The sequence below is a fragment of the Rhinolophus sinicus genome, linkage group LG16, assembly GCF_036562045.2.
Source record: "Rhinolophus sinicus isolate RSC01 linkage group LG16, ASM3656204v1, whole genome shotgun sequence".
Classification (NCBI taxonomy): domain Eukaryota; kingdom Metazoa; phylum Chordata; class Mammalia; order Chiroptera; family Rhinolophidae; genus Rhinolophus; species Rhinolophus sinicus.
Window position 1 is genome coordinate 91,659 of NC_133765.1, and position 72,089 is coordinate 163,747.

A 72,089-nucleotide genomic window follows, 5' to 3' on the forward strand; every position below is an offset into this window, starting at 1 on the left:
AAATACAAAGGTTCATCCAAGAATACTATGAAGGACTATATGCCAGCAAATTCAATACCCTGGAAGAAATGGACAAGTTCTTAGAAACATATAGCATTCCTAGGCTGAACCATGAATAACTGGAAAATCTAAACAGACCGATCACCAGTAACAAAATTGAATCAGTCATCCAAAACCTTCCCAAAAGCAAAAGTCCGGTACCAGATGGCTTCACTAGTGAATTCTACCAAACCTTCAGAGGATCTAATACCAATCCTGCTCAAACTCTTCCAAAAAATTGAAGAAGACACAGTACTCCCTAACTCATTTTATGAGGCCAACATTACCCTGATACCAAACCCTGGTAGGACAACGCAAAGAAAGAAAACTAAAGACCAATAACTCTGATGAATAGAGATGCAAAAATCCTCAACAAAATTCTAGCAAATCGAATACAACAATGCATTAAAAAGATTATTCATCACGACCAAGTGGGGTTCATCCCCGGGGCACAAGGATGTTTCAACATACGCAAATCCACCAATGTGATACATCACATAAACAGAATAAAGGACAAAAATCATATGCTTATATCAATTGATGCAGAAAAAGCATTTGACAAGATACAACATCCATTTATGATTAAAACACTTAATAAAATAGGTTTAGAAGGAAAATACCTGAACATTATAAAGGCCATATATGACAAGCCCTTAGCTAATCTCATAATTAATGGAGAAAAACTGAAGCCCTTTGCTCTACGTTCAGGAACACGACAGGGCTGTCCCCTACAACCTCTGCTTTTCAACATAGTGTTGGAAGTCCTTGCCAGAGCAATCAGGCAAGAGAAAGAAATAAAAGGCATCCAAATTGGGAATGAAGAAGTTAAATGATCACTCTTTGCAGATGACATGATGCTATATATAGAAAACCCTAAATACTCCACCAAAAAGCTATTAGAAACAATCAACGGATACAGTAAAGTTGCTGGCTACAAAATCAAAGAACAAAAGTCCACTGCATTCCTATATACTAACAATGAAATCTCAGAAAAAGAAATACAAAAACAATTCCTTTTGCAATTGCAGCTAAAGAATAAAATACCTAGGAATAAATTTAACCAAGGATGTGAAGGACCTATATGCTGAAAACTATAAGACATGTTTGAAAGAAATGAAGAAGACACAAAGAAATGGAAAGACATTCCGTGCTCATGGATTGGAAGAATCAACATAGTTAAAATGGCCATATTACCCAAAGCAATGTACAGATTTAATGCAATCCCCATCAAAATCCCAATGGCATTTTTTAAAGAAATAGAACAAAATATCAGCAGAGTTGTTTGGAACCACAAAAGACCCCGAATAGCCAAAGCAATCTTAAGAAAAAAGAACAATATTGGAGGTATCACACTCCCTGACTTTAGCTTGTACTACAGGGCTACAATAGTCAAAACAGCATGGTATTGGCAGAAAAACAGACACATAGACCAATTGAATAGAATTGAGAACCCAGAAATAAAACCACACAAATATGGACAGATAATTTTTGACAAAGATGCTAAAAACATACAATGGGGGAAAGACAGCCTCTTCAGTAAATGGTGCTGGGAGAATTGGATAGCCACGTGCAAAAGAATGAAACTGGACTGCTATTTGTCACCATGTACCAAAATTAATTCAAAATGGATCAAAGACTTAAGCATAAGACCTGACACAATAAACTGCATAGAAGAAAACAATGGTACTAAATTTATGGACCTTGGGTTCAAAGAGCATTTTATTAATTTGACTCCAAAGGCAATGGAAGTGAAAGCTGAAATAAACGAATGGGACTATATGAAACTTAAAAGCTTCTGCACAGCAAAAGAAACCACCGACACAATAAAGAGGCAATCAACTGAATGGGAGAAGATTTTTGCAAACAATGTCTCCGATAAGGTTCTAATATCCAAAATATACAAGGAACTCATGAAACTCAACAACAAAAAAACAAACAACCCAATTGAAAAATGGGCAGACGACCTGAAGAGACATTTCTCCAAAGAGGACATACAAATGGCAAATAGACATATGAAAAAATGCTCAACATCACTAATCATCAGAGAAATGCAAATAAAAACCATAATGAGATATCACCTCACCCCAGTCAGAATGGCTATCATCAACAAGACAAATAGTAACAAGTGTTGGAGAGGCTGTGGAGAAAAAGGAACCCTCATACACTGTTGGTGGGAATGCAGACTGGTGCAGCCGTTATGGAAGGCATTGTGGAGGTTCCTCAAAAAATTACGAATTGAATTACCATATGACCCAGCAGTCCCTCTCCTGGGTATCTACCCAAAAAATCTGAAAACATTTATACATAAAGACATGTGTGCTCCAATGTTCATTACAGCTTTGTTTACGGTGGCGAAGACATGGAAACAACCAAAATGTCCTTCGATATATGAATGGATAAAGAAGTTGTGATATATATACACAATGGAATATATTCAGCAGTAAGAAAAGATGACATAGGAACATTTGTGACAACATGGAAGGATCTTGAGAGTATAATGCTAAGTGAAATAAGTCAGACAGAAAAAGCAGAGAATCATATGATTTCACTGATATTTGGTGTATAAACTTAAAACAACAAAAGAACAAGACAAACAAGTGAGAAACAAAAACTCATAGACACAGACAATAGTTTAGTTGTTACCAGAGGGTAAGGTGGGTGGGTAGTGGGAGATGAGGGTAAAGGGGTCAAATGTATGGTGATGGAAGGAGAACTGACTCTGGGTGAACACAGAATGTGATTTATAGATGATGTAATACAGAATTGTACAAGTGAAAACTATGTAAGTTTACGAACAATTGTCACCCCTATAAATTTAAAAAAATAGAAATTCAAAATTTATTTACTGGGTGACTAATAAATTGTCATTTACTGACATGGTTTGGAGATGGATGTTATGGTCCAGTTAGCATATATGATGGGTAACTGTGGCAGCAATATATAAAAAAATTTCAAAGGCAAGAAACTAGGAACCAGTTTTAGAAATCTAGTAGTCACCTGCAGAAGACATTATGTTCAACTAAAGAATAATCCTGGTCCAAAACACTTTAAATGGGAATTTATTTATCAAACATGTAATGAGAACCTACTATCGTAGCTTCTAGATATTAGGCAGCCACCCCAATATACTGATATGCTCCTGGGATGGTGAGGTGTTGTTTTTCAAGGACACCGTGTTGCTGGAGAAAGGGTTTGGAAATACTGAAAGTCCAAAACAACACAAAACTCACTGCTCATACCTAGATCAGCCATTTTTCTTGAATAAATGCTTTTCTGGAATGCTGAAGGCCTGTAGTTAATTTTCAGAGTTCTGAAACTATAAAAAATTATTATGAAAACATTTGCTATAAAATTATGAAAAACAATTTTTTTTCCAGTTTACCCATTACTTTTATGGAGGAGTAAATTTTTCAGAACTCCTTACTCTGTCATTTCTACTGACATTCTTTATCTGTTTATTACAGTTGTTTTTTAGTGGTCTTCATTGAAGCTTTCTCAGTCATTTGGTTAATTTTATTCTTATGTCTTTGCTCTTTGTTTGGATCTATAGGCATGTCTTTGGGGCAGAAAGCCTGTTGGGGACAGGTTTCCATCAATACAGTGGACTGACTCCTTGAGTTCAATTTGGGGCCTACAGTATAATGTGAAGAAAATAGAAAAATGAATATGGGAGATAGTTTGCAGGATCTGAAAGAAGAAAACTATGCTTGGGTTAACCTAAGAAACCATATACTGAAAAAAATAAATGAGTCAAAGATCGTGAACATGTCACCGACATCAGTTGTCATGCTCCAGGTTCCATATTGCGAAAAGATACTAATCTAATTACGGACTGTTGCTATCAAGCCCAATTTCTGAGCTGAAACCAGTGAGGTTTTCTTTTTCTGCCAAGATGAAGGATATAATTCTCAGCCTTGACATTTGTCATAATTTTAGGGTTTGGGAAAATCAAATTTCATAATGTAAAGTACAGGCCTAAAACAATGAAAGAGTCAATTTTCTTTTAAGAACACAGGAAGAAGATAAACAAAGTGCTTATGTGGAAATATATGAAAAGTAATTATCATATGTCTGAAACATGTGAAAATAAACCAGAACTACAGTCTTAGATCATATCTCACTATTTGTTTTGTTATCTATAATTTTCATTCTTGAATTTTTCTTTTATTTGTTACAATTCAGAAAACTATGTTTTTATATTATTAGTTGTGATGATAATTCTAAATAGAACACATGATAGAATAGGGCTACATATCAATTGAAATTGAATATGGCTAGAAACCTATGTTTTTAACCATAGTTATTGAATAATCCTCCACATATTCCCTTCCTACTTTTTGATGAGAATGTGGGTGGGTCTATGGAATTTGAAGTAAGTGAAGGATTATCAGAAATCTCCAGTCAGATGCCTTGCTACCTCATGTCTTTTGGAAGACAGAAAAGACTAGCCCACACTCTCCTCCAATTCTGTCTTTCCTCAGAGACCCACAAAGCAGGCATAAATAAGGTTGGTCAATAGAATTTTCAGATAGATAAATATTTTATGCATTAGCTACAATTCTCCTCCTTTGAGTATAAAGTATGTGGGTCAGTACAGAAGGAGGAAGAGAAATGGGCGGTGTCGGCGGGATTGAACAAAAATAAAGTCAATTCTTCCTTTTGAATTTCTGTAGAAAAACTCTCAACTATATAGAGAAAAGATAGTCAAAGATCAGAAATTTTGGAAAAATTACATAAATTCTTGATCCTAAATAATAACTAAATAATCAACCTTTCTTGACTTTACAGACAACAGAATCTTCTACAAAATTGCTTGCAAAAAAAAGTATGTATCATAAAAACCAGCACAAAGCAGCATATTAAAGATGCTTTCTAATGTGTAATAATAGAAAAAAAAATCTCTGAAACAAATAATGAGTAATCATCTATTTATATTAGTCAGTCCCTCTCTCTTTGCTCCCCGCCTTTTTTTTTTTTTTCTTTTTTAATGTTTAACTTCATTCTTAGATTTCTCAGTGGTCTAAAGTTCTAATCAAAAGATAATGTTGGCCTGTCAGGAAGGGGTCTTATGGGGACAGAAGGAGGAGGAGGTATTCGGGGCCTCGCCATCATAAGAACAGCATGAGATTACCACAAACCCTTTGTGTCACGGGAAGCCATTAAGTGATACAGCTTTGCAGACTTGGTTGGTGAGCTGAAATGCCTAGGGCTGTCCCTAGCCATTTTCATAGGAAGGGACCTGGTCACCCAAAAAGGTCACATAAAAAGGTACCTGGTCACCTATGAGCTGAGACTTGGAACAGATAGATAAGAGGGCATAGTTGTAAGTCCCAAATTTGGATGTAGTCAGACCAGCCAGGAAAGAGAAAGGGATTGGAGGACAACACATATTCTGACGTACTTTTTCACGTGGACATCTGCTCAATTCATAGAATATGTAGCAAATACAAAAGCTTTGATTCAAGAGAGTATTTCCCAGTTTAATTTTATAATGGAAAGCAAGTGAAAACTAGGTTCTATATACCATATTTCACTATGTAGAAAACTTTAGGAATATCTTTTTCACATATCAAGATTGGAAACAGTTTCTTGCACCTAGCCAGAGAATAACAATGTAGGTCTGTCACTTATTATCTGAGTATAAGAAAAGTAATATATATTGAATGTCTTAGTTTATATGTGTTATAGTAGATTAGAACAAGTGTCGTCTCTGTTAAAACTTAGGTTTTATTTTTAAAATATTTGATTAAGCATGTGATTATATAAGACAAGTATTATACATACGTAATATGTTGTGCAATTGTGCAATAAGTGAGACAGTATCTTTAGGAGATTTGGCGATTAGAGCACAATAAAACAACTTTTCCTGGGGTGCCCCCAAACACTCTCAAATGTGTCAGGAGACAGTATGCTACATAAGTGTTAATTTTTTTTGTATGTTGGCCCAAAACATGAATAATGTCATGCAAACATAAGACAACGTTTGGGATGTGAACAGCCCATTACAAGAATCCTATTGTGTACCCTGCTACCTACATACCAGCCTTGCAGGCTTTGCTGCCAGTTATTGTCTACAGCCTTTATGTCTCAAGAGTACCAATTGAAAAACAGACTACTAGTTTATTACAGGCATAAGGATTTTTGCGAGCCCCAAAAAGATTTTCAGTAAGTAAGGAGCGGTATATAGAATTTTACAGATGCATTCAGTGTCAACTCTTGTTCCAGTTTAATCTGTGACAATATCATTAACCACTAAGGAAATGGTCATCCAAATTTATTTCCAGCTCAAAATGAGGAATTTTCCAACTTCCCCACTCTTGCTCAGCTCCTGACTCTTTAAGACCCGGTTCTAGCTTAGCCCTTATTTTCTATCTAAACTAAATGGTTCCTTCACTGCATCATCTTTTCTCAGCCTCCGTAAGACAGTTTGTACAGATACTCTTTTGTTGGATACAAAGCCATTCAATCTCTGCAGTGCATTAATTATTTTATTGCCTATCAAATAATTCTTAAAAATTAGCTGTAGTCATTTCCGTATATACAGATCATAGGCTCATCCCTGTGCCAGGGAATGGCTTACAGAGTGTAGAATTTTCTGATCAAAAAGCAAAAGCCATGAGTGAAATAAAGAATTTAAAGAATATTTTTGTTAATTTTAAATGTCACTTAAAAGCACAAACTGAATTAATTTTAGAAAGAATTTTTGAAGAAATAACGTCTGACTTAACACGGGCCATTCCATGTATCTCTTCTGTTACTGCTGAAGTGTTTGTTGATCAAAGCGAGCCTGAAAAAACAGGCGTGCTCTCTAATGCTGATATCTCCTCAGTTGCTTCAGAGATTGTGGAAAATATGCTTGAGAAGCTGCAGTCTGCAGTTGAGAAAAAATGTTTTGAGATGTTTTTACCAGAAGATTTGTCAGTTGACATAAAACCAAGCTTAACACCCAGTGGAGAATATCTCACTCCACCAAATGGAAAACGTTTAGAGGCTCCACGGCCTTACCCTATGAAACCCATGTGTGATATTACAGAGGATATGGTCCATGCCATCTTACAACAGTTTATGACTCTTGCACGTTGTAAGCAAGATGAACTTCCTCATCTCGGAGATCCAACTAAACTTTCCTATCAGCAACATATGACAAACCAAACATGTACGTTCCTTAAAAAAGCTGACAAAAAGAAATGTAGTCTTGAAACTGATGAAGCCAATTTAACTTTTAAAGAACTACAAAACTTAGTATCAAATATTTGTTCACAGTCCTCTCTGGTTGGCTATATAGAGGAAGCAATCAGTGCTACACTAGGGTACATACAAACTGAACTTAACAGTGAGAGGCTGACTGCCTCTGAGGAAACAGTAGTGCTCCTTCAGCTACTCGATATCTTCACTCAGCTGCACCAGGACTCATTGAAGGCAGATGGTAAAAAATGTAGACGCTCTAGACTGAGTAATTCTTCTGACCCTGAAGGAAAGTACAGAATAACTGGCAATAGGTTACCCAGTGGTTCTAGGTCTAGAAAACCATTTCCACCTATTAATGTTCCTGGCATGGTTCTTTATTCTGAAGATGATAATGAACAAATAGACAAAATTGTGGAAAATGTGCTTGATTCATCTTTTAAAGAAGAAAAAGCAAAATCACAAAAACAGAATCCTGAGGATTGGTTTACAAAAGAAAAGACTTGTTTTGAATACAAAAGAATTAGCAAACCACCCACAAAGCCTGCATATCCAAGAAGCAAAGTTGCGTTTTATGATGGGGGATTAAAGTCTGAGTTTTATGATGGGGGGTTAAAGTCTGAGTTACACACACAAATTCCAGTAGCTACTGATAATGCAGAAGATGAAGAAGAAATACCTGGACCAGACTTTGAAATAAACAATGAGGAGAAGATTGACAAAACAAGAGAAAATTCATTTAAAAAAGAAGACAATCCCATTCAATTATCCTTTTTGACATCCAAAGTGAGAAATACAGGGACCACAACAGAGAAAACTGAGAAAAGAGTAACTCAAAAGCCAAACATTGAGGAGAGAAAAGAACCTCCACCTCTAGTAGATATAAATGAACAATACCCAGATTATGAACATGTTCAAAATATCACTGAAAATATTTATGACAATATCTTAGGTTATTCTCAAGAATCATCAGCTTATTCAAATCTCCAAAGTCCCTCAAGTGATACAGCATATCATGTAATTCAAGAGGTTGGTAAGGATTTTGCAAAGTCTGTTACAACAAAGTATCCATCCCTCTCAATTAACAAAAATCTCCCTGCCAAAGAGAAGAAAGAAGAAAAAGAGACAGAAAAAGAAAGAGAGAGAGAGCGAGAGAATAAAAGAGAGAAACAGAGAGAAAGAGAGGAAAAACGAGAGACAGAGAAAGTTAAAGCTAAGGGGATTAAAACTGAACCTAGTAAACCGTACCATCCTCATTACCCACCAAAAAGTAAACCTGGAATTTTTCCTGCTAAATTTTTAGAAGATGTTATCACTGAAATGGTTAACAAATTAATCTTCTCTACCTCACCAAAAACACAAACATATGATATATACCAAAATGTAAGTGATGACAAAAATCAAGCTGAACTCTATGACACAGCTATGAAACTTACTGATTCACTGTTAAAGGAGTTTTCAAAGGCTCAAATTAAGGTATTTAGGCCAGATAAGGAAAATCAGTTTTTTCCATCTGTAGATAAAGAGTCATCAATTCCTAACATACCTCCCAAGCATAAAGAATCAACTACAGATGAAGCATCCCCTAGCATTAAGAAAATAACTGTGGATAAAATGCCACATATGCATAAAGTGACTAAAAAACCTTCTCTAAATAATATACCTTTCTTAGATAAAATACCAGCAATCGATAAAACATTGGTTAACAAAGTTGTTCACTCCTCTCTATGCAATATTTTGAAGGAATATAGATCTCAAGACTCCATTTTTAAGAACATCAAGAGTAATGGGGAAAATTTAGCAAGAAGACTAACTAGTGCAGTGATAAATGAAATTTTTCAACATCAGCTTAATTTGCTATTTTCTGATGAGGTTCCAGCTTCAGCATGTTTGCCTCTGGAATCTAAGGATGTTGTTATAAAGGTCCAAAAGGTGGCTCAAGCAGCCAGCAAAGAATGTCAAACATCATCACCATATACTATTATGCTGCCTCATGAGTTTTTAGAGAATGTGATTTCTGCTCTTTTATCCAAAATTTTCTCAACATTATCCAAAAACAAAGCAGAAACAGCTGAAGGTAAGTGGCTCACAGAGCTGGATTTCCTTCAAATGAAGTTATTAAGTACAGTCACAACAGAGCTCTCCAAAAATAAAGATTTGATTATTCAGTATGTGGAATGCTTACATCCCAATGATGGTGAAATTATTCAATTAGTGGCTCATTCTATTTATAATAATCTCTTTTCACAGTTTGGAACACAAGAGGTTATACAAAATTGTGTAGCCAGCGGATGTGTAATCGTTTCAAAAACCATAGTGGACTTAGTTCTCCGAGAGGTGGCTGGCAATCAGTTACAGAACTATTTTTCTGGAGAGCTAACTCCACATCAGTGTGCAGAAGTTGACAGTGTTGTTGAAAATATTCTTAAAGATGTTATCCAAACTATCAGTGCTCCCCAGCCTCAACCATCACGTGCCCATCTACTGCCTTATAACATAATAGAAGAAACTGCTGTGAAATTTTTATCAAAGCTTTTATCTATGTTTGCAAAAGTGGATAAAGAAAGAACCAATTCTCTAGAAACTGAAATGCAAAAAATAACCTCAAAAATATTAAATTCAATACAAGAATTTATCTCCAGAAGTAAAATTAAACTGATACCGCCAGCCAAGAAATTGACTGCTATAACTTTAGCGGATAATGAAAGCATTGATAAAGTAGTTAATTCTGTTTACACCAGTGTTTTAAAGCACTCTGGCTCACATACTTGTATATTCAAAGATTTAATGGGTAAGAGCAATGTCCTCTCTGATATAATAGGTTTTTTAATGGTGAAGGAACTTTCCAATTCTGAATTTAAACCTCAAGTAGAGGAAGAAGTATCAAGTTCAGAATTAGTTCTGGAAGCTGTCAAAATTATAGAAAAAGTGGTCAAAATTGTTGATGAATTTAAGCCCCCGAAAAAGTTTTCATCCAAAAAACATTCTATGTTAGATGCCATATTTTTGGAGGAAGCATTGGCCTTGTTCTTGGCTAAACTAGTACAGTTACCAAATGCCTCAAGCAAAGATGGAAAAAGCTTACCAAAACCTGAGTTAAATAAAATTGCATCTCAACTGACAAAATCTGTGACAGCTGAAATATGCAAAAGTAATATTAGTCTTGTTGCTACTGATCCCGAAGAACAGTTTTTAAATCCAGAAAGTATAGAAATGATTTCTCAGGTTATTGATTCTGTTTATAGTAATGTACTGCAACAATCAGGAACCCATGAAGACCTTTATTATGATATAAAAGGTACAAATAGAGTCTTCCCTAAAAAAGTGGCTAGTTTAATTATTAATGGAGTTTCAAGTTTTCCGTTAGATACAGATGACTCAAAGTATTCAAATGTTGATCTCTTTAGAGATCTAGACCTTGATAGAATTGTTCAAAAGGCACAAGAGCATGCTGTTCAAATGATCCCTGACAGAGAGAAAGAAGAGTCAGATCAAGATTTAGTTGGAGAAATGCCAATTAAAATAGTTCCACATGTTGGGAATGAGCCAATCAAAGTAGACCCAGACATTATTTCAGAACATTTAGCAGTGATTTCTATAAAAACTCAACCTCTTGAGGAACTTAAGATGGAGTGTTTAAGAAAAACTGGACACAGCATCGCAGAAGTGAGAAGAGCGTCAATAAGTGGGAAAAGTTACTCCTCATCAGACACATCTAATGTAGGAAAGATGAAGAAAGAAAGACGGACATCGTTGAATACGATGGGACGACTAGATGTAAAACCCTTAGAGGTAAGTGCAAAACCAGCGGCAGAAACACAGGTGAATCATGAGACATACTTGTTCTGTGATTCTCTTCTTCAAATAAGTATTTTGGAATTAATTTTTTGTTGCTATTGCTCATCCCAATAGGAGAATTACCTGGTTCATCATATAGTCATACGATTTACTAGGACTTGCCATATTAGCGCTGTGGCTCATTCTAGAGGTCTCAGGCTAGTGTTCCTAAGACAATCAGTTTAAACTGTTTGTTTGTTTGTTTGTTTTAGTAGAATGGGAATACAGGGACACAGACTTAACAGTTAAACAAGGCTGACTGAAACTATAATCTTCATTTGAAAATTCAGAAGAAACACAATTTCCTCCAGTTCCTACAGTTCTTTGTTGTGAATATCTGAAGGTCCAATTAGAATATCAGGATACATAAAATTTAAAAAATTACTTAAAGCAGTTTTAATTTCATAAACTTAAGGCTACACACCAGTAGTCCTCTTTCTACTTTTAGCAACATTTATCAAGAGACATTAGACTACAAACCCTTAGATTATACTTCTTATTATTTCACTTAATATTAGCCTTTCTCTATACTCTATTCTATACTCACAAGAAGTTTATTCTATACTCGCAAGAAGTACCCTGTTCCTTTCCTGTTCTATCTTTGGTCTAGATCCAGCAGCCCTAATACTGCCATTTTTATGAACCCATTTCCTCTTTCTATAGAACTAGCTCTGCCCTGCAGCTTTCAGGCCCTAAATATATTAAACTAATGGGGAATTTAAAATGCCAAAATGATGTCCTTGTTATAAGGAAACTACACAACTGAGGACAAAAGAACTGTCTGGACAATGAAATTATGCTGATCCACTACACATTTTGACTTTTACCAAAGCCCTTTGTACCGATGGTGTTCACTCCTAAGAGGACTAAGTGTGTGTATAGGGTTATATAATCTGTGGCCTGGACAATGAGAAAACTAGGGCCATTCTCCCTAGAGCATAGATTGGAAGTGAATTTTCTCATGCACTGTCCTACAGCCCACTGAACTAAGCCTCAGGGCTGGTGGATATGTTCATCAGTGCTTATGCTTTCATACCCAAATACTGCGATTATAATGGCATGAGGCATAATTTCATATCCTTTGTCCAAAATGTTGACGGTCCAGTCCTTTTCCAGCTCAAAAATTTCCTCTTCCATATGCATTCTCATCATTGCATTAACATATTGCTTGGTAGTCTTCATTCATATATAAGTAATCCCCTGGGAATAAAGTTTCTGTGAACAGACTATAGAAAAAATTACTCAAAATCAGTTTTTAATTACCTGTAGAATTATCTGTCACAAATCTTACTGTTAGTTACTAGCTCTCTTTCTTTAAGTCGTTTATAGACCACAAAAAGCAGGAAGGTAACATTTAAACCAAACAATTACCCCTGTTCTCTTAAGAGGAAGAAAAGCCATACAAAAACAAACAAACAAACAAAAACAAAGAAGCAGACACAGAGGAAGAACTCTGTTAAGACATGTGCTTTTTACCAAATTGGGTACCAATGTTGTCTTTCTCCAGCATAGGGACAGAGAAGAGACAAAACAGTAGTAGGTTAGATCAGAGAACCCAGATACTTGTTCACTCCACCTCAGGGGTTTATTTTTCATTTTGAGGTACAGAAAATTCCCAATACACTAAGCATATACACTATTAAAACCACACTTAATAAAACATTCCAAAGCCATAAAGAATGGCTTTGGATTTTCTAAACCATGCATCAAAAAATCAAAGAAAATCAAAACCGATTGTATTTTAATGTTTTAAAGAGGCAGTTTCTATATTTTGTTTCCACAAAAAATATTCTATTAGGGTACCATTATCTGGAAACTGGCTTTCAATATTTAAAAGGCATGTTGAGGTCTATGCTTATTAAATCAAATTAATTTGGAGGTACTGTGGCATCATCAACAACTACAAAAGTGGGGAAATTGTTATTTAGTTATAGTTTTCTTTGATCTGTCTTTAGAAATTGAAAATGGAAAGTGAAATTTGATTAGGTATGTGAGGGAAAAAAGTGAAGATTTATGTTTTGAAGAGTTTTTTTGAAAAATATGTCCAATGGATCAGGAATGGAAGGATAGTGATTAAAGAGTCAAAGAACTTCACAATTTTGGTTATTCATCCTTTAAAAATCAAGATTAGATGATAGCTTGATTTTTTAATGAAAAAAATAGGTTTCTCTATGATTCATTATCTAGAATTTCAGAAAAAAATAAATTATTTTGTTTACTTCTGTCACAAAACTTTAGAAGTAAATGGGAAAAAGAAGTAAATTCTGATGCAACAAACTATAAAGTTTAGGAAAGAAAAGGCCCATGTTAGATCTTCTATACTTTGAAGTAAGTTATGGTGAATTACTATGTAAAATAGTGTAAAAGAAATGATAGACACCAAATATTTCTTTGTTTTTAAATTACAGTTTATTGGGTGGATATTACCTTCCTATGCGATTTACTTGTATGTTAGCAATATTTTAAGAAGGAAAAGAAACAAATGAAAATTATGAGACACCAAATATTTCTTATAATTTTCATTTGTTTCTTTTTCTTCTTAAAATATTGCTAATATACAAGTAAATTGCATAGGGAGGTAATACTTAAATTAAAACTACAAATCACATTAACATAGATATATATTAAAATAACCATAGGAAAAGTAATTGAGGCATTTGTTTTTAACATTCATCGTACCTTCAATTCCAGGTTGTTTGCAGAAATTCATTTCAGAATGTAAGAAAACCTGACATCATGAAGGTGGAGCTTTTAAAAGATGTTCAGAGCAAAAAAGATCTTATCATCCGATTAGTAGCTCACGATATTGAAGAAGAATCACAAAGTAACATAGACGAAGGACTAATGTTTGAGGAAGATGAAGTTGTTCTAGGAGAGGTTGTACCAGAATGCTTGACAGATCAAGTGAAAGCAACCACAAAGCCAATAGAAAACACAGATGTTTCTCCCAAGCCAACAACAAGCACAAAGAGTCTGAAAAAGTTTTTGTCACTAAGCAAATGCTGTCAGACCACATCCAGTACAATTATTGAAAGTATAGAAGCAACTTCAAATCATATAAAAGAACCTAAGGAGAAAGAAGTTAAAAAAGCGGTTGCTGAGCTTGACATGGCCACCTGTTCAACAATCACACCTGTAACAGACTCTTGGGAGAAAAGGCTATCACATAAGGTGAGTGAGAAACATGACTGTCAATGATTAGGTACCTATGGAAAGAATAGAGATCTTCAGAAATTCTGTCCAAAAATGTACCTTAATTAGGAAGAACAGAATACTAAAATGGTTCCAGTCTTCTCCTAAACCTGGTAATATTTATAGGATAAGAAAAATAATTAACAGAAAAACCATAAAACTCAACTGAGGGAAAGCAAATAAGAGACCTATATTATTTAGAGCCCAATGAGAAACTATGTAAGAGAAATGAAAGCCCATTATTTATATATATATCTTAATATATTCCAGCCCTTTTGTGACCAGAAAGTGGGACAAGGTAGGAGGAAGTAAAGAGATACATACAAATCAGATTGTCTGGGTTTAAAATAAAAAATATTTGAAGAAATAATGGCTGAAAACTTCCCTAATCTGGGAAAGAAAATAGACATCCAGGTCTAGGAAGACCAAATAAGAAGAATCACAAAGTAACATAGACGAAGGACTAATGTTTGAGGAAGATGAAGTTGTTCTAGGAGAGGTTGTACCAGAATGCTTGACAGATCAAGTGAAAGCAACCACAAAGCCAATAGAAAACACAGATGTTTCTCCCAAGCCAACAACAAGCACAAAGAGTCTGAAAAAGTTTTTGTCACTAAGCAAATGCTGTCAGACCACATCCAGTACAATTATTGAAAGTATAGAAGCAACTTCAAATCATATAAAAGAACCTAAGGAGAAAGAAGTTAAAAAGCGGTTGCTGAGCTTGACATGGCCACCTGTTCAACAATCACACCTGTAACAGACTCTTGGGAGAAAAGGCTATCACATAAGGTGAGTGAGAAACATGACTGTCAATGATTAGGTACCTATGGAAAGAATAGAGATCTTCAGAAATTCTGTCCAAAAATGTACCTTAATTAGGAAGAACAGAATACTAAAATGGTTCCAGTCTTCTCCTAAACCTGGTAATATTTATAGGATAAGAAAAATAATTAACAGAAAAACCATAAAACTCAACTGAGGGAAAGCAAATAAGAGACCTATATTATTTAGAGCCCAATGAGAAACTATGTAAGAGAAATGAAAGCCCATTATTTATATATATATCTTAATATATTCCAGCCCTTTTGTGACCAGAAAGTGGGACAAGGTAGGAGGAAGTAAAGAGATACATACAAATCAGATTGTCTGGGTTTAAAATAAAAAATATTTGAAGAAATAATGGCTGAAAACTTCCCTAATCTGGGAAAGAAAATAGACATCCAGGTCTAGGAAGACCAAATAAGATGAATCCAAAGAGAAACATATGAAGACACATTATGATTAAAATGATAAATGAAGATAAAAAGAGAATCTCAAAAGCAGCAAAAGAAAAACAACTTAATACACAGAAGGAAAACCCCATAAGGATAGCAGATTTATTAGCAGAAACTTTACGGAGCAGAAGGTAATATCAAAACATATTCCAAGTGCTAAAAAGAAAAAATTTCCAACCAAGAATTTTCTATCTGATCTGCTAAGGTTATCATTCAGAACTGACGGAGCAATCAAGAGTTTTCCAGAAAAGCAAAAGCTAAAGTTCATCATCACTAAGTCATCACAGGTGAACTAGACAGACAGACAGACAGACAGACAGACAGATAGATAGATAGATAGATAGATGATAGATAGATGATAGATAGATAGGTAGAGAGATAGATAATAGATAGATAGCTAGATGACAGATGGATAGGTAGATAGATAGATAGATACGTGATAGAGAATATCAATCCAAAAGCAACAAAATACGCATTCTCCCCAAGTGCACAAGGTACATTCTCCAGGACAAATCACATGTTAGGCCATGAAACAAGTCTCAATAAATTCAAGAAGATTGAAATCATATCAATCATCTTTTCTGACCACAAATGTACGAAACTAGAAATGAATTAACAAGGAAAAACTAGAAAAAAACACACACAAAAACGTGATGATTAAACAACCAATGGCTCATCAAGAAAATCAAAGGGGCAAAAAAAAATACCTTGAAACAAATGAAAACAGAAATACAACATACCAAAATTTATGGCATGTACCAAAAGCAGTACTAAGAAGGAAGTTCATAGCAACACAGACCTACCTCAAGAAAGGAGAAAAATCTCAATCTAAATTTACACCTACATTAACTAGAAAAAGAACAAATGAAGCCAGAAGTTAGTAGAAGGAAGGAAATGATAAAGATCAGAGCAGAAATAAATGAAATAAAAACTAAAAAGGCAATAGAAAAGGCCAGTGAAACTAAGAGCTTATTCTTTGAAAAGATAAAATTGACAAACTTTAGCTAGACTAACCAAGAAAAAAAGGTCTCAAATAAAATCAGAAATGAAAGAGAAGTTACAAATGATACCACAGAAATATAAAGCATCACAAGAAACTACTACAGATATTATACACCAACAAATTGAACAACTTGGAAGAAATGGATAAATAACTAGAAACATACAACCTTGTAACACTAAATCATGGAAAAATAGAAAACCTGAATAGATCAATTATTAGTAAAAAGATTGAATCAGTAATCAAAACCTCCCAAGAAAATAAAAGTCCAGGACCAGATGACCTCACTGGTTAATGCTTTCAAAAATTCAAGAAGTAATTAATACTTATCCTTTTCAAAATCTTCCCAAAAGAACTGAAGAGCAGGAAATGCTTCCAAACACATTTTTCAAGGTCAGAATCACCCTGATACCAAAACCAGACAATATACCATAAAAAAGTAAGTTACAGGCCAATATCCTGGATAAATGTAGATGTAAAAATCCTCAACAAAATATTAGCATACTAAATTCAACAATACTTGGAAAGGATTATACATCACAATCAAGTGGGATTTATTTCAGTGAGACAAGGAAGGTTCAACATCTGCAAATCAACATGATACATCACATGAACATAGTGAAGGGTAATCTAAGCTCATGTGATTATTCAACTGATGCAGAAAAAGCATCTGCAATAGTGCAACATCCATGTATTATGATAATTCTCAACAAAATGGGTATAGAGGGAACAAAATAAAGGCCATAGAGGACAAACCCACAGCAAACATCATAGTTAACAGTGTCAAGCTGAAAGCTTTTCCTCAAAGAACAGGAATAAGACAAGGATGCCCACTGGCCTCATTTATTCAACATAGTATTTATTGGAAGTACTAGCCATAACAATTAGGCAATAAAAAGAAATAAAACGCACCCAAATTAGAAAGGAAGATGTAAAAGTGTCACTATTTGCAGTTGGTATGATACTACATGCAAAAAACACTAGACTCCAGCAAAAAACAAACAACAACAACAAAAAACTGTTAGAATAAATGAATTCAGTAAAGTCACAGGATAAAAAATTACAATATACAGAAATCTGTGGAATTTCTATACACTAATAACAACTGTCAGAGAAATGAAGTAAGCAAGCCCATGTATTCAGAAGTACAAAATATTCTAAGAATAAATTTAACCAAGGAGATGAAAGACCTATGCAATGAAAATTATAACATGCTATTCAAAGAAATTGAAGACACAAAAAAATGGAAAGTATTCTGTGCTCATGAATTGGAAGAATTCATATTGTTAAAATGTCAACACCACCCAAAGTAATCTATGGATTCAGTGCAATCCTTACCAAAATTCCAATGACATATTTCACAAAACTGTAACAAGTTATTTTAAAATTTGCATGGAACCACAAAAGATCCAAATGGCCAAAGCAGTCTTGAGAAAGAACAAAGGTAGAGGTATCATGCTCCCTGATTTTAAGCTATACTACAAAGTAATAGTAATTGAAACAGTATGGCATTGGCACAAAAACAGATGCAAAGACCAACAGAACAGAATTGAGAGCACAGAAATAAACCCACATGTGTGAGCAATAAATTTATGACAAAGAGGCCAAGACTTATACAGGGGAAAGGACAGTCTCTTCAGTAAAAGCTGCTGGGAAAATTGGGCAGCCACATGCAAAAGAATGAAACTAGACCACTATCTTTCACCATACACAAAATTAATATGAAATGGATTAAAGACTTGAATGCAAGACCTGAAACAATAAAATTCCTAGAAGAAAACAGGCAATTTATAGATGATGCAATACAGAATTGTACACCTGAAATCTATGTAATTTTACTAACAATTGTCTCCCCAATAAATTTTAAAAGTAAAAACAAAAAAACAAAAAAAACACCACTCGTCCATAACTTAAAAAAAAAAAAGAAAGAAAACAGGCAGCAAGCACCTTGATATTGGTCTTAATATTTTTGTAGCTCTGACTCCAAACACAAGGGAAACAAAATAAAAATAAAAGCAAAAGTAAACAAATAGCAAAAAGTAAACTAGAAAGTTTTCTATATCAAACTAGAAAGCTTCTTCACAGTGAAGGAAACCATCACTAGAAGAAAAAGACAACCTATTGAATGGAAGAAGTTATTTGCAAATCATACATTTGATGAGGGTTTAATATCCAAAAATATATAAAGAACCCATACAACTCAAAAACAAAAGCAAACAACCCAATTTTAAAAATGAGCTGAGGATCGGGATAAACATTTTCCCAAAGAAGATGTACAGATGGCCAACAGGCACATGAAAAGATGTTGCGATCACTAATTATTAGAGTAATGCAAATCAAAGCCACATACCTGTTAGAATAGCTATTATCAAAAGATAGGAAATAAGTGTTGGAGAGGATGTGGAAAAAAGGGAACCCCTGTACCTGTTGATGGGACTGTAAATCAGAGCTGCCACTATGGAAAACAATATGGTTTCTCAAATTATTAAGAATAGAACTACCACATGATCCAGCTATTCCACTTCTGGGTATATATCTGAAGAATATGAAAACACTAATTCAAAAAGATATACTCGTATGCACCCCTATATTCATTCGGCATTATTTACAATAGTTAAGATATGGAAACAACCTAAGTGTCTATCAATGAATGAATGGACATAGAAGTTGTGGTTATATATAAATGGAATAATACTCAGCCATAAAAAATAATTAAATCTTGCCATTTGTGACAAAATGGATTGATCTTAAGGGTGTAATGCTAAGTGAAATGTCAGAAAGAGAAATAAAAATACCATATAATTTTACTCTATGTAGAAATAAAAAAATAAATGGAAAAATAAAATATAACAAAAACCAACTCCTTGATTCAGAGAAGAGATCAGTGATTACCAGAGGGAAAGGGGTAGGGGAGAGCGGTGGGTAAAGGGAGGAAGGGGGTCAATTATATGGTGATGGATAGTAAATAGACTTTTGAGGATGATCACATTTTAGTGTATACAAATGTCAAATTACAATGTTTTATACCTGAAACTTATGTAATAATAATTAAAGAAAAATGAAACATTATAGAATTACATTATCAAAATGTATTATATGAACCATAATCTAATAAAAGCTTTTTTCCTGAGATTATAGCAGACATCAAAATAATAGTATTTTCATATAAAGTATGGCCATTAAACTGCAAATGACTTCCCAACAAATAGATCAGAGTACAGCTTATGATGATTGACCAGACAAGTTTCAGAATTGATCAGAATTATATCTGTTCTTTTTATTTTTGAACTCAGTAAGATGTGATTAAAAATATCAGTAAAGTACAGAAATGGAAAACTACATTCTTCGTTATGATAGGTTTATCTTTCAAATCTATTCAAACTCCAATATTATAATATAGATCATATTCATTGAGCCATTTCCACAGAATTATATTGGAAAGAGACATTTTAATTAGAAGTATAGGGTTTATCCATCTTTAAGGTAATTTCTAAAAACTTTTTTTTCATTATATTGTAGAGTACAGAATATGTCAATAAGATGAGAAAGTACACATCAAACTCTATACTATGTAAGACTTGGTTTTCAATTTTCCAGAAAGAAGAACTAAATGTTATTACTGAACCAACACATTACTTCATACACAGAATGATGAGTTCATCTTCATACAGCCAAGAAGATCTGATTTCATCTGCCAGGTACACGAAATTAAAACAATATAAAAGTAGAAATCTGAGATGAAAATATTGCTTATGGGAAGAATGGAGTCCCTGGTAAAACTATGATTGGGCAAGTGTTCAGTGCTGGATCTTCCTTCATTCTTCCTTCCCAAAGCTCCCCTCTGTGGACACTTCCTAAGGCCTCCCCTTTCTACTCGATCCCCCCAGTTTTATTTTTCTGCCCTCTACAGGGCCATGTAGTACAGCTGCCCTTTAGTACAGCCATGAGTTGGGTCAAAAATTTGCTAGTTTTTTACTTGGGAAATAAGCACTGAATCACAATAGTATCTGTACCACCTTCCCAAAGGGTTCTTGCTCCAATCTCTTAAGTAACTAAATGTCCCAGTGTTGTAACTGTCTGTAAGAAGAATCCAAAGAAGAGAGGAAGCAGTGTAAGTTGGTATATTCAAAGATAAATTTTATAATGCAATGGAATTTGATATGGGACTATAAGGATAAGCAGCATTTACATGAGGAGAAGACAACCCAAGTTAGGATGACTATAGCAGCAGAATCTGGACTGTGTGGCATTTATAGAGGACAGAGAAAGCAAAGTGCACTGTAGACTTGAAATCTACTTAATAACTATGAGTATCTAGAATAGTTAAAACTTACCCAGAATTGTTCTTAAGTTTATAAAAATATGCGTAACCTTGAAGAGGCAGCATTTTCTATTATGAGAGAAGCAATGGGTATAAAGAGAGAAATCTACATGGTTGCATTTTTTTCCCACATAGCATAAGGGAATTGTTTCCTTTTGACACAATTGGGACATCTATTTGTGAACCATTATGGACTCTTTTTCCTGTGTAATGGTTATTTACACATATACAATTGGTAATGCAAGCACCTCTCTGTTATTTATATTAATGATAAAGAGAAGGGCACAGGTAATACCAAATAAAATTCAATTTAGAGAAAAATGACAGACCAGAATATTTGAGTCAAATGTCAGCAGCAACCAAGTGAATGGTAAGTCAAGAAGAAGCCATATTCAATATGGTAGGAAATTCCACAGATTTTCACTTGCTCTTTTTTTTTTTTCACTTGCTCTTTCTCAACCCTCTCTGCAACATGATGTGGCACAGTGGGTAGAAATAGCCCAATTCTAAATGTTTTCAGATTTTTTGGGTAGATACCCAGGAGAGGGATTGCTGGGTCATATGGCAATTCTATTCGTAATTTTTTGAGGAACCTCCACACCGCCTTCCATAACGGCTGCACCAGTCTGCATTCCCACCAACAGTGTATGAGGGTTAATATAAACCAAAAGCAACAAAAGAACAAGACAAACAAATGAGAAACAGAAACTCATAGACACAGACAATGGTTTGGTGGTTGCCAGAGGGTAAGGGGGGTGGGGGGTGGGGGGTGGGAGATGAGGGTAAGGGGGATCGAATATATGGTGATGGAAGGAGAACTGACTCTGGGTGATGAACACACAATGGGATTTATAGATGATGTAATACAGAATTGTACACCTGAAATCTATGTAATTTTACTAACAATTGTCACCCCAATAAATTTAATAAAAATAAATAAATAAATAAATAAATAAATAAAAGAAACAAGCAAAACTTTTAGAACTAATAAATGAATTCATCAAAGTTGTTGGATACAAAATCAACACAAAAAAGTCAGTTGCATTTCTACACACTACAATCCAAAAAGGAAATTTATTTTTAAAATGTGATTTGCACTAGTATTAAACAGAATAAAATACTTAGGAATAAACTTAATCAAGAGGTAAAAGACTTGTATGCTGAAATCTACAAAACGTTCTGGAAGGAAATTAAAGAAGACACATATTAATGGAAAGACATCCTGTGTTCATGGAATGGAAGATTTAAATTGTTAAGATGTCAATATTACCAAAGTAGTCTACATATTAAATGCCATCCTTATAAAAATACTAACAACGTATTTTACAGAAATAGAGAAAAATCCATTCTAAAAGTTATATGGTATCTCAAATGATTTCTGATAGCCAAAGCAAACTTAAAAAGGAAGAACAAAGTCCAACTTCCTGATTTTAAATTTTACTATAAAGCCACAGTAATCAAAACAGGATGGTAACTGACTTAAAAACAGACATGTAGACAAATGGAGCAGAATAGAGAGCAGAAACAAATCCTTCATATATGGTCAAATAATTTTTTATAAGCACACCAAGACCATTTAATTGGTCAAGAACAGTTTTTTTAACAGTGTTAGGGAAACTAGATAACCCCACACAGTTGGATTTGGCAATATTTTTTTGGATATTACACTAAAAGCAGAAGCAACAAAAGAAAAAAATTAAGTAAATTGGACTTCACCCAATTTAAAATATTTTGTGCTTTAAAGAACAAAGTGAAAAGTCAACCCATAGAATGGGAGAAAATATTTGCAAATTATCTATCTGATGTATCCAGAATATATAAATACTCCTATAATTCACCACCACCACCACCACCAACAACAACAAAACTAAACAACGTGATTTAAAAATGGAACAAGGACTTGAATAGACATTTCTCCTGAAAAGATATACAAATGGAAAATAAGCCCATGAAAAAATGTTCAACATCACTAATCATTAGGGAAATGAAAATCAAAACCACAGTGAGACTCTATTCACACCACTTAGGATAGCTATTTTTTAAAAATCAGAAAATAACAAGTGTCATCAAGAATGTGAAGAAACTGAAATCCTTGTATATTGCTGTTGGGAGTTTAAAATGGTACAGTCACTGTGGAAAACAGTATGACAGTTTCTCAAAAAATTAAATGTAGAGTTACTATATAATCCAGCAATTCCACTTCTGGGTATATACCCAAAAGAATTGAAATCAGGGATTCAAACAGATATTTGTACACTTATGTTCATAGCAGAATTATTTGTGAGCAATAGCCAAAAAATACCTGTCGTGCGCGGAGGCCTTCTCGCCGCGCCATGTTTCAGGCGGGGCGGCCTGCGAGGTCTCTGCTCCCGCTCCCCACACAAGAACGCAGGATATGGTGAGGCCGAAAAGGAACACCCACGGAGCCATAGGTAGGGGAGCCATACCACCACGGTCTCACTGGAGGCTGGGCCCACCGGACACCGACCTGCCGTCCGCTTTTCCGCCAACCGACCGACCGACGACTCTCCTCCACTCTCAACTCTGTTCCTCTCTCTTGGCTCTCCTCTTCCGCTCTCCTCGGCCCTCCGTAGTTGCAGCAGTTATACCAGTGGCCAATTGGCTAACCGGCCACAGCCCACGGTCAATCAGCCACAGCCCACGACCATTCACCACCCAAGCCAGTACCCCTTCACGTGAGGCCGAGAGCCTGTAAACTACTCTCTGGGGCTCTGTCCCCACAATACCCAAATCGTAGAAGCCACTCAAGAGTCCATTTATGGATGAATGAATAAATAAAATGTGATATATATACATACAATAGAATATTATTCAGCCTTGAAAAGGAAGCAAATTCTGACATGTGCGACCACATATATGAACCTTGAAGACATTATGCTAAGTGAAATAAATCAGTCACAAATGGGCAAATATTACGATTCCACTTATATGAGATACCTAGAGTAATCAAATCAGAGGTAGAAAGTAGAATAATGGTTCCAGGGGATGGAGAGAGAAATGGGTAATTAATGGGTACAGAGTTTCATTTGGGGAGGATGAAAAAGTTCTGTAGATGGGTGGTGGTAATAGTTGTACAACAATGTGAATGTATGCAAACACAGAACTGCACATTTAAAATAAGTTAAAATGGTACATTTTATGTCATATATATTTAACCAAAAATTTTAAAGTGGAAAAAAAAATGTCAACTAGAAATTACTTTTATTCAATTTGGAAACTTTGCGATATACTATTCCAGGTTTACTTCCATAAGAAGAATGACAGTCAAATTGTTCTTTTGCTTAACTGGTAATTCCTTCATGCATTGAATGCACAGAAAATGAAAAGTTCTTTTTCTTTTGTTTTAGTGAGCCCGAAGATTATACCCCAGGTACACGTGCTACAATATTAGAAGGTTGGACTTAATATTTTTCTTAATTTAAATTAGAAAGTATTCAAAAGGACTTTGTTTACTGCTTTGATAGTTATTTTTAGTTATCGAACCTAAAGTTGATATTGTGGTTTGTTTGTTTTTCCTATGAGCTTATCTACTTTTGGAAAATGATGCAGTCCTACATCACTCGTGTTAAAATGAGCTAACTAGTTTGCCTTATCTGAATTTCTGTTAAGATGTCATTAATGATTTTGGTCAAGAATGTGGTATAAATTTACATTTTACCATGCTCCTGTGAGAAACATCCACAAAGTAAGGGAGTATCATATTTTAGTTTCTGAGCCAGAACATATGACGCTAGAATTTAACCATTTTTTTTCAATAAAACTTTATTTATAAAAACAGTCTGCAGGCTCATGGGCTGTAGTTTATGTATACATCTCTGATCTAGAACAAGTTGACAAACTCATTAGCTAAAAGAAAATTATGGGTATAATTTCAAATCAACAAATCGGTTGTCAATACAGTAAAAACTGGATGGCAATAAGGGAACTCAAAAGAGTGATTGTATTTTTTTTTGGGGGGGTGACAATTGTTAGTAAGATTACATAGATTTCAGGTGTACAATTCTGTATTACATCATCTATAAATCCCATTGTGTGTTCATCACCCAGAGTCAGTTCTCCTTCCATCACCATATATTCGATCTCCTTTACCCTCATCTCCCACCCCCCACCCCCTACCCACCTTACCCTCTGGCAACCACTAAACTATTATCTGTGTCTATGAGTATCTGTTTCTCATTTGTTTGTCTTGTTCTTTTGTTGTTTTTGTTTTATATACCACATATCAGTGAAATCACATGGTTCTCTGCTTTCTCTGTCTGACTTGTTTCGCTCAGAATTACTCTCTCAAGATCCATCCATGTTGTCACAAATGTTCCTATATCATCTTTTCTTACTGCCGAATAGTATTCCATTGTGTATATATACCACAACTTCTTTATCCATTCATCTATCGAAGGACATTTTGGTTGTTTCCATGTCTTGGCTACCGTAAACAAAGCTGCAATGAACATTGGAGCACACGTGTCTTTATCTCTAAATGTTTTCAGATTTTTTGGGTAGATACCCAGGAGAGGGATTGCTGGATCATATGGCAATTCTATTCGTAATTCTTTGAGGAACCTCCACACTGCCTTCCATAACGGCTGCACCAGTCTGCATTCCCACCAACAGTGTATGAGGGTTCCTTTTTCTCCACAGCCTCTCCAACATTTGTTACTATTTGTCTTGTTGATGATAGCCATTCTGACTGGGGTGAGGTGATATCTCATTGTGGTTTTGATTTGCATTTCTCTGATGATTAGTGATGTTGAGCATTTTTTCATGTCTATTTGCCATTTGTATGTCTTCTTTGGAGAAATGCCTCTTCAAGTCCTCTGCCCATTTTACAATTGGGTTGTTTGTTTTTTTGTTGTTGAGTTTCATGAGTTCCTTGTATATTCTGGATACTAGCCCCTTATCAGAGGCACTGTTTGCAAAAATCTTCTCCAATTCAGTTGGTGGCCTCTTTATTTTGTCAGTGGTTTCTTTTGCTGTGCAGAAGCTTTTAAGTTTCATATAGTCCCATTCGTTTATTTTAGCTTTTACTTCCATTGTCTTTGGAGTCAAGTTCATAAAATGCTCTTTGAACCCAAGGTCCATAAGTTTAGTACCTATGTTTTCTTCTATGCAGTTTATTGTGCCAGATCTTATGCTTAAGTCTTTGATCCATTTTGAATTAACTTTGGTATATGGTGACAAATAGCAGTCCAGTTTCATTCTTTTGCACGTGGCTATCCAATTCTCCCAGCACCATTTATTGAAGAGGCTGTCTTTGCTCCATTGTATGTTTTTAGCTTCTTTGTCAAACATTATCTGTCCATATTTATGTGGTTTTATTTCTGGGTTCTCAATTCCATTCCATTGGTCTATGTGTCTGTTTTTCTGCCAATACCATGCTGTTTTGATTATTGTAGCCCTGTAGTGTGACGGGCCAGCCGCCACGAGTCGATCAGTACCTGAATGGGGGAGTGGGAATGAAATAAAAGACACACACAAATGCTAATGCGGCCGGTCTTCAGTCATGCTGAAGCCCTGAGTTTATTATCTCTAACCAATATATACAGTTTGAGTACGTGCAGTTAAACGAAGAAGATATGCATTATCTCAGTGAAAGTAAATCTTTCCAGCCTCAACCTTACTTTGACATAGAAGATACAAGGTCACTGAAACTCACAAAAGTAAATATTTCAAGGAGACAGAATCTACTAATTGTCTAGAAAGCCCTTAGTTTTCTGTGTCTGGGAACTGGCCGTTTCACCACATTCCTCAGCAGCCGTTAGGCGCTTCTCAGATAAGGCAGAGACAATGTTATGGGGGCAGAAACCGAGCCAGTCTGCAAGGTTCAGGGCTGCAAGAAACCATGGCTCCCCACATCTCCCCCTTTTTTATTTTATAAAAGCAAAGTCCATCCAGCCAGGATGGCGAGGTGACGGTGCCTGACTTAGGCATCCCAGGACGCCTGCCTCAACTTACCCGTCATTGGTACTCATATTTTATTAATACAAGCCCTGTCTTAGGTGTTGAAGCGGCTCCCAAGTATTTGCCCGTCGTTGACTAACCCGCCCCTCTAAATGCATGGGGGAGAAAGACTTAAGGCTTCGCCTTAAGCTCAAGCTGATGGATGTCAGCTCGTAAGTCTAACATCCTGCTGATGAAACATCTGATGAGGATAGGGAGTAGGCACAGAACCAAGCAGACACAGATGCCCAATGTAAGAAATATTATAACAGAATGGGTAATATAAGGCATAGAGGGCAAAACATTCCTAAGAACATCAACAAACTCAGAGGCAGCCTGAGCTGCATCAAATTTTAAGGGTTCAGCTTCTCTCATATTTGAATTTCATCATGAAGCCAGCTTTCTTTTATACACACAGAAACAAGAAGGTTACATAAAGCGGCTGAGGCAGCAAGTACAGATTAGTTATGTTTTCTCAAAGTTTGGCCCTGACTGTTCTTAGACCTTCAGATATTTTCCCATTCCCAGGGTAGCAGGTGTCTGTTTGTTCTTTATGCTTATCGGAGTTCCCCTTAGTGATCCTCCCAAACTCTGCTTGAAGTTACATTTTCTTAACCCTTAATGCTCCAGTTCCCTACATATCCCCTTTTTTATTTTTTATAAGATCGTGCCTGGCTTAGGTGGTCAGTACAGACATTTTTACTTACCCGTCATTGGATATCAATCATCAAAGCGATCGACTCCTGTCTTAGGTTGTAAAAACGCTTACTGATCATTACCCGTCATTGGCTACCGATCTCCTTTGAGGAAAGCCAGAGACAGCAGTGGCTTTTTCCAGGCAGGGGGAAGGGGAGGCAAGGTTCCTTTTTGGATCTTTTAAGGCAGCTCATTGGGGGTCCCCACTCGGTTTTGCCTGGCTTAGGTTGTATCTCCCGTGAGATATCTTACCCGTCTTTGGCTGCAAACCATCTTTTGGGGACCAGATAGAGAGACATAAGGTGTAAAATATAGAGATAAGCAAAGTTCCTAAAAAGGCACAGTCTTACAGGCTCTTCTTTCCTTAAGGAAAGACATGGGGGGGACAGTCGGCTAGGCTGTTGTGTGACTACATCTCCCCCTTTTTTTTTTTTTTTTTTTTTTTTTTTTTTTTTGAAGTATGAGAAACACAGAACGTGTAGTTATTTCATTTATAGCCTGTCGGAGGGCTATTTGTCCACATCTGAGGACTATGTAAAATAAACAGAACAATAAACAGAATAGCAATATCTCCAGCAAACCCTCTACTCAAAGTCTTTATCCATTTAACAGGGTCTGAAGCGGAAAGTCCTTTTGCAGCTGCAGAAAGTGAGCTTTCCCACACCCTAGGGGCGTGGATTGGTATCTATAGATGTCTTTTCTTCTGTGGGCTGTTGTTCATGGTATGGTTTAACACCGACCAGGAATTCACAAAGGTTTTTCTTCCGGACCTGGAGAAATACAAGCAAAGCCTCTTCCCCGTGTTATCTCGCGGGGAGAAGTAGGATCAGCTTCTCCACGTAATATTTTAAACAAAGGTTGTAATTTACCGGTTGTCAACCGCAACTGAGGTCTAATCCAATTAATGTCTCCCAGTAACTTTTGGAAATCATTTAATGTTTTTAAACAATCTCGCCGGATTTGTATTTTTTGAGGCACAATGGCCTGAGGCATTAAACAATATCCCAGATAAGAGTAAGGAGGCACTTGTTGAATTTTTTTTTGGGCTATAACCAGCCCATAATTGAGGAGTTTTTTTTTTGTAAATGAGCAAAAGCAGCAAGCAACTTTGGTTCACAAGAGTGGGCAAAAAGTATGTCATCCATGTAGTGGATGATGTAAATATCTGAAAATGTCCTTTGGGTAAGTTTTATTGCAGCTGATATAAATTTTTGACATAATGTAGGGCTATTAGCCATTTTTTGAGGTAGCACTAGCCAATGATATCTCTTAAAAGGTTTTTGTAAATTAACAGAAGGAACACTGAAAGCAAATCTAGGGCAGTCATCAGGATTTAAAGGTATAGTATAAAAACAATCTTTTCAGTCCAAAACAATTTTATATGTGTTTTTTTGGTATGGCTGCAGGACAGGGCAAGCCTGGCTGTAAGGCTCCCATTAATTTCATGGTTTTATTAACTTTTTTTTTTAAATCTTGTAATAATCTCTATCTACCAGATTTTTTCTTAATAACAAAAATGGGAGAATTCCAGGGAGAATTGAAGGAAGCAATGTGTCCCTTTTAAAGTTGCTCCTGTACTAGCAGCTTGTAAAATCTTTTGTAGGGGGGACTTCTGATCTATTACGCCTGGTAATTGTCTGATTGTCACAGGGGCTACAACAGGGGCCTCAGGCTGTGGATCCAGCCCTGTAACTACACTTGGAGGAGAGCTTAATTGTAACCTAGGCTTCTATTTTGATTGAGCTTCTAATAAAGGCCCAGTCTGTCGAGCCTGAACTAACTGCATTTGAACAGAGAGGGAAGTGAGTGCAGCTTGTAATCTTTGCACCTCTGCTTCCAAGGGGGATCTTTACCCCGAGGATTCCATTGATTTCTAAAAGGAATCTGGGGACTCCGAGGACAATTTCCTCCATCCACAGCAACTTTAAGTTTAATTAACTGTCCCTGAATCATCTTTATCTGATCTGTAAGAGAAAGTGTAGTGCCTGCAGGTTGTCTGCCTTCTTGAGCCATAGCCACCAAAGGAGGGTATTTGTTCCTATTATGTTTGGCTGCTTCATCCTCTGAGTCTTTCTGATCCTGAGAGTCTAAATCTTCCCAGTCCTCGACCGGAGGTTCATAATAAATAGGCTCTGTATCTTTAAAAAGTTTTTCTGTGGGTTTGGCTTCCTCCCCCTTTTCTCTCTCTGCCAGAGAAGCGGCAGATGAAAGAATTTCTTCATTGCCAGCTTGTTTTACTTTCTCTAGCTTACAGCTCTTACGCCTGAGATCTAAACAATCTCTAATCAAGGTCCACAACCCGAATGTTTCTACAGGGATCTGCTGAGGTCCGTGGGCAGCATAATAATCTTGTAACTGCTCTCCCACTTTCTCCCAAGTTTCCAGACTGACAGTGCCTTCTTCTGGAAACCATGGACAAACTTCTTTTACAAATTCTAAAAACTTATCTAACTGTTCTCTGCTCACCCGACTGCCACGGGCGGCAAGCAATTTCTTAAGTCCTCTAACATACAGGTCCTTGCTGCTAGCGTGACCCATCCTTCACCCTAACTCGGCCCTTCTTTCAAACAAAGAAAACACTCTGATGCCCGTCTGGCGTGCCCCTCGCGGAGCCAAATCTGTCTTGGCTAAGGCGCTCGGTATAACTCCCGGACAGGTGGATAGAAGTCCAGTCGCCGTTATGCCGTATGACAGAACCGGAACCGCAGATTAGGGCCCAATCAAGCTCCGTGACAAGAAGTCGTGGAACTATCACTCACTCACACATTCATTCGACCGAGGGTATTGTGCCTTACTCACCACGCATCCACTGATAAGCTCTCTACGAGCTGGGCCCTTGCCACGTGGTGTTCCTCACTGTTACCCCGTATTCAGGTCCCTGTTCGGCGCCAAGTGTGACGGGCCAGCCGCCACGAGTCGATCAGTACCTGAATGGGGAGTGGGAATGAAATAAAAGACACACACAAATGCTAATGCGGCCGGTCTTCAGTCATGCTGAAGCCCTGAGTTTATTATCTCTAACCAATATATACAGTTTGAGTACGTGCAGTTAAACGAAGAAGATATGCATTATCTCAGTGAAAGTAAATCTTTCCAGCCTCAACCTTACTTTGACATAGAAGATACAAGGTCACTGAAACTCACAAAAGTAAATATTTCAAGGAGACAGAATCTACTAATTGTCTAGAAAGCCCTTAGTTTTCTGTGTCTGGGAACTGGCCGTTTTCACCACATTCCTCAGCAGCCGTTAGGCGCTTCTCAGATAAGGCAGAGACAATGTTATGGGGGCAGAAACCGAGCCAGTCTGCAAGGTTCAGGGCTGCAAGAAACCATGGCTCCCCACACTGTAGTACAAGCCAAAGTCAGGAAGTATGATACCTCCATTATTGTTCTTTTTTCTTAAGATTGCTTTGGCTATTCGGGGTCTTTTGTGGTTCCAAACAAATCTGATGATTTTTTGTTCTATTTCTTTAAAATATGCCATTGGGATTTTGATGGGGATTGCATTGAATCTGTATATTGCTTTGGGTAATATGGCCATTTTAACTATGTTGATTCTTCCAATCCATGAGCACGGAATGTCTTTCCATTTCTTTGTGTCTTCTTCAATTTCTTTCAAAAATGTCTTATAGTTTTCAGCATATAGGTCTTTCACATCCTTGGTTAAGTTTATTCCTAGGTATTTTATTCTTTTTGCTGCAATTGCAAAAGGAATTGTTTTTTGTATTTCTTTTTCTGAGATTTCATTGTTGGTATATAGGAAGGCAATGGACTTTTGTGCGTTGATTCTGTAGCCGGCAACTTTACTGTATTCGTTGATTGTTTCTAATAGCTTTTTGCTGGAGTCTTTAGGGTTTTCTATATATAGCATCATGTCATCTGCAAAGAGTGATAATTTAACTTCTTCAATCCCAATTTGGATGCCTTTTATTTCTTTCTCTTGCCTGATTGCTCTGGCAAGGACTTCCAACACTATGTTGAAAAGCAGAGGTGATAGGGGACATCCCTGTCGTGTTCCTGAACGTAGAGCAAAGGGCTTCAGTTTTTCTCCATTAATTATGAGATTAGCAGAGGGCTTGTCATATACAGCCTTTATTATGTTAAGGCATTTTCCTTCTATACCCATTTTATTAAGTGTTTTAATCATAAATGGATGTTGTATCTTATCAAATGCTTTTTCTGCATCAATTGATATAATCATATGATTTTTGTCCTTTATTTTGTTTATGTGATGTATCACATTGATGGATTTGCGTATGTTGAACCATCCTTGTGCCCCGGGGATGAACCCCACTTGGTCGTGATGAATAATCTTTTTAATGCATTGTTGTATTCGATTTGCTAGAATTTTATTTAGGATTTTTGCATCGGTATTCATCAGAGATATTGGTCTGTAGTTTTCTTTTTTTGTGCTGTCCTTACCAGGTTTTGGTATCAGGGTAATGTTGGCCTCATAAAATGAGTTAGGAGTACTGTCTCTTCTTCAATTTTTTGGAAGAGTTTGTGCAGGATTGGTATTAGATCCTCTTTGAAGGTTTGGTAGAATTCACTAGTGAAGCCATCTGGTCCCGGACTTTTGCTTTTGGGAAGGTTTTGGATGACTGATTCAATTTCGTTACTGGTGATCGGTCTGTTTAGATTTTCCAGTTCTTCATGGTTCAGCCTTGGAAGGCTATATGTTTCTAAGAACTTGTCCATTTCTTCTAGGTTGTTGAATTTGGTGGCATATAGTCCTTCATAGTATTCTTGGATGATCCTTTGTATTTCTGTGGTGTCCGTGATAACTTCCCCTTTTACGTTTCTGATTTTGTTAATCAGTGTCTTCTCTTTTTATCTTAGTAAGTCTAGCCAAGGGTTTGTCAATTTTGTTAATCTTTTCAAAGAACCAGCTCTTTGTCACATTAATTTTTTCTATTGTCTTTTGTTCTCTATTTCATTTAGTTCTGCTCTAATTTTGTTATTTCCTTTCTTCTGCTGACCTTGGGTTTTACTTGTTCTTCTTTTTCTAGTTCTTTAAGGTGTAACATGAGGTTATTTATTTGGGAGTTTTCTTGTTTCTTGAGATAGGCCTGTAATGAGATAAATTTCCTCTTAAAACTGCTTTTGCTGCATCCCAAAAATTTTGGTAGGATTTATTTTCATTGTCATTTGTTTCTATGTATCTTTTGATCTCTCCTCTAATTTCTTCTTTGACCCAGTCCTTCTTTAATAGTATGTTATTTAATCTCCATGTATTTGTGTTTTTCCCTGCTTTCTTTTTACAGTTGATATCCAATTTCAAAGCCTTGTGATCAGAGAATATGCATGGTATGATTTCAATCTTCTTAAATTTGTTGAGACTGATTTTATGTCCCAATATATGGTCTATCCTTGAGAATGTTCCATGTACACTAGAAAAGAATGTATAGTCTGATGTTTTAGGATGAAGTGCTCTATAAATGTCAATTATGTCCATTTCATCTAATGTGTCATTTAGGGCTACTATTTCGTTATTTATTTTCTGTTTGGATGATCTATCCATAGCTGTCAATGATGTATTTAAGTCCCCTAGTATAATTGTGTTTTGGTCAATTTCTCCCTTTAGTTCTGTTAGTAGTTGCTTGGTATATTTCGGTGCTCCCTGATTGGGGGCATAAATATTGATGACTGTTATGTCTTCTTGTTGTACACTCCCCTTCACCATTATGAAATGTCCATCTTTGTCTCTTGTTATCTTTTTCACCTTGAAGTCTGTTTCATCTGATATCATTATGGCTACACCTGATTTTCTCTGGGTACCATTTGCTTGGAGTGTCAATTTCCACCCTTTCACTTTGAGTCTATGCTTGTCCTTGTAGCTGAGATGTGTCTCTTGGAGACAGCATATGGTTGGGTTTAGTTTTTTGATCCAATCTGCTACTCTGTGCCTTTTTATTGGTGAGTTCAGTCCATTTACATTTAGGGTGATTATTGATATGTGAGGATTTCCTGTCATTCTATCTTTAGTTTTCTGGTAAGGCTGTGTCTCCATTGTTTCTTTGCCTTTTGTTGTTGTCTATTATTTCTGTGTGGTGGTATTCTATGATGTTTCCCTCTGTTTCTTCTTTTATTTCAGTATATATTTCAATTCTGGATTTATTTTGAGTGGTTACCCTTAAGTTTATGTAAAAGAAAGTTTGATATTTAGAGTATTCCATTTTCTTCAGCATGCTTACTTTCTCCATTCCCATATTCCGGTTCAGGCCTTTACTCTCCCTCTTTTTGAGTTTTGGTTGCCACAAATTGTCCCTGTTGATGGTGGTCGAATAGCCTCCTTTAGTATTTCTTGTAGTGCAGGTCGTGTATTAGAAAATTCCCTCAGCTTCTGTATGTCTGGAAAGGTCTTTATTCCTCCTTCATATCTAAAGGTTATCTTTGCTGGATAGATTATTCTTGGCTCATAATTTCTCTCTTTCAATAGTTTGAATATTTGGTTCTACTCCCTCCTAACTTGTAGAGTTTCTGCTGAAAAATCTGATGATAATCTAATGGGCTTTCCTTTGTAAGTTACCGTCTTCTTTTCCCTGGCTGCCTTGAGGATTCTTTCTTTGTCGTTGATTTTAGACAGCTTCAATACAATGTGCCTTGGAGAAGGCCTGTTGGGATTGAGGTGTTCTATTTGCTTCTTGGATTCAAGGGTCCAGTTCTGTCCACAAATTTGGGAACTTCTCATCGACAATTTGTTTGAATATATTCTCTGTTCCTTTCTCTCTTTCTTCTCCTTCTGGTATGCCCATTATTCTTATATTGCTCTTTCTGATGGAGTCTGAAAGTTCTTGTAGAGTTCTTTCATTTCTTTTAAGTCTCAAGTCTCTTTCTTCTTCTATCTGTGTCATTTCCAGGTTTCTATCTTCGATGTCACTGATTCTTTCCTCCATCTGGTCAACTCTACTACCTAAGCTGGTTATTTCATTCTTAATTTCTTCTATTGAGTTCTTAATCTCCAGAAATTCTATTTGGTTCTTTTTTAAAATTTCAATCTCTTTCGTAAAATGCTCATGCTGTTCTTTGATTGAGTTTCTGAGTTCATTTAACTGCCTATCTGTGTTTTCTTGTATCTCGTTGAGTTTTTTCAGAACTGCAATCTTGAATTCTCTGTCATTTAAGTCACATATTTCTGTATCTTTAAGTGCCTTCTCTGGAGATTTTTCACTTTCTTTCTGAGCTATCTTGTTGCCTTGGTTATTCATGGCGATTACTGGTTTACTGTTTCTCTTCCTAGACATCTACAGGAGTGACTTCTGCAACAGGTTGATAGGAAGAGGTCTTTCTTTTGTTTTCCAGTACTTGTTGGTAGAATGTCTTATTATTTCTCCAACTGCAATTTATTTTTCTTCTCCCACACAGTAGTGCTGTTTTCTCTGCACTATTCCTGCTTCTTACACAATGGGGGGATTTCCTGGGAGACGAGCTTCTCCTCTGTTAATAGTTCGTCTAGGTCACAGGGCGCAGTGTCCCGGTGGGTATGCGGAGAGCTTTTGATGTTCCAAAGCTCTTCCAGCTCCTGATTCAGAGCCCGTATGTTTTAGCAGTTCTGTTTACTCCTGCAGGGCTCTGCCCAGATAGGTGGGGTCAGGGGGGGGTGGTGAGCTGTGAGAGGTGGCCCAGAGCAATGGCGGCGACCACCACCACAGCCGGTCCTGCTTCCACGGCTCCCTCCCCTTTGCCAGAACTAGTTGGGCTGTGAATTTGTGTCTGAGGCCCACAGTTCTCAAAACAGCAAATTTTCTGTTGTTTTGATCTGACACTGCTACTTTTTCGCTTCTAGCACGGGGCAGGTGGGGGCGGGGCGAGCTCTGGGAGGGGAGGGAGGGGTCGGCTAGTCTCAGTGCCTAAGGCTCCGTTCTCTGCTTGGCAGTGAGGGCTTAAACCACCGTTTTCAGCCTTTTTCCCTCAGTCTTTTCTCCGAGGTCTCTGCCGTGAGCGTTGGGTTCAGCTGTGGTATATGCTGTCCCCTCAGCCCTGTGGCGCCCAGGCGGAGCCCTAGCAGTCCGATCTCCCGCAGCTGCGGTAGTTCCGGGAAGCAGCGAGCTCCGAGCACTGAGCTAGGTCTGCGTCCTGCACCCGCGCGGCTTCGTCTCCGCGCACACTTCTCCCTTTCCTCCTCCCTCCACTCGCGCGAATCTCCCACCTGTAGGTGATTTCAGTCAGTAGTGGACCTCTTCGTCTTGCCTGTCTGCTGTGCAGGGAGTCCTTTGTGGAGTTTTTGTTGTTCGATTCTTTGTAAATTCCAGGGGAGCTTTACAGAGGCTCACCTCACACCGCCATTTTTCCGGAAGTCAATTTAACCATTATTTGAGAGGTTATTCTTCCTGGTGCTTAGCTCTTCCGAAACGTATACTGGCTAGTAAGGACCTCACTTTTTTTTTTTTTTAATCTCGTAGTACTGACTCCTTATAACATTTGTGAGGACTTTTGGATCTCTATTTGCTGAATCCGTAGTGGATCAATGTGGTTCTACCAATGATAGCATGCACAAGAGGTAGAGTGCTGTGTTTACTGTTAAGCGGCCTTGAAACTCAAACCACAAGTTTACCCTGGTTATTTCAAACATACATTCCACCTGAGAAGTTAGTTGAGAAATATACTCTCTTGTGGAAAACGGAGCTGGAAATCATTTTCATTAAGATGATTCATAGTACAGCAGTAAATATGCCAGAATTCTGTGAACACACCATAACCAGAAGGTGTCACAATCATCACTGATGTGATATTTGTATTATGGAATTATAAGCTGCTATCTGTTTTGTTTTTTCCAAATTTGTTGCAATAATCACACTTAATTCTTATAGCCTTCAGTAATATTGCAGCTGTTCCATTCATTCATTCATTCATTCATTCAAAGATTTACTGAGCATCTCCTTTGTGTTATATCCCACGTGTAAACAAACTTGAAAAAGGCTTTGATCTCAGAATTTACATTGTAACTTGGGGCTGGGCACCAAAGGGTAAAGACATAAACAAGATAATTTCAGATAATAAGTACTTCCCATATCATCTGGGACAAAAAGCAAATAAACAGCAATGGCTTTGCCAATGCCTACATCATCTGGGCATCCTCCCAGTCCCCTGTGACCTCTCTAACCTGATCCTGATCCTGTTTCACTTTCTGACTCACCCGGCTCCAGCATCACTTACACGTCCCAGGCGTCTGAGGCCTTTGCACGTGCTGATCCTTGTGCAGAGCTCTTCCTCCTATACCCACCTGGCGCACGCCTCACCTTCAGGTCTTCACTCAAACGTCAGCTTCTCAGTGACATCTTCTTTGAGAGCACTCTGAAATTGGAATCTCATTCCCGCCATAGCACTAGCTATTCCACGTCTTTGCTTGTTTTACTCCCTGGCACTTATGACTATCTAGCTGTTCATTGTTTTTTCACTATCGCCCTCCAGAATGTAAGCTCCATGAGGATCACCGCTGCATTTCCAAGAGCCTAAAACAGTCATATAACAGGAGGAGGCATTTAGTAAAATAAGAGAGACTATGGGAGTAACAGGGGGGTGGGACACACAAAAACTCTGTTGGGTTGAACTGAGATATCCGTTAGTATTCAAGTTAAGGTGTCACATAAGCCATAAGATATTGAAGTATATTTAAGGACTTCAATGGGAAGGTTAGGGTTGAACATATGCATGTTTAGTTTCATATAGAATATACAATAAAATCTCAAATAATTTAAATCTGAATGTCTCAGGTCCTATACTGTCAGGAATTTCTCTGTGATTCTTCCTCAAAATAATTCCTAGTATATAGGGGAATATTACTAGCCAATTAGCCTAGAAACTTCAAAACTGGTTGTGTGAAACAATATCCCTGGTAGTGAACTCAAATGTCCTCAGTCATTTAAAAGCAAAAGCCGGTTCAATTATGGGCATATAGAGTCATACACTTTAGAAAGATTATCAAATAGCAATGAAATTTTATCAATTTTGTCAGATAAGTCAAATAATCAGTCCCTCTTATACTTGAGTTAATTGAGGTTTACTATTACTTTCTTTTTCTAGAACCTATATTGGATGGCCCAAAGGATAATTTAGAGAGAGTACTTGTGCTGGCTCTTAATGACATGTCTACAAAATGCATAATTTTACATATCTCATTGAGTCCTCTTGTGAGGCGAGCAGGTTGAATAGTTTCATTCACATTCTAGATACATATATGAGGAAACTGATTGAGAAGGTAGATTTAATTTGCTAATGCTCACACAGCTCTAAGTAGTGAAGCTAAGACTCAAACTCAGATTTCTGACACCCTACCATGTTAACCAGCTCTCTAGTTGTGGGTCCTTGATACATCTCTCACAGTATCATTTGTAACTCGGGCTCAATTTTTTTTTAACTGACATATTGAATTCCCTTGGAACTTAGACAACTTCTAGTTCTGTGACAACTCCACCAGATTTCCTCTTGGTATTGCCTCAAGATTCTCCAGATTCTCCCCCAAAGTCTTTCATATGACTAGCACCTTTCTCTGTTCCAATTATCTGCTTTTAATTAGCTATGCAGAATCAAAGAATGTTAGAGCTGGAAAGTCCCCAGGGTACCTTCTCATTTTACATGTAAACAAATAGGCCCGTAGCAATTGAGTGGTTGTACTAAATTATAAAGTCTGCCTCTCCTACTACATCACACTTCCTCTTTCATAATTCCTAAATGAAGGGCTAAGACGTGCCCCCAAATTCTAGGGATCTCACGTATTTCAGTTTTGTTCCCACTGTCTATACATTAAAAATAATTTATTCTATTTGCCTAAATTATATTTCTTTTGAGTGAAAATTAATAAGACCAGGTTGGTGTCAATACTATTTATGCCTCAGAAAAAAAATAATATTTTTTTCTTCCCCTCTCCCCCTACAGAAAGTTCTCAGGAACAAAAGCCAGAGTATTCAGACAGTATTAAGGTAAATGTTTCTCAGTAGCCTCTCATTGGTATGTATGGTATCTAGCTGAACATAACCCAGTTTTCAAGGTCAAATCAGAGACTGGGTGGTGCAACTTATGGGACATCAGGAAGCATCCTCTATTTACTTTCTTCATGTTCACATCTGTCTGCCTGGCTGAAACCTGTCCGTGGTACCCAAGAAATCTGGAATCAAATTCGCACCTTAGAGTTATAATTCCTTGCTTACGTGCACAGAATACACCACTGTTCCTCCTTAGCACCTAAATACAATTCCATTCCTTAACTCTGTTATTGCAGTTTCTGGAGAAAATCTTAGAGGGAGTGAGTCACTTGGCCCTGTCTAGGGCAGGTAGACCCAAGTGCGGGACTTGGTGGAGGCAGGAAGGGACTAGAACCTTCAAAAATGAAGAATGGCTTGCAGGAAATGAGTGCTGATCCCATCTAGTTCTCTGTATTCCTAAGATTGGAGTGTTTAAAGACAGCTATCCAAAAAGCTCATTACTCCCCAGTGTAAACTCAGGAAATTTCTCCTCTTGTAATCCTTTATAGAAAGTTTCCAGTGAGGGCTGAAACTGCAGATCCTTCTTTTTTTTATCACTTTGTTTCTTGGTTCAATTTAATCCCACCTTTAATCAAGTCTCCCCACCCCCATGCACACACAATCCATCAACTATCCAGTCACTTGTCATTATCAGAGCAATTTTCAGAACCAAATCTTACAACTCATGCTTAACTTTTGCCAAACCTCCAAAAATGCTGGCTTAGCTCCTCACTTAACCTAACCCTCCTTTATGAATATAAACATCTAAACATCTATTCAAGAAACCCAGACTCTACTTAGGCCGTATTTTCCAAGTGAAATTATATGGGTATAATAGGGAGACAATCTGATACAGGTGAGTCCCTGTGCCAAGCTGCATTGCTGCCTAATCCGGACCCTTTTGGCTCCTTGCTCTTTCCCTCACTTCCTGCTTTTCCCATGGTGAAACTGTGCGTATGCTTGTTAGCCAGCCTAGTTCTGAGTAAGGTGGAGCAAGCACATTCCACACTTTATACCTCACTGATTACAGCTACATACCTACTGTGAATAACTACTGAGGATTCTGAAAAATGAATAATAGCAGGAATCTGGGGAGGGACATCAGACCTCAAAGAACAACCAATACCAGGATGAGTTTCCTGGGTTTTTTTCCTTCCATACTGGTATCTTCTAGCTTCAAGTCAGGGCAGTTCAAATCCTGGAATTACATGAAGGAAATGCACATAATAAAGTTTCAAGAGAAACCATTGCTTTCTTACCAGAATTAGGAATAAAATCTTATAAAGTGAGAAGTGGGGAAGCTCCCTTTTTTCCCCCCCTCTCTTGGCCCTGCCTGGAGGCAGATTTCAGTCATGATGCTGCATGGCAATGGCAGCAGAAGCTGCTGAGGCACTTAAAACTGTGAAAGAAAATCCTTCTCTCTGAGCAGAAGAAGTAGGAAAAGGCCTCCAGTAACCCGAATAATATTAGGAGCAAACCTGCTACTTTTTCCTCTGCTTTCTCTAGTCATTTCACCCTAGACATGGATACAGTCTTGGGATGTGTGAGACAGAACACAGGGAGAGTAGAACTATAGCATCCTAGCCATACAACCAACAAAGGGAACTTATAAGAGTTAGAGACACTGAAAGATATCAGAGAAGGGATCTCAAGAAAGATTCTCTACAAATTTGTTTGTAAAGACTCTCCTGAGCTGTGCATTCATGAAATTGATGTAATATATATACGCAAAAGACTTTGAGAACTTATTATAGTTGTAATAGTGGTACATACAGAAGGATACTAAAAAAATAAAATAAAAAATAAAAAACTGCCAAGACTTTGAAAACGGAATTTGTATTGGAACTACAGCAATAGACGGCAGGGTAGAATGTGTGGTCTGAAACTAAGTGAGTAATTACCTACTTAAGAAAACAAAGAAACAAACAAAAACAAACAAAAAAACCCCAACCTCCTCCAGAGGATTGAACAATTGTTAGAATCTCATAAATTGTTTAAAATGCCCAGGATAAAAATCCAAAATTACTCAACATACAAAGAAATAAAAAAATGTCCACAGCTTCAAGGGAAGGAACAAGAAATGCCAACAGCAATGTGGCCAAGATTTTGAAACTTTCAGACAAAAACTTTAAAGCAGTAATTATAAAAATGTCCATGAAGTAACAGCAAATATTCTAAAATTTAACAGAAAGATAGATGTCCTCAGCAGAATTTAAGTATATTTACTCATCTCAGTCACTCATCTCATCTGCTCCCTGCTTTCAGATCAGGGATTCTCAACTTCTAATTCTTACACATTAGAGTTATGTGGGAATTTATTTTTAAATATCAGTACCTGCCCCACCATCAGAGGTTTCAATTCAATTGGTGGTATGAATTCCAGGGATTCATATATGTATTTTTTAATTTCCACAGCTCACCCTACCATGCATCCAATGATGAGAATCAGTGCTTTAGATAGTCTTTGCTTCATTCTATTCCTCAGGTATCCTGTTTGAAATATCTTAATACATATGCTGCCTCAAGTCCTCTTGGAGGAACCATGGTAAACCCTTATAAGAATGTCTGGTGGTCTTTACATAATATATACACAACATATTTTATGTTGCATGTATTTAGGCCTTACTTCATTGATTTTTCACTTCCTGTTTTAATTACTAGTATAGTATAATATCCTCAATGAAGCCCAGCCATCTGTCCCAGACTATTTTATGCTTTTGTAAGAAAATTGCTGCTGCTTCATTCAAAGAGGTGATAAAGGCCTACAGAGTAAAGGCAGTATCTGAGCCACGTGCCCTGCCCTACCAGGTCCACACAGTCACTTTATTGCTCTAGATCTCAAAATAGCTAAGATTTCCATAAAAGGAAATTGGAGTTACTTAGTGAACACCCATTTTCTTCCTCTCCTTATCATTGCCTCTATTATTAGAAAATAATTTATAAATTATTATAATTTAACTAAAGGAGGGAGGAGGCAGACAGAGCTGCCATTTTTTGTGACTTTGGTCATCATTTAATGGTAGCCAAGATCCATAGCATCAATCCTCGATATCATAATTGCCACACACACAAAAAAAAAAATCTTGAGCCTATGTCTCAGAGAATAATTCTCTGAGACTGTCTCAGAGACTGCAGTGCACAGATATTATTATGAAAGATGCTGCAATGGTTGTACTAGATCTCTTGAGGATTTCTAGGCATCTGTAGAGTATAGTGTCCAACAAAAGACTAAGTTAAGTACTTTGCTTTGTCTTGGCAGTTTATCAGCATCTTTGAAGGAAACAAAATTATCCGTGGCAGTGTGAATACCTCAAAAGAAGCCATTTCAGGTACGAAATATACTAACCTTTTAATATGCCTGCTGGGATGAATGGCTCCTCCCACTTACACCTATTATCAATATGAGATTGAAATCATATTCTTACTGTTTATATGGATAGCAATTTGCAGTTTATCATGCAGTTCTCTTACTTTAACTCAAACCAACGGGAGGGTGATAGATAATGGAACTAACATTTATTAGGTAATAGCTATCCCCATTTTTATTAATGAGAAAAACTGAGAGTCATTAAGGAGTAAAATGACAGCAGGTTACTCAAAGTCACTCCATAGCACTTAAGCTGCTGAGGTAAGATTCAAACACAGATCTGCCCAACTTCAGACCCTAAGCTTTCAACATAATCATAGTTCACACACTCAAATGTTCACAGGAGACAGGGTAATATAAATAAGAACACTAGGTTGAGCTAAGGGTTTATGTTCCACTGGAGATGGCATGTCCCATCTAAAGGAGGCAGCAGCTACTCAGGTCCAATCATTGACATGCTAGATTGTTGCCAGGTCTTCCAATCCAGGTTTTAGCATTTTTCAAAGGAAGCTAGAAATGGAAGTTTTATGTGAAAATTCCTGACTTTTAAATTTTATCAAATAAGTCAAAGCTTTTGTGGAACACTATGTGGACCAAAAAAAAAAACTTTGTCCATATCCCCTACACTGTACTATTCCCTCTCTGCAAATTAAAGCCCCAGTTTACAAAAAAGGAAATGGAAGTATATAACTGCCTGACACTGTCAAAAAATGTACAGCTTTCAGGGCTCAAAAACAGGTCTTCTGATTTTGATCCTACAATCTTTCTTCCTTCCATAATGTAGTTCCATGTAGTTGCAATTGCATTCCAGAAAAGAGGCCCACGTTGGGTAATAACCAACGATAGCCTATAGTTTTGCTGTGAAAAAGAACAATTAACTGATAAAGATAAGGATTCACTATTGTCTCTGGGAATGAGCCTCATGTATGCTAGGACATCAGCCACCCACCAGTCCGGAACAAGATGCTGGAATCTAATAATGAAAGCAGATTTGGGGCAGTGTCCTCAGTGTGTTTCCAGGAATTGCTCTGCATTAGAGACACCCAGGCAGGATATTTTTTTAACAATGCAGATTCCAGTATCCTCTCCAAACTAGCTAACTGAGTAGTGCCTAGAAATCTGCATTTTTTTTAGCAGACACTTTTTACCTCTCCAATGAGAATTGCAGAAATCTTGCAACAATGCCTCTATCATGTTAGTAAAATTTATATCTTGCTTTTTCAGAATGCACATCTTTCTCTTTCAGCCATGCTTTTGTCTTATTTGCTACAGATTGTAGTCTTTTTGTTTTTAATTCTAATGTCATTTAAAAAATAATAGTACAGTTAAAAAACTAAACTTTTTTTTCTTTATTTATAGCTAAATTTACTGTGAGCTATTTTAGCTTTAACCATAGAAGATTATCTTGCCAGAAAAGATACGTTTAGGTAACTGCAAGAGGTACAGGATTTTGGCATGTACTGGGATTAAGAAAATATGGGCTTTTCTGTGTGTGTTTTCATGTCCTATCACATCTTATCATAAAGTTTCATAAAAGTACATAAATGCTCTCTTCTATATTTACATGTAAAATAATTTTTTAAAATTAAAATATATTCTCTAAGAGTCCATGTGCTGCATAAGTGGTGCAGAAAAAATGAATTCAAATGAATACTCTTATCTCACGTGACAAAAAAACATTGCTTGAAGTTAGTCAACTAAAAATTTACCCCAAATTGATGAGAAATTATGGCAATTTTAGTGCACTTCTGCTTTCACTTGAACACTCTGAAACACACACCCTCACTATATAGAGTTGAAATTTACTTCCCTATGTGAGTATAGCTTATCAGGCTTTTTCACAGTTTTCTGCTAGAAAAAGAAAGGCATTCTTTGCACACCTGACTAGAGAAGCATCAGAGTGCAGTAGGTATAATGATACCACAAGCATCAGGAAGCTGGACTGTATCCCAAACTTGGCCACTCGTGTGATCTTAGGCAAAGTATTTGACATGACCAAGACTCAGTGTCCAAAAAGGGAAACATCATTCTTCCTGTTTCCTTCACAGGAGTGTTGGAAGGATCAAATCTCAAAATAATCTTTGTGTGTTTTTAAATCCATAAAGTATTTTATGAATGTCAATTTATAAATTCTAAATCATCAATTCTCTAGTATGACTATAATATTAAAATGTCTAATAGCCATATTACTTTTTTTGCTTTATCCACAGAAACTCCCAAACCCAGTATTTCAGAACAAGGATCTAAAATGCTGGCAAAGGTATCTTCAGCTCTATCAATGGTATTTTCTCGAGCTAACACCAATGTTTCCAAATCTTCGTCACCACCTCACCAGGAAGAGCACTGAAATTTCTATACCTGATAAAACTTTGCTTACTACCCTTGAAAAATAAAATATTTTTTCAAGCATAACATACTGTCTTATAAGATGATTCATATAATATTGAGCAAATAAATAAATAAATAAGAGCAAAAAAAAGTAAAATATAGGCCTGGGTAAGGGAAGGGTTTGATAAATGCTTTTGCTGAGCATTTTGATAAGTATTTGGTAAGAAGATGCTGAGTGCTAGCATTTAATGAGGAAAAAGGGGCATGTTTGCCCCAATATCTAAGGATCTTGTTTAAAAGATCTAAAAAGGTGGACCAAACAGCCAGAACGTCAGTCATCACCATTGTTTACCTGAATGCTGATTCATAATTTTATAAGGAATGTGATATTTTCTCTTTTGTCTAACATTTTATTGACAGTAACCAGTGCTAAAGCAGAAGCAGCTGAGAAAATTTTGCTTTACAAAATTTGATTTTCTGTTGTAAAGTTAATCAGTGATGTTATGACAGGGAGCTCCAGAGAAAAAGTTGTGAATATACAGCAGAATGTTTACATTCCAATCATAATGAAGTTATTCAATTAGTATTATGATTTAGTTTATTCATAATAATCTCATAAATTATTTGATCTCAAATATCAGACAAAATCACATAACCTATAGATGCAAACCTTTTCAAAAATGACAGTTGATGAGAAATGACTGGCAGTCCAGTTCAAAATTATTTTCAGGAGGTCTTCTGGTCAAAATGGCAGAGTAGGCAAATGCTGTGCTTGCCTCCTCCCGTAACCACATCAAATTTATAACAAAATCACAGAACAACCACACTTGAGAACCATCTAGCTGAACAGAACTCCTACAATAAAGGATATAAAGAAGAAGTCATGATGTGACAGGTAGGAGGGGCAGAAACGAAAAATAGATGGGTTCAACACCCATGTGTTGCATTTAATAAGCATGGGGGATATCTCGGCTACAGAAGTCTCCCCTGAAGAGTAAGAGGCCCTACCCCCACACTGGGGTCCCAGCACAGAGCACCAGTGCTGGGAAGAGGAGTACCCACAACATCCGGTTGTGAAAATCACTGGGAATTGAGTCTGGCAATATGGAGGGTTGCTGGAAACCAAAGTGTCCTCTTAAAGGGCCCCAGCACAGACTCACTTGCTCAAAAGCACTTGTTCAAAGCTCCAGGAAAGAGAGAGCAGCTCGAAAGTATCAAGGATATATGGAGAGAAACTGAACTGTCTGGCTTCAGGGCAGGGCTGCAGGGCAGCTCTCTCTGGGACTAAAGTGCTAGCACGTGCTATTGTTCCTTTGTTGAGCAATCCCCCACACAGCCTGCAAGCACAGACAGGTGCCAAATGTGAGTCCCATCAACTTGGCTAACACCATGTTCCCTTTATCCCCACCCTGGTGATTCCCAGAGACTCCACCTACCCAATCTATGCACTGGCCCAAACATCTTTTAGAGGCTAATCCACATAAGCTGCTGACTACGCCCATGCTGCAGACTTTCCTAAAATTTCTCAAAGGTCCACAAACCCCAAACAAGTAGCGGCTAAATTCAGTGTGTGTGCTGTATCTCTTGCTAAGTAGCCCCAAGCCCAGCACCAGTGGTAGTCAGCCTTGGTTCAAGCATAACCTCTCCAAGGTGCCTCCAAGCCCCACACAGTCATGTACCACAGATCACTGTAGCTCCTACATGGTGGCCCCAGACCAGACAGCAGCTGACCTTTGCCTGCACAAGAGCCCCTCCCAAGAGGTCTCAAAACCAACACACCTAGTGGCCAGCCTCAGACCCTCACACAATTAGCACCAGAAATATAGGCCCAAAGAGTGGACACGGCAGGCACTAAAGCCCCACTAAAGTGAAGCCCACTCTGTGGTGTCAGCCCCTGCACAACAGCTCATCCACTGTAAGAGCCAGTCCTTACAGCCTGTCATCCTGGTGGTCAATCCTACCCGCTGATGTGCCAACAGCAACCAAGGCTCAACTACAATAGGATGGGGCACACAACCCACACAAGAGACAGAGCACGTGGCTCAGATGAACAGGGAGATTGTGTCACTGGGTCCCACAGGACACCTATTACATAAGGTTATTCTGCCAAGACTGGAAGACATAGCAGATCTACAAGATGCACAGAAACAAACACATGGAGGCAGCCAAAATGAGGAGAAAAAGAAACATCCAAATGAAAGAAGAGGACAAAACTCCAGAAAAAGAATGAAACAAAATGGAGGCAAGAGTTCACCAGACTGGTTATGAGGATGTTCAGTGAACTTACAGGAAGAATAGACAATCTCAGTGAGAACTTTAACAAAGAGATAGGAAAATAAAAAAGGAGATAGAAAACATAAAAAAGAACCTGTCATAAATGAAGTACACAATAACTGAAATGAAGAATACATTAGATAGAACCAATAGCAGATAAAACAGAGGATTGAATCAGCAATTTGGATGATAGGGTAGCAGAAAACACCCAATCAGAACAGTAAAAAGAAAAAAAATAGGATAATGTAAGGGACCTCTGTGAGAACATCAAGCCTAACGACATCTGTATCATAAATATACCATAAGGAAAAGAAAGAGCAAGGAACTGAAAGCGTATTTGAAGAAATAATGACTGAAAACTCCCTAACCTGGCCAAGGAAATAGACATACAAGTCCAGGAAGTGCAGAGAGTCCCAAACAAGATGAACCTAGAGGTCTACACAAAGACATATCATAATAAAATTATTAAAAATAAACATTTTAAAAGTAGGAAGAGAAAAGCATTTAGTTACCTACAAAGGAGTCCCCATAAAACTGACAGCTGATTTCTCAAACAGAAATTTTGCAGAAGGGACTAGCAGAAAATATTCAAAGTGATGAAAAGTAAGAACTTACAACCAAGACTACTCTACCCAGCAAAGCTATCATTTAAAATTGAAGGAAACGTAAAGAGCTCCCCAGAGAAGAAACAGCTAAAGGAGTTCATCACCACCAAACTATTATTACAAAAGAAATGTTGAAGGGACTTTCAAAAAGAAAGAAAAAAATATATATGGATAAGAAGATACTACAAAGAAAACAAATTCTCACTGACAAGCAAATAACTAATAAAAGCAGTGGATCAACCAACACTAAAGCTAGTATAAAGGTTAAAAGGTGAAAATAGGAAGACCATGTGTAATAACAACAGTAAATTAATGGACATATGAACACACACACACACACACACACACACACACAAATATGTGAAAAAATGACAAACATAAATATGGAGGGGGTGAGTAAAAATCGTACTCATAGTAAAAAGTGTTTGAACTTAAGTGACCATCAACTTAAAATAGTCTGCTACAAACATATCTTGGGATATATGAAGCACATATATCCCAAACCCAAACCCAAAATCTACATACATGACAAAGAGAAAGGAATGCAAATACAGCACTACAGAAAGTCATCAACATACAAGACAGCAAAAGAATAAAAAAGGAAGACAGAAGACCTACAAAAAACAATGAGAAAACAATGAATAGGTTGACAATAACTACTGTATTTTGCCATGTATAATGTACACTTTTCTGTCCAAATTTGTGAGGGAGAAATAAGGATGCGCATTATACATGGGTAGTACTAATTCAATACCTATACAAATGTTTTTAATTATTTTATTTATGCGTAAGAGTTAAAAGCATAATAATAAATAAATGCTAAAGTTCCTCTATGATAAAAAAACAAGTACCTAAATATAAACATATACAAATTTAGATTAAAATGAAAGATTTTTTTTTCTGAAATTTTGGGCCCAAAACATGGGTGTGCATTATACATGGGAGCTCATTACACACGGTAAATATGGTCCATACCACGTTTCCCTGAAAATAAGACCTAGCCAGGCTATCACGCTAATGCCTCTTTTGGAGCAAAATTTAGTGTAAGACCTGATCTTATTTTACCATAATAAAAGACTTGGTCTTATATTAATTTTTGCTCCAAAAGACGCATTAGAGCTGATTGTCTGGCTATTTCTTATTTTTGGGAAAACAGGGTACCTATCAATAATTACTTTAAATATAAATGGATTAAATGATCCAATCAAAAGATGAATGGATAAAGAAGATATGGTACATACAAGGTCTGACAATTAAGTTCACGAACTCATCCTAAAAAAAGTGCTATATACCTTATTGCTGAATACCACTACGGTTACCTTGAAGTACTTTCTTTGGGAAGCTATGCACTGACACCAGTGCCTAGTCCACCCTACAAAGCAATTTTGGAACTCTTTTTCTGGAATGGCCATCAGCCATCATCATATTACCCATGATATCCTGAATGTCATCAAAATGTCTTCCTTTCAATATTTCCTTTATCTTCAGGTAAAGAAAGAAGTCATTGGGGGCCAGATCAGGTGAATGGGGGGGGGTTCCAATACAGTTATTTATTTACTGGCTAAAAACTCCCTTACAGACGGTGCTGTTTGAGCTGGTGTATTGTTGTGATGTGAGAGTCATGAATTGTTGGCGAAAATTTTAGGTCTTCTAACTTTTTCACGCAGCCTTTTCAGCACTTTCAAATAGTAAACTTGATCAACTGTTTGTCCAGTGGGTACAAATTCATAATGAAGAATCTCTCTGATATCAAAACAAGGTTCGCAACATCACTGCAACTAGCTTACAAACTTGTCATCAGTCCTCCTATATACAGTGGAATATTACCCAGCCATAAAAAGGATTGTATCATTTGCAACAACATGGTTGGACCTAGAGGGTGTTATGCTAAGTAAAATAAGGCAGACAGAGGAAGACAAATACCATATGGTTTCACTTATATATGGTATCTAAAAAACACAATAAATAAACAAACAAAACAAAAACAATCTCAGATACACAGAACAAACTGATGGTTGCCAGATGTGAGGAGGATCGTGGGGATGGGTGAAAAAGGTGAAGAGATTATAAGTACAAATTGGCAGTTACAAAATAGTCATGGGGATGTAAAATACAGCATAGAAAATATAGCCAATAATATTGTAATAACTATGGATATGTGTTTTCAGGTGGGTGCAAGGCTTATCAGGGAGATCACTTTGTTTAAGTTACATAAATGTCTAACCACTATGCTGTACACTTGAAACTAATATAATATTGAATCTCAACGATAATTAAACATTTTTTAAATTTCTTAAATAAAAAATAAAAAAAATAAATGTTTTGTCCCATGGTGGGGTGGGGGGAAAACTGCTTTTCAGAGAACTATTTCTCCCAGTGTGTATAAATTGACAGTCGTGTTGAAAGTAACCTTACAGATGTTATCCAAATCACTGATGTTCCCCAGCCTTAGATATCGCAAAATTTTAAGCTGCCTTTTAACATAACAGAAGATTTTACTGTAAAATTTTGTATCAAAGCTTTTATCCGTGTTTTCAAATGTTGATAAGAAAATTATCAAATTTCCAGCAGGTGAAATACATTCTTTAATACAAAATTTTGTATCAAAGCTTTTATCCTGTCTGACTTATTTCACTCAGCATTACACTCTCAAGATCCATCCATGTTGTCACAAATGTTCCTATATCATCTTTTCTTACCGCCGAATAGTATTCCGTTGTGTATATATACCACAACTTCTTTATCAATTCATCTATCGAAGGACATTTTGGTTGTTTCCATGTCTTGGCCACTGTAAACAAAGCTGCTGTGAACATTGGAGCACACGTGTCTTTATGTATAAATGTTTTCAGATTTTTGGGTAGGTACCCAGGAGAGGGATTGCTGGGTCATATGGTAATTCTATTCGTAATTTTTTGAGGAACCTCCACACTGCCTTCCATAGCGGCTGCACCAGTCTGCATTCCCACCAACAGTGTATGAGGGTTCCTTTTTCTCCACAGCCTCTCCAGCATTTGTTACTATTTGTCTTGTTGATGATAGCCATTCTGACTGGGGTGAGGTGATATCTCATTGTGGTTTTTATTTGCATTTCTCTGATGATTAGTGATGTTGAGCATTTTTTCATATGTCTATTTGCCATTTGTATGTCCTCTTTGGAGAAATGTCTCTTCAGGTCCTCTGCCTATTTTTCAATTGGGTTGTTTGTTTTTTTGTTGTTGAGTTTCATGAGTTCCTTGTATATTTTGGATATTAGCCCCTTATCGGAGGCACTGTTTGCTACAATCTTCTCTCATTCAGTTGGTTGCCTCTTTATTTTGTCGATGGTTTCTTTTGCTTTAGCACTTTCTTATTCTGTCTCGGATTGCCCAGTCAGAGGGAAACCAGCTGACATGTCCTGAGACAGCCCTCTAGAAAGGTCACATAAACGTCTAGGAGTAGATTTTCAGAGGCATGCCAAAAATCACAAGAGAGAACTTGGAAGTGACTCCTACCCTAGCAGAAATAGGAGACAACTGCAGTTCCAGCTGATACATTGATTGCAGTCTTTTGAGACACCATCAGTCAGAAGCACCCTGAAAATCTGCCTGGCTTCCTCACTGATACAAACTGTGAAATAATAAATGTTTGCTGTTTTCAACCACTAAGTTTCGGAGTAATTTACTAGGCAGCAATAGATTGCTAACACAGATTTTGTTGCCTGAATGTGGAGATTGCCATTACAAAAACATAAAATATGGGAATAACTTTGAAATTGAGCAGTCGACTTTGAGGGCAGTGTTAGTAAACACTTAAAGTGCCTTGAACGTGCTGTTTGTAGAATTTTGGACTTTTGAGTGTGCTGTGGGTGAGGGGTTACAGGAAAGTGAGCAACATCTCTTTGAAAAGTAGAAGAAGGGGAGTCCTTGTTAATTAGTGGTAAAAAGATTAGCACGCTAAACTGGATTGTACAGAAAATAGAAAATGTGCTTAATGAATCGGGTGACCTCACTAAAGAAATGCCTAAGAAAAGTTTTGAAGGTACAGCCTTTTTTTTTCCTTCTACTAATACTGAAATACAACAGAAAAGAGGTAAATTGAAAGAAAGACTTAAAAAGAGCCAGAACTTCATTGTTTAAAAAATCTTCAGTCTCTCCAAGACAGCACATGATGCTAAAATTAAAAAAACACCAAATGAGAAAAGGTCTTTGGGCCTCCCTAATTCTATTTGCAGGAAGCAGGCTATATTTGTTTAGTTGCAAAAGAGTAATGCTTTTCATGCAAAAGCAAACATGACACACAGGGTGAAGATGTCACATAAGGCGCACCAAGTATCCAGAGAGCAGATGTTACTGCAAAAGGAAATTATTCCTGGGCCTTGAGACATAAACAAGGAGCTTCCGACATTTGGATAGATTTTAGAATTCTTATGGACAAGCGACTGCTTGTTGCATCCCCCCCTTTTAAACTAGAATGTCTATGGCAGTTATCCTATGCAGATAACAAGTCCTTTGGGTGCCCTGGTTCTACAGATTGAGAGGAACTATAATTAAAGAACTGTACTTTAAATTTAAAGGGCTTCATCCATGTAGGGATCTGATTTAGATGAGTTGCTTCAATAATGGGATAAAGAGCTCTCTAAAGAGAAAGATATGATATATATCAGAGAATCAAATTGTCTTGAGATGGAAAAAAAGTTTGTAAAAACTATTCAAACTACATTAATTTCTTAAAGGCATAAGGAGAAAAATGTAAAGTTTATAACACTTTGAAATAAAAAGAAACAGTTAATTTTTAACCTAAAGTCAGGAAAAAATGATAAACAAATTCGTCCATTGGTATTCTTAAACATAATTTCTTCCAAAGTTGCAAAAATAAATCATTTTTATTTTATACCTCAAAATTGCGTCAGTGCTAGATTTCTCAAACATTAGAGGTGGCAATTTGCTTCAGAGTAGAATTAATGGAAAATATAAATAAAGATTATGTGAAGCAATTTTAAAGAGGAGTTACTTGGAGATTATGACTATATTATGAAAATCTTAGTATTTTATTTAGAAATAAAAGAGAAATAAAAGATATATAGGAAAATAAAAAGGCACTTCTCCTTAAAGGTATATATTTTTATAAAATGTTAATATAAATATACTTTTAAGAATAAGAGGACTGTAAATTGGTGAAGCCACTATGGAATACAGTATGGAAGGTCCTCAAAAAATTAAAAATAGAACTATGATCCAACAATTCCACTTCAGGGTATTTATCTAAAGAAAATAAAAACACTCAAACAGACATATGCACTCCATGTTTATTGAAGCATTATTTACAATAGCAAAGATATGTGTCCATTGATGAATGAAGAGATAAAGAAGATGTGATACACACACATGCATAGGCACAGGGTGAAATATTATTTAGCCATAATAAGGAATGAAATCTTGATATTTGCAACAATTAAATGAGGGCATTACGCTAGGTGAAATAGTCACACAGAGTAAGAAAGCCACAATTTTGGAAGAGATAAACTTGACCAGCATGTTAAAGAGGCAAGGTCCCAATAGGATTAGCCCAAGGATAATGAGAAGTGGAACGAGTAAAGGTGAGAGAACAGTTTAACTAGGCTCCCGAAGACTGAGAAAGGCATCCCTGGAGGTTGTAAGAGGAAAACTGCAGCTCGTACAATAAAGATATTAAGAGGAGCTGCAGGAGTCTGGGGTTAGTTATGAGTAGTTATCAGGCCTGAGAGAGTGACACATCTGTCTGTTCGAAAAGGAGCTTAAGGTCTTCAATCAAATCACGGGAACAGAAGCAATAGCACTTTTTTGTGTGTTTTTTTCTGGGGAGTGCTGTGGAGACTTTAATAAAACAGGGAGGGTTGAACTCGAAGGGTAAAAAGGCCTGGGCATAGGAAATGTGTGACCATTTTCCATTGTGGTGACAGAAGTTATATTTGAGTCAGGCAGTGTTGTAGTAAAAGATAAGTCAGTTGGATGGGATTGACTGTATGTTGAGCCTGATGACATGTAAGATGTGGAGGAGACAAACAAGATACATAGACTTCGCAGACAGCAAATGTGCGGCCCCCATGGTCCCAATAGATGGAGTGAGAAGGGTGAGGAGGGAGCCACCCATTAAGGGGAGAATAAGAGGTTGTGGGGTCCCAAATCCCAGTGTTCAACCCCGTGAACACGAGTACGAGAGATGACTTTCAGACTGGGCGTCCCCAAGACTGGGTGGATCTGGACCCCTGGGGCAAGAAGAACCTTCTGGCCTAGCGCTAGGACTTTCGTGGAACCGAAGAACAGTGAGAGAGAATCAGAAGGTCCGATCCACGAATAGAAGGTTTCATTCACCCGATGAGAATTTGGCCTGCTGTTGTCTGGGATGTCAGCAAGGAAAGGGAGAAAGTCCCCAGTGCATGCTTCTGGCAGGTTTGGGAGGGTAGCCGGAGAGCGTATCAAGCCCGGGGGGAGGGAGAAGAGAAAGAGCAGGGACGATCGTGTATGGCCTCATGTATGGACTGAACTCAGTTAGTGGCGTTGAGCTGGAACTACAGATCTGACCCAAGGGGGAGAAAGTGGTTATGGAGTCAATCTCGGGAAAGGGCTGGAAGCCTTGCAAAAGAGTAGTTTATAGCTTTAATAGACTTGATTTTGCAAAAGATAAACTTGACCAGCAAGTAAAAGAGGCAAGGTCCCAATAGGATTAGCCCTAGGATAATGAGAAGTGGAACGAGTAAAGGTGAGAGAACAGTTTAACTAGGCTCCCTAAGATTGAGAAAGGCATCCCGGCAGTTGTAAGTAAAGAGGAAAACTGGAACAATTAACTGTATTTGTCCTATTGATTGAACCTCCCTTCATCCAACTTATGTTCTTGCTGTGTGTGTGTGTGTGTGTGTGTGTGTGTGTGTGTGTGTATTAGAGAGAGACAGAGAGAGAGAGAGAGAGAGAGAGAGAGAGAGAGAGAGAGAGAGAGAGAGGACATCAGAAAAGATTTTGCCAAATGCCTTGCTGAAGTTTTTTAGTCAAATTTTGAAATAATTTAATGGTGAGGCATGATGTTCTTTGTTTGTCGCAGATCAGAGCAGATGGATCAAGAGGATAAAAAAGATGAGGAAGGGATGTTGGAAATAATGGCGGCATGACGTGAGCCTCTGTAAAGCTCCCCTGGAATTTACAATGAATCGAACAACAATAACTCCACAAAGGACTCCTTGCACAGCAGACAGGCAAGACGAAGAGGCCTACTACCGAAGTCACCTACAGGTGGGCGAATCATGCAAGCGGGGGAGGAGAGAAGGGAGAAGTGTGAAGACAGAGCCGTGTGGGCACAGCACACAGACCTAGCTCAGTGCTCCGAGCTCGCTGCATCCCGGAACTACCGCAGCTGTGGGAGAGGGAAGAACTCCGACTGCTAGGGCTCCGCATGTGGCCCACAGGGATGAGGGGGCAGCATATAACACAGCTGAACCCAACGCTCACGGCAGAGACCTTGGAGAAAAGACTGAGGGAAGAAGGCTGAAAACGGTGGTTTAAGCCCTCACTGCCGAACAGAGAACGGAAGCCTTCGGCACTGAGACTAGCCACCCCTTCCCTACCCTCCAAGAGCTTGCCCCGCCCCCACCTACCCTGTGCTAGAAACAGAACAGTAGCAGTGTCAGATCAAAAGAATAGAATATTTGCTGTTCTGAGAACTGTGGACCACATACACACATTCGCAGCCCAACTAGTTCCGGCAAAGGGGAGAGAGCTGTGGAAGCAGGACTGGCTGTGGTGGTGGTCGCTGCCATTGCTCTGGACCACCTCTCACAACTCACCCCGCCCCTGGCCCCACCTATCTGGGAGGATCCCTGCAGGAGTAAACAGAACTGCAGAACTATATGGGCTCTGAATCTGGAGCTGGAAGAGCTTTGGGACATCACAAGCTCTCAGCATACCCACCGGGACACTGCACGCTGTCACCCAGGTGAACTATTAACAGAGAAGAGCCCATCTCCCAGGGAACCCCCCCACTCTGTGAGAAGCTGGAACAGTGCAGAGAAAACATAGCACTACCATGTGGGAGAAGAAAAATAAGCTGCAGTCGGAGAAAAAATAAAACATTCTACCAACAAGTACTGGAAAACAAAAGAAAGACCGCTTCCTATCAACCTGTTGCACAAGCCACTCCTGTAGAAGTCTAGGAAGAGAAATAGTAAATCAGTATTTGCGATGAATAACCAAGGCAACAAGATAGCTCAGAAAGAAAGTGAAAAGTCTCCAGAAAAGGCACTTAAAGATACAGAAATATGTGACTTAAATTACAGAGAATTCAAGACTGCAGTTCTGAAAAAACTCAACGAGATGCAAGAAAACACAGGTAGGTAGTTAAATGAACTCAGAAACACAATCAAAGAACAGCATGAGCACGTTACAAAAGAGATTGAAATTAAAAAAAAACAACAAATAGAATTTCTGGAGATTAAGAACTCAATAGAAGAAATTAAGAACGAAATAACCAGCTTAGGTAGTAGACTTGGACAGATGAAGGAAAGAATCAGTGACATCGAAGATAGAAACCTGGAAATGACACAGATGGAAGAAGAAAGAGACTTGAGACTTAAAAGAAATGAAAGAACTCTCAAGAACTTTCTGACTCCATCAGAAAGGGCAATATAAGAATAATGAGCATACCAGAAGGAGAAGAACGAGAGAAGGGAACAGAGAATATATTCAAACAAATTGTCGATGAGAACTTCCCAAATTTGTGGACAGAACTGGACCCTCGAATCCAAGAAGCAAATAGAACACCTAGTTACCTCAATCCCAACAGGCCTTCTCCAAGGCACATTGTATTGAAGCTGTCTAAAATCAACGACAAAGAAAGAATCCTCAAGGCAGCCAGGGAAAAGAAGACGGTAACTTACAAAGGAAAGCCCATTAGATTATCATCAGATTTTTCAGCAGAAACTCTACAAGCCAGGAGGGAGTGGAACCAAATATTCAAACTATTGAAAGAGAGAAATTATGAGCCAAGAATAATCTATCCAGCAAAGATAACCTTTAGATATGAAGGAGGAATAAAGACCTTTCCAGACATACTGAAGCTGAGGGAATTCTCTAATACACGACCTGCACTACAAGAAATACTAAAGGAGGCTATTCAACCACCATCAACAGGGACAATTTGTGGCAACCAAAACATAAAAAGGGCCTGAATCGGAATACGGGAATGGAGAAAGTAAGCGTGCTGAAGAAAATGCAATACTCTAAATATCAAACTTTCTTTTACATAAACTTAAGGGTAAACACTCAAAAAAAATCCAGAACTGAAATATATACTGTAATAAAAGAAGAAACAGAGACAAACATCATAGAATACCACACAGAAATAATAGGCAACAACAAAAAGGCAAAGAAACAATGGAGACACAGCCTTACCAGAACACTAAAGATAGAATGACAGGAAATCCTCACATATCAATAATCACCCTAAATATAAATGGACTGAACTCACCAATAAAAAGGCACAGAGTAGCAGATTGGATCAAAAAACTAAACCCAACCATATACTGTCTCCAAGAGACACATCTCAGCTACAAGGACAAGCACAGACTCAAAGTGAAAGGGTGGAAATTGATACTCCAAGCAAATGGTACCCAGAGAAAATCAGATGTAGCCATAGTGATATCACATGAAACAGACTTCAAGGTGAAAAAGATAACAAGAGAGAAAGATGGACATTTCATAATGGTGAAGGGGACTATACAACAAAAGGACATAGCAGTCATCAATATGCATGCCCCCATTCAGAGAAAACCGAAATATATCAAGCAACTACTAACAGAACTAAAGGGAGAAATTGACCAAAACACAGTTAAACCAGGGGACTTAAATACATCATTGACAGCTATGCATAATAATTTTTTTTTTAATTAAATTTATTGGGGTGACAATTGTTAGTAAAATTACATAGATTTCAGGTGTACAATTCTGTATTACATCATCTATAAATCCCATTGTGTGTTCACCACCCAGAGTCAGTTCTCCTTCCATCACCATATATTCGATCCCCCTTACCCTCATCTCCCACCCCCCACCCCCCGCACCCGTTACCCTCTGGCAACCACTAAACTATTGTCTGTGTCTATGAGTTCCTGTTTCTCATTTGTTTGTCTTGTTCTTTTGTTGTTTTTGGTTTATATACCACATATCAGTGAAATCCTATGGATAGATCATCCAAACAGAAAATAAATAACAAAATAGCAGCCCTAAATGACACATTAGATGAAATGGACATAATTGACATTTATACAGCACTTCATCCTAAAATATCAAACTATACATTCTTTTCTAGTGTACATGGACCATTCTCAAGGATAGACCATATATTGGGACACAAAATCATCCTCAGCAAATTTAAGAAGATTGAAATCATACCAAGCATATTCTCTGATCACAAGGCTTTGAAATTGGATATCAACTGTAAAAAGAAAGCAGGAAAAAACACAAATACATGGAGATTAAACAACATACTTTTAAAGAACGACTGGGTAAAAGAAGAAATTAGAGGAGAGATCAAAAGATGCATAGAAACAAATGACAATGAAAATACATCCTACCAAAATTTTTGGGATGCAGCAAAAGCAGTTTTAAGAGGGAAATTTATATCATTACAGGCCTATCTCAAGAAACAAGAAAAATCCCAAATAAATAACTTCATGTTGCACTTTAAAGAACTAGAAAAAGAAGAAAAAGTGAAACCCAAGGTCAGCAGAGGAAAGCAAATAACAAAAATTAGAGCAGAACTAAATGAAATAGAGAACAAAAAGACAGAAAAAATTAATGTGACAAAGAGCTGGTTCTTTGAAAAGATTAACAAAATTGACAAACCCTTGGCTAGACTCACTAAGATAAAAAGAGAGAAGACACTAATTAACAAAATCAGAAACGGAAAAGGGGAAGTTATCATGGACACCACAGAAATACAAAGGTTCATCCAAGAATACTATGAAGGACTATACGCCACCAAATTCAATAGCCTAGAAGAAATGGACAAGTTCCTAGAAACAGATAGACTTCCAAGGCTGAACCATGAAGAACTGGAAAATCTAAACAGACCAACACCAGTAAGAAATTGAATCAGTCATCCAAAACCTTCCCAAAAGCAAAAGTCCGGTACCAGATGGCTTCACTAGTGAATTCTACCAAACCTTCAAAGAGGATCTAATACAATCCTGCTCAAACTCTTCCCAAAAATTTAAGAAGAGACAGTACTCCCTAACTCATTTTATGAGGCCAACATTACCCTGATACTGAAACCTGGTAAGGACAGCACAAAGAAAGAAAACTTCAGACCAATATCTCTAATGAATACCGATGCAAAAATCCTAAATAAAATTCTAGCAAATCAAATACAACAATGCATTAAAAAGATTATTCATCACGACCAAGTGGGGTTCATCCCCGGGGCACAAGGATGGTTCAACATCTGCAAATCCATCAATATGCTACATCACATAAACCAAATAAAGGACAAAAATCATATGATTATATCAATTGATGCAGAAAAAGCATTTGATAAGATACAACATACATTTATGATTAAAACACTTAATAAAATAGGTATAGAAGGAAAATACCTTAACATAATAAAGGCCATATATGACAAGCCCTCTGCTAATCTCATAATTAATGGTGAAAAACGGAAGCCCTTTGCTTTATGTTCAGGAACACGACAGGGCTGTCTCCTATCACCTCTGCTTTTCAACATAGTGTTGGAAGTCCTTGCCAGAACAATCAGGCAAGAGAAAGAAATAAAAGGCATCCAAATTGGGAATGGAGAAGTTAAATTATCACTCTTTGCAGATGACATAATGCTATATATAGAAAACCCTAAATACTCCACCAAAAAGCTATTAGAAACAATCAACAAATACAGTAAAGTTGCTGGCTACAAAATCAACATACAAAAGTCCACTGCTTTCCTATATACTAACAATGAAATCTCAGAAAAAGAAATACAAAAAACAATTCCTTTTGCAATTGCAGAAAAAAGAGTAAAATACCTAGGAATAAACTTAACCAAGGCTGTGAAAGACCTATATGCTGAAAACTATAAGACATTTTTGAAAGAAATTGAAGAAGACACAAAGAAATGGAAAGACATTCCGTGCTCATGGATTGGAAGAATCAACATAGTTAAAATGGCCATATTACCCAAAGCAATATACAGATTCAATGCAATCCCCATCAAAATCCCAATGGCATTTTTTAAAGAAATAGAACAAAAAATCATCAGATTTGTATAGAACCACAAAAGACCCCGAATAGCCAAAGCAATCTTAAGAAAAAAGAACAATAATGGAGGTATCACACTTCCTGACTTTGGCTTGTACTACAGGGCTACAATAATCAAAACAGCATGGTATTGGCAGAAAAACAGACACATAAACCAATGGAATAGTATTGAGAACCCAGAAATAAAACCACATAAATAAGGACAGATAATGTTTGATTAAGAATTAAAAAAACATACAATTGAGAAAAGACAGCCTCTTCAATAAATGGTGCTCGGAGAATTGGATAGCCACTTGCATAAGAATGAAACTGGACTGCTATCTGTCACCATGTACCAAAATTAATTCAAATTGGATCAAAGACTTAAGCATAAGACATGACACAATAAACTGCATAGAAGGAAACATAGGTACTAAACTTATGGACCTTGGGTTCAAAGAGCGTTTTATGATTTTGACTCCAAAGGCAAGGGAAGTAAAAGCTAAAATAAATGAATGGGACTATATGAAACTTAAAAGCTTCTGCACAGGAAAAGAAACTATCGACAAAATAAAGAGGCAACCAACTGAATGGGAGAAGATTTTTGCAAACAGTGCCTCCGATAAGGGGCTAATATCCAAAATATACAAGGAACTCATGCAACTCAACAACAAAAAAACAAACAACCCAATTGAAAAATGGGCAGAGGACCTGAAGAGACATTTCTCCAAAGAGGACATACAAATGGCAAATAGACATATGAAAAAATGCTCAACATCCCTAATCATCAGAGAAATGCAAATAAAAACCACAATGAGATATCACTTCAGTCAGAAGGGCTATCATCAACAAGACAAATAGTAACAGGTGTTGGTGAGGCTGTGGAGCAAATGGAACCTTCATACACTGTTGGTGGGAATGCAGACTGGTGTAGCCGTTATGGAAGGCAGTGTGGAGGTTCCTCAAAAAATTATTAATTGAATTACCATATGACTCAGCAATCCCTCTCCTGGGTAGCTACCAAAAAAATCTGAAAACATTTATACATAAAGACACGTGTGCTCCAACGTTCATTGCAGCTTTGTTTACGGTGGCCAAGACATGGAAACAACCAAAATGTCCTTCAATAGATGAATGGATAAAGAAGTTGTGGTATATACACAATGGAATACTATTCGGCATTAAGAAAAGATGATATAGGAACATTTGCGACAACATGGATGGATATTGAGAGTATGATGCTAAGAGAAATAAGTCAGACAGAGAAAGCAGAGAACCATGTGATTTAACTGATATGTGGTATATAAACCAAAAACAAGAAAAGAACAAGGCAAACAAATGAGAAACAGAAACTCATAGACACAGACAATAGTTTAGTGGTTGCTAGAGGGTAAGGGGGTTGGGAGGTGGGAGATGAGGGTAAAGGGGGTCAAATATATAGTGATGGAAGGAAAACTGATTCTGGGTGGTGAATACACAACAGGATTTATAGATGATGTAATACAGAGTTGTACACCTGAAACCTATGTAATTTTACTAACAATTGTCACCCCAATAAATAAATAAAAATAAAAATAAAAAGGGAGATGGGCCTTTGATGAGTTTTAGAGTGTATGTGGGATGGTAGAGATATATTATTGGGATTGATCTGAATATCTGGAAAAATTAAATCAAGCGTGTATGTGCCTATCCATTTGCTTTTCAGGAAGGTGTATGAGGTCGATGATGGATTAGGTAAAGTGTCTGGAGGAGATCGGGGTAATTCTAGGGGAAAATTCATGAGAGGGAAGAGTAATACTATGAAGAAAACCATGAGGGCTTATTCTTCTCTGGGGTTGAGAATACAGGTGATGGAATTGTGGGGAGCCATGGTTACAGGAAACTGAGCTTTGCAGAATGGCTCAGTTTATGCTACCTGTTTCCTCCCCCTGAGGCAATTGTCTCTGCCTGCACCTGAGGGGAGCTTGAGCTTGTAAGCTGCTGAGGAATTTGGTGGGAGCGGCCAGTTCCCAGACACAGAAGGCTGATGCCTATCAGGGCAATTGATAAGATAATTACTTGTGAGTTTCGGTGAATTTTGTATCCTCTATGTGAAAGCTAAAGAATTTACATTTGTTATGTTAATACATACTTGCACGTGCTCAAACTGCTTATATGGGTGCAGTAAAATAAACTTAGTGTCTTCAGGATCACTGAAGTCCCGCGATCGCCATCATATGTGAGAGTGTCTTTTATTCATTCCCACTCCCCCATTCGGGAACCCATCGACTCGTGACGGCTGGCCCGTCACACTTGGCGCCCAACGTGGGGCTCGAATACGGAGGTAACAGTGAGGAACACCGCGTGGAAAGGGCCCCGGCTTGTATAAGAGCTGAATCAGTGGATGCATGGTGAGTGAGACACGATCCCCTCGGTTGAATGAATGTGTGAATGATTGATAGTTCCACGACTTTTTGTCACGGAGCTTGATTGGGCCCCAATCCAGAAGGGCACCTGATTGTTTCTTTGTTTGAAAGAAGGACCGAGTTAGGGAAAAGAATGGGTCACGCGAACAGCAAGGACCTGTATGTTAGAGGACTTAAGAAATTGCTTGCCGCCCATGGCTGTCGGGTGAGCAGAGAACAGTTAGATAAGTTTTTAGAATTTATAAAAGAAGTTTGTCCGTGGTTTCCAGAAGAAGGCACTGTCAGTCTGGGAACCTGGCAGAAAGTGGGAAAACAGTTAAAGAATTTTTACACTGTCCACGGACCTCAGCGGGTCCCTGTGGAAACATTCGGGTTATGGACTTTGACCCAAGACTGTTTGAACCTTAAACATGAAGAATGCAAATTAGAGAAAGTGAAACAAGCCGGTGATGAGGAGGGAGAGAGCGCAAAGTTGTTAGAGGGAGTTCTTAAGGTTAATAAAGAGCCTGTTTATCAGGAAACTCCGGTCGAGCACCGGGAAGATTTAAAACCTCAGGATCAGGAAAAATTAGAAGATGAGGGAGCCAAATATGATAGGGACAAAAACCCTCCTTTAGTGGCTGTGGCTCGGGAGGACGAGCAACTTGCAGATACTACACTTTCTCTTGCAGATCAAATAAAAAAGATTCAGGGACAGTTGATAGAACTTAAAGTTGCTGTAGACGGAGGAAATTGTCCTCGGGGTAAAGATCCCCCCATAGTTGATCCCTCTGCACCACCTCCTGAGGAGTCCTGTAGGTGGAGACCTCCGCCGCAGTCCCCGGTTTGGGACATGCCTGCAGAGCCTTCGCCAAGTTATGTTAAGCCAGGATCGGACTCTGTTGTACTATCCCCTCTTCAAATAGCTTGTGAAGAGGCTCACAAGCAAGGGGAATCTACAGAGCAGTTTGGCGTATATCCTATTTTTGAAAGATATGATCAGGCAGGACGTAGGGTTAGGGATTGGAAGCCTTTCCAGTGGAAGCAGATAAAAGAATTGAAAGAGGCTTGTGTGCAGTATGGACCTATTGCCCCTTTCACCATGGCAATTTTGGATGTTCTGTCTACTGAAGCCACCCCTCCAGAGGATTGGAAGCTTATTGCTCATGCTTGCCTTTCGGGAGGCGATCATCTCTTATGGAGATCTGAGTTTTATGAAAACTGCAAAAAGAAAGCTAATCAGAACAATTTGAGGCGAGTTCCCATCACTTTTGAGATGTTGGCCGGTGAAGGCATTTATGCTGAAATAAGAAACCAAATGGGCTTTGCGGCAGGAGCTTATGCTCAGACTTCTGCCGCTGCAAAGGAAGCCTGGCGTATGCTACCAGATACTTCCCGCAAAGAGGAACATGTATCTCAGATAAGGCAGGGAGCAGATGAGCCTTTTCAAGAATTTGTGTCTCGCCTCAATACAGCCGCGGGGTGGATTTTTGGGCCATCGGCTGCTACTCAGTCTTTTATAATGCAACTTGCTTATGAAAATGCTAATTCTGCATGCCAAGCTGCTATTAGACCATTTAGAAAAAAGGGAACATTGTCTGACTATATTCGTTTTTGTTCTGACGTAGGATCTTCTTTTACCCAAGGCATAGCCATAGCGGCAGCTATACAGGGAAAGCCTATGAAAGAAGTATTGTATCAACAGGCAAGACTCAATTCAGGGAGTCGCCCTGAAATTCACCCATTTTTGTAATTAAGAAAAAATCGGGGAAATGGAGATTGTTGCAGGATTTGAGAAAAGTAAATGAAACTATGGAAGTTATGGGTGCTCTCCAGCCAGGATTACCTCATCCTTCTGCTATTCCAAAAGATACTTATAAAATAGTGCTAGATCTAAAAGATTGCTTTTATAATATAGCCCCACTTTATGTCAGAAGTTTGTTAGTGAAGCAATTGATAACACCAGAAAACAGTTTCCTTCTGTGTATATCATTCATTATATGGATGACATCTTATTGGCTTGTAAGAAAGAAGGAATGTTGTTAGCTTGCTTTGCAGATATAAAAAAGAATCTTCTAGCCTCAGGTCTTATTATTGCACCTGAGAAAGTACAGAGAAGTGAGCCTTATTCTTACTTGGGATTTCAGTTGTTTGCTCAGTATTTCACTCCACAAAAAATAGAGCTTAGAAAAGATCATCTTAAATCTCTTAATGATTTTCAGAAACTGTTGGGAGATATTAATTGGCTGCGCCCTTCTTTGGGACTAACTACTGGAGATCTTAAACCACTGTTTGAAATTTTAAAAGGAGATTCTGATCCGACCTCGCCCAGGTCTCTTACTGAGCCTGCACGGAAGGCTCTTTCTAAGGTTGAGGAAGCCATTCAGCAACAGCATGTTTCTTTTTTAGATTATTCTAAACCTCTATATGTGTATGTTTTAGACACCAAACATACACCCACAGCAGTGTTGTGGCAAGAAGGGCCACTTAGATGGATACACCTCCATGTGGCTGCACAAAAAAATCTTACACCTTATTATGAATTTGTGGCCAGTTTAATTCAGGAGAGCCGCTTGAAAGCTCGAAAATATTATGGAAAGGAGCCAGATTCTATTGTTATTCCTTTTACAAAAGCACAGATTCAAGGCCTGATGCAGTTTATTAGACATTGTCTTGCTGCATTTGCCATGATTGGAACTCCTAAAAAACTTAAAACAGATAATGGCTCATGTTATACCAGCAAAAAATTTGCTCTATTTTGCCAGCAATTTTCGATCAATCATGTTACTGGCATTCCTTACAATCCCCAAGGACAAGGGATTGTTGAGCGTACTCATGGTACATTAAAAGTTAATTTGCAAAAAATAAAAAAGGGGGAGTTATATCCCCTGACACCTCATAATTATTTGTCTCATTCTCTCTTTATTCAAAATTTTTTGACCTTGGATGCCCATGGCAAGAGTGCTGCAGAGCGCTTTTGGCATCCTTCCACTGCTCCTCAGGCTTTGGTCAAATGGAAAGACCCACTTACGGGCTCTTGGCAAGGCCCAGATCCAGTCCTCATATGGGGACGAGGACATGTATGTGTTTTTCCACAGGATGCAGAAGGCCCTCGGTGGCTGCCAGAAAGATTGGTGCGACATGTGGACCCTCAGCCCATTGATGATGCTACTGATGCTTTGCCAAGCGGAACCTGACCAGATGTATTGGGCCTATGTACCTGATCCACCAATCCTCCACCTCGCTGTGTGGAACGGTCCTGAGATTCCAGTCTATGTTAATGATACTCAGGCGTTTAGGATTGCCCTCTGATGGACACATAAAACAACAACTAGAGAAGAATTTTACTTATAATGGTATAAGAACAGGTTTGCCTATTTGTATTGCAAATAATAGGTCAACATCTGGGTGCTTGCATAGTTCTCCTGTCACTATGCACATTAATGACTCTTTAGTTGGATGGACTGTTCGTCTTAACATGCTAGGTGATTGGTCAGGAGGACGCAGAATAAATCTGCCCATCCCTCCATCACATCCATCTTGCAATAAAAGATTGAAATTAAATATTGAGACTGTCCCATGGAGAGACTGTCCTGACAATGATCCTGTTCGTTATGACATTCCTGGAACAGGCAGATACATCATTAACTGGTCAAGAAGTAACCAGTCAGGATGGGCCCGAGAACTGACTTCTGGACTTTGGACTTCTGATACACAGTATCAGCAAAATTCATTATGGAGACTTATGGGAGTAATGGGTGAAGTTGTTCAAATAGTTGAGTTCTGTAAATCAGGCACTCCCTGCAGTCATGTGAGTGTCTTGAAAGATGGGACTAGAGATTGGACTACTGTTGCTAAGACTGTTAATATAGCTGCTTGTGTTCCTTCTCCTTATGTGCTGTTGATTGGAAATGTTAATGTACACTTTATAGGAAATCAATTTAGTGTATCCTGTAGTAATTGTTCTTTAGCAAATTGTATTTCTTGGGTACCATTAGGAACTCATGTTATGATACTTAAACAACCATCTTTTGTTATGCTTCCTGTTAATATTTCTGTACCTTGGTATGCTGAAAAAAGTTTGCAGGTTTTTAAAGAAATTGAGTATGCTTTGAGTAGGCCAAAGCGGTTTATTGGGCTTCTGTGTCTGTTCGGTTCTGTGCCTACTCCCCATCCTCATTAGATGTTTCATCAGCAGGATGTTAGACTTACGAGCTGACATCCATCAGCTTGAGCTTAAGGCAAGTCTTAAGACTCTCACCCCTGTGCATTTATGAGGGACGGATTAGTCAACGACGGGTACATACTTGGGAGCCGCTTCAACACCTAAGACAGGGCTTGTATGATAAAATATGAGTACCAATGACGGGTAAGTTGAGGCAGGCGTCCTGGGATGCCTAAGACAGGCGCCGTCACCTCACCATCCTGACTGGATGGATTTTGTTCATATGAAATAAAAAAGGGGGGGGAGATGTGGGGAGCCATGGTTACAGGAAACTCTGAGCTTTGCAGAATGTCTCAGTTTATGCTACCTGTTTCCTCCCCCTGAGGCAATTGTCTCTGCCTGCACCTGAGGGGAGCTTGAGCTTGTAAGCTGCTGAGGAATTTGGTGGGAGCGGCCAGTTCCCAGACACAGAAGGCTGATGCCTATCAGGGCAATTGATAAGATAATTACTTGTGAGTTTCGGTGAATTTTGTATCCTCTATGTGAAAGCTAAAGAATTTACATTTGTTATGTTAATACATACTTGCACGTGCTCAAACTGCTTATATGGGTGCAGTAAAATAAACTTAGTGTCTTCAGGATCACTGAAGTCCCGCGATCGCCATCATATGTGAGAGTGTCTTTTATTCATTCCCACTCCCCCATTCGGGAACCCATCGACTCGTGACGGCTGGCCCGTCACATGGAATCAAGAAAAGCTCTAAAATGAACCTGTGGGGGTTCAGGGGAATATAGACACAACAGAGAGGAATTGGGGGAGAGCGAAGGAGCCGGGAGTGAGGTTGGAGGTGTTTGTTTCATGAAGCGATGACAGGGGCAGTGGTAGGGATCACCGTTCATGAGTCTCCCTTTTCACCACGGGGATCTTGTCAGTCAAAGCCAGGTGAGGCTCAGGACTGAGGTGCCATTGAGTAACCAACATTTTTTTTCCCTGTATCTCTGGGTCTATTTCTGTTTTGTTTGTTCATTTATTCTGTTCTTTAGGTTCCACATGTAATTGAGATCATATGGTATTTGTCTTTCTCAGTCTAAGTTATTTAATGTAGCACAATATTTACAAGGTCCATCCATGTTGTTGCCAATGGTAAAATTTAATTCTATTTGATAGCCAAGTAATACTCCAGTGTATAAATGTACAACAGTTTCTTTATCCAACCGTCTATTGATGGGCATTTCAGTTGTTTCCATATCTTGGCTGATGTAAATAGTGCTGCAATAAACATAGGGGTGTATATATTTTTTCAAATTAGAATTTTGTATTTTTTAGGACCGATACCCAGGAGTGTAATTGCTGGGTCATAAAATAGTTCCATTTTCAATTTTTTGAGGTCCTTCCATACTGTTTTCCATAGTGGTTCTACCAATCTGCAATCTCATCAACAATGCACAGGGTTCTCTTTTCTCCACATCCTTTCCAACACTTGTTGTTTGCTGATTTATTGATGATAGCCATTCTGATAAGTGTGAGGTGGTATCTCATTGTGGTTTTTATTTGCATTTATCTAATGATTAGTGACGTGGGGCATGTTTTCTTATGTCTGTCTGTTGGCCATCTTTATGTCCATTTTTTTATTTTTACTTGAAAACATTTTGATATTTTTTTTTCTTTTTTTTTTAATTAAAGTTTATTGGGCTGACAATTGTTAGTATAGTTACATAGATTTCAGGTGAACAATTCTGTATTGCATCATCTATAAATCACATTGTGTGTTCCCCCCGAGAGTCAGTTCTCCTTCCATCATCATACATTTGATCCTCTTTACCCTCATCTACCATCCCCCTCCCCCATTACACTCCGGTAACCACTAAACTGTTGTCTCTGTCTATGAGTTTTTGTTTCTCATTTGTTTGTCTTGTTCTTTTGTTGTTTTTGGCAATCCCTCTCCTGGGTATCTACCCCAAAACTCTGAAAACATTTATCCATAAATACATGTGTACTCCAATGTTCATTGCAGCTTTATTTACAGTGGCCAAGACATGGAAACAACCAAAATGTCCTTTGGTAGATGAATGGATAAAGAAGTTGTGGTATATATACACAGTGGAATACTATTCGGCAGTAAGAAAAGATGAAATAGGACCATTTGTGACAACATGGATGGATCTTGAGAGTATAATGCTAAGCGAAATAAATCAGACAGAAAAAGTAGAGAACCACATGATTTCACTAATACATGGTATATGTCCACTTTCGAGAAATATTTCTTCATGTCCTCTGCCCATTTTTAATATAGTTTTTTTTTTTGTTTGTTTGTTTGGTGTTTCGTTTTTAAATAAATTTTGGTGTAACCCCTTATGAGATATATCATTGGAAAATATCTCGTCCCACTCAGTAGCATGCCTTTTGTTTTACTGATGGTTAACTTTCCCATGAAAAAACTTCAATTTGATATTGTCCCAAATAGTCTCTTTTCTTTTTCTGTCTAGGATAGCCTATATTCCAAGGCTATCATAGTCAAAATAGCAGGGTACTGGCATAAAAACAGACACATAGATCAATGGAACAGAATAGGAAGCCCAGAAATAAAGTCATGCAATAGTAATTGTGATTTTGGACCATGAATTTTAAATCATTATAATAGGCTCAAACATCTTTATTAATCAAAATAGAAACCATTACAATCAACACATTTTTGCCAATGAGAAATAAGTTTGTTTATTTCTATAGCATAAAAATCCATGCTTTAGGATTCAACAAACTCTTGGAAAGCATGTTCTGTATCCTACTGTTTGTGGAAGTGTTTTCCCTGAAAAAAGTTGTCGAGATGCTCGAAGAAGTGGTAGTCAGCTGGTGAGAGGTCAGATGAATATGGCAGATGAGGCAAAACTTCGGAGCCCAATTCATTCAACTTTTGAAGCACTGGTTGTGTGACGTGCTGTTGGGCATTGTTGTGGAGAGTTGGGCCCTTTCTGTTGACTAATGCCAGCTGCAGGCGTTGCAGTTTTCAATGCATCTCATTGATTTGCTGAGCATACTTCTCAGATGTAATGGTTTCACTGGGATTCAGAAAGCTATAGTGGATTAGACCTACAGCAGACCACCAAACAGAGACCATGACCTTTTTTTTTTGGTGCAAGTTTGGCTTTGGGAAGTGTTTTGAAGCTTCTTCTCAGTCCAACCACTGAGCTGGTCATCACCGGTTGTATAAAATCTACTTTTCATCGCACATCACAATCCAATTGAGAAGTGGTTCATTGTTGTTGTGTTGAATAAGAGAAGACGACATTTCAAAACAATGGGTTTTTTTGTTTTGTTTTGTTTTGTTTTAAGATTTTATTGGGGAAGAGGAACAGGAATTTATTGGGGAACAGTGTGTACTTCCAGGACTTTTTTTCCAAGTCAAGTTGTTGTCCTTTCAATCTTAGTTGTGGAGGGTGCCATTCAGCTTCAACTTGTTGTCCTTTCAGTCTTAGTTGTGGAGGGCGCAGCTCAGCTCCAGGTCCAGTTGCCGTTGCTAGTTGCAGGGGGCACAGCCCACCATCCCTTGCGGGAGTCGAACCGGCAACCTTGTGGTTGAGAGGACACACTCCAACCAACTGAGCCATCCGGGAGCTCAGTGGCAGCTGCTCAAGGTGCCATGTTCAATCTTAGTTGCAGGGGGCCGAGCCCACCATCCCTTGCGGGACTCGAGGAATTGAACTGGCAGACTTCTGGTTGAGAGCCTACTGGCCCATGTGGGAATAGAACCGGCAGGCTTCAGGGTTAGGAGCATGGAGCTCCAACAGCCTGAGCCACCGGGCCGGCCCAAAACAATGTTTTTGATTTGCCGTCAGGTCATGAGGCACCCACTTATCAAGCTTTTTCACCTTTACAATTTGCTTCAAATGCCAAACAACCATAGAATGGTCGATGTTGAGTTCTTTGGCAACTTCTCGTGCAGTTGTAACAGGATCAGCTTCGATAACTGCTCTCAATCGGTCATTGTCAACTTCCGATGCCCGGCCACTACACTCCTCATCTTCAAGGCTCTCCTCTCCTTTGCCAAACTTCTTGAACCACTAGTGCACTGTACATTCATTAGCGGTTCCTGGGCCAAATGCGTTGTTGATGTTGTGAGTTATCTCCGCTGCTTTACGACCCATTTTGAACTTGAATAAGAAAATCGCTCAAATTTGCTTTCTGTCTATCATCATTTCCACAGTCTAAAATAAATATAAAATAAACAGCAAGTAATAAGTCATTAGCAAAAAGGCATAAATCAAAAAATGTGCTTTAAAGTGATGCATAACATAACTATATGTATTTAAAAATGCATTCAATATTAAATGGCAAATTTCAACAATACAAAATCCACAATTACTTTTGTACCAATCTAATATATGGTCAATTAATCTATGACAAAGTCTATTCAATAAATGGTTTGGGGAAAACTGGACAGATACATGCAAAACAATGAAACTAGATGACTTTCTTATACCACATACAGGAATAAACTCAAAATGAATTAAAGACTTAAACGTAAGACTTGAAACCATAAAACTCCTAGAAGAAAATATAGGCAGTAAACTCTTTGACATCACTATTAGCAATGCATTTTTTTATATGGCTCCATGGGCAAAAGAAACAAAAGGGGAACAAAAAAAAAAACAAATGGGACTACATCAAATTAAAAGGTTTTTGCACAGTGAAGGAAACCATCAACAAAATGCAAAGAGAGCCTACTGAATGGGAGAAGATGTTCACTAATGATACATCTGATAAGGGGTTAATCTTCAAAATTTATAAAGAACTCATACAGCTCAACACCAAAAAGACAAAAATCCAATTAAAAAATGGGCAAAAGACCTGAATAGACATTTCTGCAAAGAGGACATACAGGTGGCCAACAGACATATGAAAAAATGCTCAACATCACTAATCATCAGAGAAATGCAAATTAAAACCAAAATGAGATATCACCTATCAGAATGGCCATCATCAATAAATCAATGAAGAACAGTGTTGGCAAGGATGTGGAGAAAAGGGAACCCTTGTGCACTGTTGGTGGGATTGAAGACTGGTGTAGCCACTATGGAAAACAGTATGGAGGGTCCTCAAAAAATTAAACATAGAACTACCTTATGACCCAGCAATTCCACTTCTGGTTATTTATCTGAAGAAATCCAAAACACTAATTCAAAAAGATATATTCACCCTTATGTTTGCTGCCTCATTACTTAAAATAGCCAAGATATGGCAGCAACTTAAGTGCCCATCAATGGATGAATGGATAAAGAAGTGGTACATATATACAATGAAATATTACTCTGCCATAAAAAGAATGAAATCTTACCATTTTGACAATATGGATGGACCTAGAAGGTATTAGGCTAAGTGAAATAAATCAGACAAAAAAAGACAAATACCATATGATCTCATTTATATGTTAAATCTAAAAAACAAAATAAAAGAAGAAATGAAACAGAAACAAACTCATAGATACAGAGAACAAATTGATGGTCACCAGACAGGAGGGGGTTGGTGGGCTGGGTGAAAAGGGGGACAAGATTAAGAAGTACAAATTGGTAGTTATAAAATAGTCACAGGCATGTAAAGTACAGCATAGAGAATGTATTACAATATAGCCAATAACATTATAATAACTATGTGTGGTGTCAGGTGGGTACTAGACCTGTGAAGGTGATCACTTTGTGAGGTATATAAATGTCAAATGACTAATATTATATGTATGAAACTAATATTGTATGTCAACTGTAATTGGAAAATAAGTTAACTTTTAAAAATTTAATGTTCAAATACCTAAAAATAAATCTAATAAAAATGTATAAGTCTTCTACACAAAAAAAGTATAAAAAATTTATTTAGAGGAATTAAAGAAAATATAATAGATGGGGAAGAGGGATAATGTGTTAAACCCAAGGTTTGAAAGAGTCAATATGGTTACCAGAGGGTCAGGGGGGAGGGGGTGGTAGATGAGGGTAAATGGGATCAAATATATGGTGATGGAAGGAGAACTGACTCTGGGTGGTGAACACACAATGGGATTTATAGCCGATGTAATAGATGTATAGAACTGTACGCCTGAAATCTATGTAACTTTACTAACAATTGTCACCCCAATAAACTTTAATTTTGAAAAAAAGAAAGGAAGAGTCAATATGGTAAAGACCAAATTTACCTAGAGTCAATGCAATTTCAATTAAAATCCCAATAGTTTGTATGTGTGTTTTTATACGAGATATGACAAGTAAGTTCAGGAACTT

At 37.7% G+C, this 72,089-nt stretch overlaps 2 protein-coding genes across 6 annotated transcripts; both read left to right on the plus strand.

Moving 5' to 3' along the window:
- The first annotated feature begins 6,616 nt into the window (after positions 1-6,616).
- On the plus strand, positions 6,617-14,259 carry LOC141569262 (fibrous sheath-interacting protein 2-like). Its single transcript, XM_074321785.1, has 2 exons — positions 6,617-11,016; positions 13,753-14,259. Exons 1-2 carry the CDS (start codon positions 6,655-6,657, stop codon positions 14,257-14,259), a joined length of 4,869 nt encoding a protein of 1,622 aa, XP_074177886.1. The 5' UTR covers positions 6,617-6,654.
- A 432-nt stretch (positions 14,260-14,691) lies between these two features.
- Positions 14,692-54,758, plus strand: LOC109439475 (fibrous sheath-interacting protein 2). Of its 5 annotated transcripts, XM_074321463.1 has the most exons (7): positions 14,692-15,045; positions 20,128-20,228; positions 24,220-24,266; positions 38,381-38,424; positions 41,726-41,795; positions 44,044-44,093; positions 54,097-54,758. In XM_074321463.1, the coding sequence occupies exons 1-7, from the start codon at positions 14,983-14,985 to the stop codon at positions 54,121-54,123; spliced, it is 402 nt and encodes a 133-aa protein (XP_074177564.1). In that variant the 5' UTR covers positions 14,692-14,982; the 3' UTR covers positions 54,124-54,758. The 5 variants fall into 5 exon arrangements, with proteins under 5 accessions (XP_074177564.1, XP_074177560.1, XP_074177561.1 ...); XM_074321459.1 differs by lacking the exon at positions 54,097-54,758 and having other exon boundaries at positions 44,044-44,245; XM_074321460.1 differs by lacking the exon at positions 54,097-54,758 and having other exon boundaries at positions 24,220-24,242; positions 44,044-44,245.
- Positions 54,759-72,089: the final 17,331 nt, after the last annotated feature.

Excerpts from the sequence above, each read along its gene's own strand:
- LOC141569262 (XM_074321785.1), top strand. The coding sequence starts at position 6,655 with ATGAGTGAAATAAAGAATTTAAAGAATATTTTTGTTAATTTTAAATGT. Across the intron at positions 11,017-13,752 it reads TAGATGTAAAACCCTTAGAG|GTTGTTTGCAGAAATTCATT; the intron begins GTAAGTGCAAAA and ends CTTCAATTCCAG.
- LOC109439475 (XM_074321459.1), top strand. The coding sequence starts at position 14,983 with ATGGCCACCTGTTCAACAATCACACCTGTAACAGACTCTTGGGAGAAA. Across the intron at positions 38,425-41,725 it reads AGTATTCAGACAGTATTAAG|TTTATCAGCATCTTTGAAGG; the intron begins GTAAATGTTTCT and ends TTGTCTTGGCAG. Across the intron at positions 41,796-44,043 it reads CTCAAAAGAAGCCATTTCAG|AAACTCCCAAACCCAGTATT; the intron begins GTACGAAATATA and ends CTTTATCCACAG.